At 39.4% G+C, this 72,089-nt stretch overlaps 2 protein-coding genes and 1 non-coding gene across 10 annotated transcripts; 2 read left to right on the forward strand and 1 right to left on the reverse strand.

Annotated features, from left to right (window-relative positions):
• Nucleotides 1–10,939: 10,939 nt before the first annotated feature.
• LOC147911785 (U6 spliceosomal RNA) lies at nt 10,940–11,046 on the forward strand. Its single transcript, XR_015550766.1, has one exon. It is a non-coding gene; the product is annotated as a U6 spliceosomal RNA (small nuclear RNA).
• A 13,985-nt stretch (nt 11,047–25,031) lies between these two features.
• C1GALT1C1 (C1GALT1 specific chaperone 1) lies at nt 25,032–29,247 on the forward strand. The gene is made up of 2 exons (XM_004437328.3): nt 25,032–25,199; nt 27,884–29,247. Exon 2 carries the CDS (start codon nt 27,889–27,891, stop codon nt 28,843–28,845), a length of 957 nt encoding a protein of 318 aa, XP_004437385.1. The 5' UTR covers nt 25,032–25,199; nt 27,884–27,888; the 3' UTR covers nt 28,846–29,247.
• Nucleotides 29,248–32,592: 3,345 nt separating this feature from the next.
• Nucleotides 32,593–49,187, reverse strand: MCTS1 (MCTS1 re-initiation and release factor). Of its 8 annotated transcripts, XR_015550466.1 has the most exons (10): nt 48,897–49,187; nt 48,281–48,325; nt 47,589–47,741; nt 46,941–47,038; nt 43,449–43,582; nt 41,406–41,473; nt 41,165–41,254; nt 40,357–40,647; nt 39,188–39,249; nt 32,598–37,065 (listed from the first exon to the last, which is right to left on the reverse strand). XR_015550466.1 is itself a non-coding variant. In XM_087426830.1 (8 exons), the coding sequence occupies exons 1-8, from the start codon at nt 48,905–48,907 to the stop codon at nt 40,566–40,568; spliced, it is 681 nt and encodes a 226-aa protein (XP_087282956.1). In that variant the 5' UTR covers nt 48,908–49,187; the 3' UTR covers nt 32,594–40,565. The 8 variants fall into 8 exon arrangements, 5 of the variants coding, with proteins under 5 accessions (XP_087282959.1, XP_087282956.1, XP_087282957.1 ...); XR_015550464.1 differs by having other exon boundaries at nt 32,595–39,249; XR_015550465.1 differs by having other exon boundaries at nt 32,596–37,065; nt 39,188–40,647.
• Between the last annotated feature and the right edge of the window lie 22,902 nt (nt 49,188–72,089).

A 72,089-nucleotide genomic window follows, 5' to 3' on the forward strand; every position in this document is an offset into this window, starting at 1 on the left:
CGAGGGACAACTGTATTTCTAAATGTGCTGAAGCTTTTTTATAATTGAGGTATAATTGACATACATTATATTAGTTTCAGGTGCACAACACAATGATTTGACATTTGTATACACTGCGAAGAGATCACCACAATAAGTCCAGCTAACACCACTTAATTTTAAATTGCCAACTAATCACTTTCAGCTTTTTGTTATCTTTTCCCAGAGTGTCAATAAAACTTAGGAAAGGCCACCACATTTCACTCTTTTAAAGATTACTATTCTCACCATATTTCTCAAATGTCTGGTATATCCCAATAGCTGTTGTATTCCCTTCCATCAATGAAAGTTCTAACTATACTGCTACCTTGTGTCAGGGAATATCCATGCTCCACCTACCACCAGTAATGAGGTCCTCAGTGCCAGCCTGGTAGTGAGTGATCCAGGTCCAAAATCCCATCATAACACCTGCTTCCTCAGACCACTCCTGGCACCAACTGTCACAGAGTCTGGGTTCCCCAGGAAATAGACTGAGATGGAGACCAGTGTGTAGGATATTTATTAGGGAGTGCCCTTGGGATCAACACTTGTGGAAAGGAGGTGACGCAAACAGCATTGGGCAGAGGGAGAAGTGAAACTATGATGCAGTCCCAATGAAGGCCTCAGCCAACCCCGAGGTAGGCTCTGGAACTAGAATGACTGACTGTCCCAAATTGGGTTAAGAGGGCTAAGCCTTTATACTCCTGCATTGATTAGTCGTTGGATGTGGACTTCCCTTGGAAAGAGGCATGATCTTGGGTGAGGCAGTTTTCTTTAGCAGAGGCAATCCCTAAAGAGGGCTGACACCTGAGGCTATCTTCTAGATGTGCTCCCAGTAGCTGGAGAAATAATGTCTTCATTGCTGACAGGAGATCTGGGCGGCACATCACAGCATTCACCACATGTATTGATGGCCATACCATGTGAATACAAACTTTCTGATCTGCCTTCTAATGGATATGGAAAATCACTAGATGAATAGCCATACACACATGGCTGTGTTAATCTGCTCTAGTGAAGACACCACATCTGACACAGCAATTGGAATTGGAACTACTGCGTAGTAAAATTTCATTTTGTCACCTGCCATGAATCATCTGTTTTTTTCAGGGCCACACTAGTGAATTAAATAGTTATCTGATGGGGACTGCATTGTATAAGTCTTTGAGAACACTAAATTCTGCAACGCTCCCTGGGACGCAATATGGTTTTTAAATTTTATTTATTTACTTACTTACTATCATGGTAGGTGGGAGTGAGGAGTTTTTGAAGCTTCTATTTTGCCTTTCCTACTACAATAGCTCTTACTCTACTGGTCAAGGAACCAATGTGAGGGTTCTGCCAATGGCTAAGTTTTTCTAATCAAGTTATAGAGCCTGGAACCAGGAAAATGACCATCAGGTAGGTCCATAGACCCAGCAGACCCACGGTGGCCTATTCCTGGGCCAGGACTCCATTAGTTACCTGACCTCCATATGGTCCTTCTTGAACAGAGGGGACTGGGTTTCTCCACTGTAAAGTTACTATTTTTCCCCTTGTAATTAATAAATATCTTGGGGGAGATACTTGGATACTATACAAATATCCTATTTCTTCTCAAACTTTCACCCACTGATTTTAGCATGCATCTTCTCCACAATTGTTATTGCGGTATTTGTCTAATGGTGATTTTGTATTTTTCTCATTTTTTCTACATTTCTTAACTGGAATTCATCTGTAAGTAAGGCCTGTCCCTTCTCCCCAAATGTTTAGGTGATTTCTAAGCTCACATAGAGCTGAAATTTTAAAGTTCACTGTATTTATCACAATTTTTAATAATTTTGTTTTTCAGTCTAATTGGTATGGGTCTGTCCCTACCATCAAGTGGTCAAGCAGTCCTTGAGAAGGAGTGCATTGGTAGCTACTAGGTTGGCTTACAACACTTCCATAGATTCAGCCAATAAGAAGACAATGAGCCCAAATGGATACAGTTTTTACTCACACAGGCAGCAAAAGCAAGATCATCATGGAGTCAGCACCCCATGTCCCTAGTCCCACAGGATGACATTGAATTGGAGGGGCCAGATGACTGATGACATGAGCAGTGGGTCACTCTGTTGTGGAGGAACCAACTCTAAACTACAGCCAAGCAATTTATACTGCAGCTATACTGCAGGGGAGTGTGTGTGTGATGGTGGAAAGCCATATGCCTCACCAGGACCAGGGAGGCAGATGAGAAACTGCCTCATGGAAGCCTCCCTCAAGATAGGGAGGTAGATGAGAAATGGTCCTGTAATAGCTCCTCACAATATTGCTTATCTTGCCATGTTCCAGAGAGGATTACAGGGCATTCCTCCAAGACTTGAGTCAGACCATGGTTGAGCCTTGGCTATGTGGAGATGTTCAAGGTCACCAAGACACTGTAGCTGAACCACTCCCCTATACCCACAACTATAATGAAAGTTCCATGAGTCTAAAGTCTGTATCTGGCTTGTTCACTGCTGTATCTCCACTACCTAGATTAGTGCCTACCACATAGTAGATGCTCAGTAAATACTGGATGGATGGATGGATGGATGGATGGATGAATAGGGGCTTATAATGTCCGCTCTTATGGAGTGAGAATGAGGTGTCTGCCATCCCTCTCTCTATCTCAACATGGGATCCATGTCCTTCTCTTTCCTGTTTCTTCTTTAGCTCCAATGATTTACCTCTGTCACTGCTGTTCACTTTGCATGCACTACCAAAATCGAATTCAACAATGACATTTCTAAGGTTTTTCTTTATTCCTCTTCCCTCTTCCTCATTGAATGCTCTTGATGTTTGCCAGGACCAGTCTCTGACAAAGTCGACTGACTCTGTTAGAATGTTGGGTCACTGACCTTTCTGCTAGAGCAGTGTGGTTCTCAAACCTAGCTGCACCTTAGAATTAGCTTTAAAAAAGAAGAAAAAAAAACTTTCCTGGGATCCACCCCCTGAAACTCTGATTTAATTACTCTCTTGTGGGGCCAGGACATGGGTAATTTTTGTAACTCCTTAGGTTATGTTAATGTACAGCCAGGGCTGAGAACCACTGCATTAGTAGAGTACAGGCTTGTAACCTACACCAAGTGATTTTTGGTGCACTTGCTCTTGAGACCTTAAATATTTTATCAGGAAACAAAATATTTCATTCCACAAAGACAGAGAACAATCAAATGCAAATGGCCCCAGGAGAGGAATTAGAGTGACCTAAAGACAGTAGTAGTCGGGCTGGCCCCGTGGATTAGCGGTTAAGTGCACGCGCTCCGCTACTGGCGGTCCGGGTTCGGATCCCGGGCGCACACCGACACACCGCTTCTCCGGCCATGCTGAGGCCGCGTCCCACATACAGCAACTAGAAGGATGTGCAACTATGACATACAACTATCTACTGGGGCTTTGGGGGGAAAAAAAAGGAGGATTGGCAATAGATGTTAGCTCAGAGCCGGTCTTCCTCACAAAAAAAAAAAAAAAAAAGACAGTAGTCGTTGAGCACTGGATTCCAAAGTTAGATGACCTGGGTTGGAGTAGAGACTCTGCCACTTACCAGGCCAGGTGATATTGAGCAACTAACTTAACTTCTCTAACATATGAAAGCACCTATCAGTATGCCTGGAATGCAACAGGTGCCTCAGTATATGTTTATTAACTCTCAATATGAATCTCTGACCTTCATCTGTGAATTGAGGTTACTAATGCCTGCCTACCTCTTAAGGTTGCTGTGAGACTGAAAATAGATACTGGCTGTAAAGGCACTTTATAACATATAGGTGCTACACAAACGGAAAGTATAAACATTAACTTTCTTTTTCGGAAATGTTAAACATACATATCATTTTTTAAATTTTTTTCTAAGGATCTTCACACCTGTGGTCTCACAGCGTCTCACAACAGCCCTGAAAGTAAATCAAGCAGTAAATTAACTGATAAAACTGAGACAAGAGAGGCTATGTGACTCGCACAAGGTTGCTCAGCAAAACTAAGACTGGGTCCTAGGACCATTAACTCAAAGGCAGAGATTCTCTTCACCAGATGACTGTCATAAAAGGTCTATTAATAGATCCCCCTAAATAAGTAAGTTGGTCAACTGATCAGAGCTCTGGACTGTTGTACATGTTGGGACGGTTTCTTTTACTTGTCCCTTGCAAAGCAGGGATTGTACCTGAGGAAATCCAATCAATATTCCCCAGCTCTATATCCAGTCCTTAGGTACATGGTTAGTTTGGTTTTTGGTTTCCCTCCACCTCTGCTTTCTCTTATAAAACATTTCAGTAGCCATGCCATTGGTACATTGAGCAAAAGAAAAAGAAACCTTTGTTTCTTACCATGTGCCAGTTTTCTCTTTTCAACACTAAAACACGTAGTGAAAATGACAACACTAAAGACAGCCACCAGATGGCAGAGTTTACCATTTCATTTTCTTCTTGCTTACATCATTTATTCATTCATTCATTCAAGAGTTATTCTTTGAGTGTCTACTATGTGTCTCGTGCTTTTCTAGGAATCAAAAGAATTACAAAAGAGGCACACTGTGTGATATGGTTCCTGCCTTTGATGAGCTTGTGGGGAAGGCAGTCTATGGGGAAGAGAAAACACACCTGAGGACATTTAAATGAAAATACACGTCCATGTGTGATGACGGGCCAAGTGAGTGATACAGACTTTACAATGAGTCAGCATGGAGGGGGTGAGAACTGAGCTGGGGCTTGAAGGACGAGTAAAAGAGATAGGTTGGAAAGAAGGAATAAATCCCAGGCAAAGGGACCAGTGTAGGTCATGCAACTCAGGTAGAAATGAGCAAAACATGTGCCCAGGTCAGTGATGAAACTAACCTGGTTATAACAAACGGATATTGGATAAACAAGATTGAAATAAATTAGATCTCCATTGATTTTGCTAGAATGATGCCCACCATAAAAGCTGAAGTTATCTATTAAGTCTGCCAATAACTATAGCCTTTGGGCAGGCAATTTGGTATAGCTTCAGTTTCATCTTTAGTAAAATGTGCAGGTTGGACAAGATGACCTCTAATAGTCCTTCCAAATCTTATAAAAGAAATAGAGAAAGATGGAGGCAGGCAAGCAGAGAAGTAAGAAGGGAAGGAGGAAGGAAGGAAGGAAGAGGAGGGGAAGGGAGGAGAAAGAAAACTGATTCTAATTTCTCTAGCAATTGCTTCATGGCCTTTGACATGTTTCGGTTGCAAACATGAACAGTGACAGTCTAGCACAGTGGTTAGAGCTCGGGCTGTACTGTTAGCTAGACTTAGTTCAAGTCTTGGATCAGTCACTTACTGTTTAACAGCAGGCAAGTTAACTTAGCCTCTACAAGCTTCCCTCATTCGTTCAACAAATACGTATGTAACACCTTACTATATGCTAAGGCCTATGCTAGTCATTGGGAATGGGGGATAAACAAGACAGACAAGATCCCTTCTACAGAGCTAACAGTTTTATAGGGGAGATTGTCCAAAAATAATCACACAAGAAACTATATACAGGCATATCTCGTTTATTTTGCTTCACTTTATTGCCTTCACAGATAATTGCATTTTTTACAAGACCTTCCACCAGCAAAAAGATTACAACTCGCTGAAGGCTCAGATGATGGCTAGCATTTTTTAGCAATAAAGTATTTTTTGATTAAGGCTTTTACATTGGGCTTTTTTAGATATAATGCTATTGCACACTTAGACTACAGTCTTGTGTAAACATTACTTTTATATGTACTGGGAAACCAAAAAATTCACTTGACTCGCTTTATTGCAATATTTGCTTTATTGCAGTGGTCTGGAACCGAATCCAAAATATCTCTGAGGTATGCCTGTACAACTGTAATAAGTGCAGAAGTGCAGAGTGCTATGGGAGCAGATAACCTGAAGGCCCAGCCCTGTCTGGTAGGTCAGAAAAGGTTTTCCTAAGGAAGCATGAGCCAGGCAAAGAAGAGGAGAAAAGCATTTCAGGTCAGGTGGACAGCATGTGAAAGGACTCTAAGACTAGATGGAGCTTGGCATAGCAAGGAACTAACAGGCCACTGTAGCTAGATCACAGAGAACTAGGGGGATCATGGCAGAAGGGAGACCAGGATGTGTAAGTCAACAGAGCCTAGGTTATATAGTGCACCGCCCTATGAAACCTGTTAGACTTTACGCTAAATCAATGGGAAGTATCAGTTTCCTTATTTGCAATAGAGGGAAAAAGTAACCCCTCCCTTGAAGGGTGGCTGTGAACATTAGAAGACACCACTGCCCTCTCCCACCCAGCGCCTCCTTTATTGAATCTATCACCAAGTTCTATCAGCACCACCTCTAAAACATTTGTCACCTCCAAAATTCATTTACATCTCCACTGCCACCACCCTGGGTTTCAGTCACTATCTCTAGCCTGGACTATTGCTAACTGGTCCCCTGACTTCCATTGTTGCTCCCCTCTAATCCATTATCCCTCCAGCAACTCGAGTGATCTTACTAAAATGTAAATCTGATCATGGCACACCTTTGCTTAAAACCTTTCAGTGACTTCTCACTGCTCTTAGGATAGAGACCAAATCCTTAAGACATACGCTAATGCTGTCCCCCTCCCTGAGATGTGCATTTCAGCTCCCGACTCCCACCCCTGACTCATCTAGTTCCTTCCAACTCACCCTTACCTCTCTGCTTCAGGGAGGCCTTCCCTGATCCCAGCCCACCATCTACTTAGGGTTCTTTTGTTATTTGCCAACAGAGAACCACGTTCTTTCGCTTCTGATCACTTACCTCTGTAACTACATAGCCATCAGTGTGACTGTTTAATGTCTGTTTCTGCCACTAAACTATAAGCACCAAGAAATCAAGGAACACGTATTTTTTGCTTACTTTTATATCCCCAGAACTCTGCCCAAAGCTTGACATATAGGAAGCACTGAATGAATATTTGTTGACTGAATGAGGGAGATGTTAGCTACTGCTACAGATGAAAATAACAATAATAGTAATAATTAATATTACTACTTATTAATTTATTAAATTATTATTATTATTAATGTGCTTTTTCATTGACAGTTCTCCCTCCAGGAAGCAGCTTTAAGCAAAATGGTGGCACAGACCACATTGTTGGTCAGTAAATACCCTACCACCTTTTTTCAGAGCCCCTATATCTATATTTAGATCAATTATTATTATCTAACTATAGCAACACCAGGCATGATGATGAGACTCTGAAGTCAGACTAGATCTAATTCCTCAGTCTGCTACTATCTTTGTGACTTTGAACAAGTTAGCCTTTCTGGGACAGTTTGTTCTCAGACTCGTGAGACTTTAATGAGATCATGTATGAAAAGTGCTTAGTACAGTGTCTGGAATATAATATGCACTCAATAATATTATTGTTACATCTTACAGATTGTTGATTAATCTGAACAAGGACCTATTAAAATGTACAGTGAAACCAGACTATGAAAGGGCCTATGACAGTGTGCTGTCTCAGCCTGCAGGGGAAAAAACTCCCTCATGATATATGATCATGATTGAATCTTCCTGTAGTCTTGAGAACTAAAGAAGATTTTCAAGGAGGCAAGAAAGGCTACAGAAAGCTGAGTCAGGGGCCTCTGAGAATTAAAATGTACTGTTTACCTTACGTGCTTGTAACATCATCTGGAATGCAACAACAGTGGAGGAGGCCCCAAAGGGTCGGCTTTCTAAATGGTAGCAAACCTCTGAGGGTACCAACATAAAATTTATACTTGAACTCATCTATCCTTCTTTGGACCTATGTTTCCCCGATTCTCCAAAACTGATTACCTTGAGGAAACTGAATTAATTGCCCATGTCCTCTGTTTGGGGGACTTAGCTAACAGCCCATTTTCCTCCACTCAAACGTTATCTGATGTGCTTAAGCCATTGCTGCTCCTTTAGATAGATACCTGTTAAAAAGAGATCTCTGGGGTGGCCTTCCCAGTGGCGTAGTGGTTAAGTTCGCATGCTCTGCTTCAGCGGCCCAGGTTCACAGGTTCAGATCCCGCACACGGACCTACGCACCGCTCATCAAGCCATGCTCTGGTGGCGTCCCACATACAAAATAGAGGAGGATGGGCACAGATGTTAGCTCAGGGCCAATCTTCCTCAGCAAAAAGAGGAACGATTGGCAACAGATGTTAGCTCAGGCCAAACTTCCTCACCAAAAAATAAAACAAAAAGACAGATCTCTGGGTAGGAAAAGCCTTGATGACCCAAGGGATTGAATCTCAGATGGTGGAATCTAAGAAAATAAGACACGCAATGCAGGAAATAGATTCAGGAAGAGCACATCACCCTGTATGCTTTAAATCAGGCAGTGGTTAGGAGCAGGTGTTTGGAATCAGATAAATGGGATTTCAAATCCAATTTCAAATCCTTGATCTGCAACATACTAACTAGATGATACAGGTAAGTTCATTAAGTCCATTTCCTCAACTGTAAAATGGGAATAATAAGGATCTATCTTACCAGGTTGTTGGAAAGATTAAATGAGATGACATAAAGTCACCCAAGAAGAGTCTGGTATAATTTTTTGAGTTTCCACAGATTTTTATTACTTAATCACATCTGGTGATTAAATAGAGCTGGCTGTGGCCTGTTCTTTTCTGAAACCATGGTGGGCTCCTCCCAGAGAGCCCTGGGGCCTATGTGGTCATCCACCCTGTTTGTATTTAAGGCAGAGGGTAGAAGGAGCAGCAATGATGGAAAGCCCAGACCTCTGGCCACTGGTCCCACTTGACTAGTAATAGCCACATGCAAGACACAAAGGGGGAAACTTAGAAAGACAGATGAAACCTGTATCCCTCCAAATAAAAAATAAAAGCACAACTCAGTATAATTATGCCCAGACTTTTACTGGGAGAAGTTTGCACACTAATGTTTTACATATAGGCCACCAGGTCAATTAACAACCTGAGTACTTAAAGGAGGGGGATAGCGGGAAGCGGGTATAGCAGGCAAGAGCTATCCTCTCTCCCACCCTCCCAACAACTACCCTGATGCCCCAGACACTGCCTCCCTTCCCAGAAAACCTCCGTTTTTCAGATCCCTTCAGTCTGCTCCCAGAAACCTCAGATGGTTTCTGCTTCCCACTTTAGAGCCTCCAGACTTTTCCCAAGTCCTTCCTCTTTATTAAAATGTCCCTGTCCCATTCCCTGAAGGCCTTAGTCTTTACTAGACGTCAGTGGTATAATTTGAGGTGAAAGCACACTAATATTTTGATGATTTTGTTTCCCACCAGCCCCAGATAAGAGTTTCAAGGAATGCATTATGAAGGATATTAAATCAGCAAATATTTTTGAGGGCCTAGTGTGTACCCAGCATTGTGCTAGATCCTATAACACTGTACCAAGAAACAGAAGAATTGCCACAGTGGGTCCATCCAGCCTACTACCCACTTGCTAACATCAGCAACATAGAATGTGCTCTGGAGAAAACAGAGGTGGAACGTTCATAGAAACTTTCTGGCAGGCAATTTAGCTAAATGTAGCAAAAGCTTTAAAAATTTACATAATCTTTGACCCAGTAATTTTGCTCCTAAGAATTTATACTAAGGAAGTAATCAGAGGTATATACAAAGATGCAAAGGCAATGATGTGTACTGCAGCATTATTTATAATACTAAAAACTTGAAAACAATCTAAATATCCAAAATAGAGGATTAGGTAAATAATACATTCCGCATCCAAATGATGGAATACTGTACACACATTAAAGTCATATTAATATAAGACTCTTCAAAGGCAGAAAAAATCTATTTATTGCTAAGTGTGAAATTTTTGTTTTAATTTTAAACACAGAAAAAAGTTTGAAAAGATACGTGCTAAATGTTGAAAGGAAATAGTATCTCAAAATGATAGGATTATTAATGAACTTTTTTGAGTACATGTTCTAAATTTCCACAAGAAACATTCTCTTTTAATTGAAAAAAACAATGAAACGTCTATTTTTTTAAATTTAGTATTCCCTGAGGACTGTTTGTCCTCTTATAACATCAAAGAATAACTATATTCCCAGCTTCTCCTAATGTAGCCACTTATGGTTTTGTATTTATAAATGTGTCTAACATTTGTAATCCTTTTGATTTCTGGTTAGTAGTTTCTTGAACTATTATTTTTTTGAAATAATTGTACATTCAAAGAAAGTTGCAAGAAATATATAGGGAAGTCCTATGCACTCTTTCCTCAGTATCCCCCAATGTCAGCATTTTATACAACTATAGTGCAATATCAAAACCAAAAGATTGACATTGGTACAATCCACAGTGCTTATTCAGATTTCACCAGTTATACATGTACTCATTTGTGTCTGGGTGTGTGTGGGGGTGGGTGTTTAGTTCTATATAATTTTATCACGTGGATAGCTTTGCATCACGACCACCACAATCAAGACATAGAACATTTCCATCACCACAGGATCCCTCATGTTGCCCTTTCATAGCCTACCTCCCTCTCCAATTCCCTAACCCCCAGCAACCACTAAACATTCTTCCATCTCTTAATTTTGTCATTTCAAGAATGTTATATATATGGAATCACGCAGTACATAACCTTTTGTGCACGCAGTACATAACCTTTTGTGATCAGCCTTTTCCACTGAGCATAACTGTCTGGAGATTCATCCAGGTTGTCACATGTATCAATAGTTAATTACTTTTTCTTGCTAAGTAGTATTCCAAGGTATGGATGTACTAGTTTGTCTAACCATTCGTCTGCTGAAGGACATCTGGACTGTTTCCAGTTTCGGGCTATTACAAATAAAATTTCTATAGACAGTCACGTACATTTTACTATTTTTTTAAATTCTCAATTTATGCCACCCAAGAACCCTCTTCCTCCTATATACTAGGACTTGTTGAACAAATCCATGTTTACCTTACCCATACTGGCACAGTTTTATGAGAAACAAGCTAGATTAAGAAAAGAACATGGAGTGCTTGCTTCGGCAGCACATATACTAAAATTGGAACGAAACAGAGAAGATTAGCACGGCCCCTCCACAAGGATGACACGTGAATTCGTGAAGCACTCTATATTTTTGAAAAATATGTTCTCAGGAAGGATCTGATAACTCATTCTCTCTCAGGTATAAGTGACTAATAAAATAAAGAAAGAAAAGAACATGAAGCTACACCATATTTTCTCACTGGATTATACTTTTAAATTTCTCTCTCTCTGCCCCTCAACTATGAACTAAATGGAGGCAGGGACCATGATTGAATTGCCTCTACTCCTAGGGTAGGGCACAGGACCTAGCATAGAGTAGGTGTTTAGAAAATGTTAGGATCTCGAGGGATGGGTGGGGCCCAGGGATAATGTTTTATAACAAACTCCATAGATTATAATAGGCAGTCAGGGTTAAGAACTACTATTTAGCTGAATAAACGAATACGTAAAGGGGAAGAAGGAAAGCTCATGATAGGAGAGGGAAGGCTGAGGGCAGGGGGGATCTCAATGTTCTATTCTCTCTCTCTACCTTAGACAGAGAGTGCTGTGTCCAGATTCACCTCTAGACTGCCTGGTAGGGAACCAGTCATTTCCTGTGCCATGTTTGAGAAGTGCTATTGTTGAATCCTATGACTGACTGGGGCAAAGAAAAGACAGCTTTCATCCGTCCTGTGGGGTTTTACCTATTTGAAAGGCTTCCCTACACATCTTTGGAGCCCCAGACACCCTCAAGAGTTTGATGGAAAAAGCATTTGGTGATATGAATTACCTAAAGGTGCTTCTTCGTTTAGATGGCATAATTATGTTTGGCAGAGCTTTGGAGGAAAGGAACAATGGCTCCTTATATTACTGGATCACTTGGGAAACAGCCTAAAACTGTCCCTTGACAAATGCCAGTCCTGCCAGACCTCAATAAAATATGTTGGACATATAAAATCACCACAGGGGCTGGGCACAGACTCTAGAAAGATCACTGAATGGCCAGGGCCCAATATTTAAAAACATTTGGGGGATTCAGCAGCCACTACAGGAGCTAGTTGAAGGACTGTTCAAAGATTGCAAAATACCTCAAGTGACTCAGAGTGATCAGGTCAGAATTGGAGCACACATTGGAAAGGGCTGTGCAAAGGGCTGAGGAGTTGAAGAAGAAAAGAACGCAGGTACAAAATACCAGGGTCTGGCAGTCAGGAAGACTTGTGCTGGGGCACAACTATGTTGCATATCAAAATAAAGCTGCCCTTGCTAGAAGACCCCCAAAAGCAAACAAACAAAGGAGTTTTCACCAGGGCAAACTTCCCTCACATGCCCTGCCTCTTACTTGAACTTTGGGAGATTGGCAAGCTGCCTGGCTCAGGGTTCTGTTTTAGCATGCACTGCCCACCACCACCAAGCCCTTTTAAAAGTTGATGCCAGTTTTGAGGACTTGAGATCTGTGCTATGTCAAAAAGACACAGAGGCGAAGATAACTATTGCTTTTTGCCAAGTGGAGCCTGTCAGCTGGTGAGACTTGAGATCCAATTCAAAAATTTGAGTTTGTAGCACAAAGGGGACAACTATAGTCAACATCCTCAGGTACTTGGTGCCCCAGAAAGCAGGGGCTATAGGCCTGGGCTAATTGTTTGAGAAAAGAGCATCTCCTTTATGGTGGAAAGTTGAACTACTGGCTGAGTAGGGAGAGCGGAGAGGAAGGAGTAAAGGAAGTAGAGGCTCAGTCTCTGGAATTGAGAACACACCTACAAAATGCTTTCCCTAAGCTTGCCTGGAGTCAAGTAAGCTCTAACTCGAGAAGGTGAGCCCTGCCTCACATATTTTCACAAGCCATCAAAATCCTTGCTTCAGCCTCCACCCACCCTACTGAGAGGGGCACGTTGAAATCTCATATTAGAATGTGGAAAGACTCTGACCCAGAGGTCCCTGTTCTCCAAGCTGAGACATGAGGTGAGAACTGACATGATCCAGGTGTGTGCCCTGGGGGCTACCTTTCTCGAAGAAAAAAGAACTGTGGCAGCCCAAGTGCTGGCAACCATATTTCACATCAACTAAATAGTTGAAAAAGGCAGTAGCATTGCCAAAAGCAGGAGTGGTGAACGCAAGGAAGGAAGGGCAGGATTGCTTTAGTGTTGATGCAGTGGGCCCTCAGTGGCAACTGTGAGTATGTCCCTGAAGAAGAGGCCAGAAAGCTCCTTGACTGGTCACATTCAGGCCTCCCCTCTATCAGGAACACCACAATTGAGGAGTCACGATCAGAGGAGGAGATGAGAGTGGGCAAAGGCAATGATAGAACGCTGTCTAGGATTTGCAGAAGGAGGCATCTGGGGCACCTTGGTGTTGTGCCAAAATTTGAAGGACTTGACCCTCTGCCCACAACTGGATTGGAGAAGGCATTGTCTCCCCTCTTCTGTACTCATCTGGAGGTTGATGGAAGGAATGGATAAGGGGGTCTTCTTTGTAATGACTCCAGAGTTTTCTCCCCAGGCAGTTTATAACATAGTTGAGGCTTTAGACTCATTTAGACATTAATTCAAATCTTGGCTTTACCACTTATTAGCTGTGTGAGCCTGGGCAATTTAACTCACTTTTCTGAATCTTTGTATTCCCATCTGTAAAATGAAGATGATAATGCTTACATAATAGGGTCATTTTACACTTTAAATGAAATAATATATATCAATGCCTAACACCTAGTAAGCACTCAGTAGATTATTATTATTACTATAATGTGGGTTGATTACTATACATTTTCATCCAAAAGAAGTTTTGGATAGTGAAAAAAAATAACAAACTTTGAAGCCAGACAGACTCAGGGTTGGATCCTGGCTCTACCACTGTCTATGCTAGCTTAGGCAAGCCAGTGTCCTTATCTGTAACATGGGACACTCCAAATGACCATCAATATTTACTGCACAGGCAGTGGCAGATCCAAGTTTTGTGGAGCCTGAAGCTTATACCATTTGGGTTAAATAAGTTTTCTAAAAAGTGTAAAATTAGGTACAATCCTGAACACTTATTTAGAATAAGACAAGAAATTACAAATTTTAAAAACTGACAAATACCAAAAACATCACAAAATTTTAAAAAATAGTATAATATTTTTCATTAAATTAACTGACAAACTTCCTTGCTACCTTTTCTATATTTTTGGCCTGCATATCCTTTGATCACCTCTTCATCTGATACCACTTTTGTAGTATAATTTCTACAGAGAGAATAGAAAAACAATTTAGTCTTTCCCAAGAGTTGAGAAAGGTTTCTTTCAGCTTCACAACTCATCACTGATCAATGCCATATAAATTTTCTGGATTGTTGTCAAATTTGGGAAAACCTCTATAATTTCTTTTATATATGAGCTGTAAGATTTTAGGATATATCGAGTTTTTTACATACTGACTAATCTCATATAAGCTTTGGATTTACTACTTTAGAAGTGTTCCCACAAGTCATTCCTACACTGGTACAGCCAGCAATAACTTCACTATACACAGAAGTGATAGCAAACCACATAAATATATCCCGCTAACTCCAAAGAAATGTATCTGCAACTCAATTTCTCTTCGGTTGGATCCTCAATAAATAGCTCTGGTAAAGACAGAACTCTCCCTAGAAAAAGCATAAGATATGAAAAGGCAAAAGTGTTTTCTGGGTTGGGAGAAGATAGACAACACTCGTTTTTAATACATCTTGTGTCTTCACATGTAGATTCAAAGTTAATAAACGTACTCCCTTCCTATATACATTTAAATTATTCTAGTATTGTGAACTACACTGATAGAATTTGGAAAACCACGCCCAAGAAGAATAAAGCCTCAGAGGAAGCCTGGTGGAGCTCACCTAACACCAGAAAAGCTTCATCACAATTGAACTCTAAACCTGTTCGGTGGCAAAAGCCTTTCTAAAGGAAGACAGAAATTCTAAAGGAAAACATGGACAGATTTAACTGTATTAAACTTTAAAACCTCTGTGTGATTAAAGCAAACAAAATCAAACACCAAACAAAAAAACTAGAAAAAAAGTACTTGTTACTCATATCACAAAAGATTGATAGCCCCAATACAGAAATCAATTATAATTTTTAAAGCACGAGGAATCCAATAGGAGAACTGTCAAAGAACACAAACAGGCCATTCACAAAGGAAGAAATACAGAAGGCAAAAATTGAAGGAATTGGCAAGGATTTAGGGAAACCAAGCCCTCTCACCCCGCTGTTGGGAATGGAAATTAGTTCACCTTCATACAGGGCAATTTGACAATACTATAAAAATAACATTCACTAACATTTATAAGGAGATTGCTATTTGTTATGTACTCTGTGAAGTGCTTTACACTGATTGACTTAATCCTCATCAACTTTATTGATATTCAATGTGCATCATTTGTAATAATGAAAAACTCAAGACTCCCCAGATACCCAACAATAGAGTTTGATTAAATGGAACATGGAACCTCTATACAACAGGGTTGAAATGATCTATATTTACTAACATGGAAAATTTCCTAAAATATAGTAAAATTTTTAAACATCTACAGAAAAGAATGTACAATATACCATTTCCATAATATTAAAAATTGCATGAATATGTGTCTAGATGTGTATATGTATATAGAAAAATCTTTGGGATATATACCAAAATGATAACAGTGGTTGTTTCTAGGTGGTGAGATTTTAGATGATCTTGATTTTCTGCTCTATACCTTTCCATTACCGCTTTTGGAATTTTTGCTACCACTACTCCTGCTACCCAGGAGTAAGGTCAGCTTGATGGGCATACCACCTGTGCAGTCGCACAGAGTCCCACGCTTAGAAGAGCCCATGTTGGGTTTAATATTCTGTCGTCACTATTTTGAAATTCTGAATAATTCATGAACAAGGGGCCCCACATTTTCATTTTGCACTGGGTCCTGCCAATTATGTAGCCAGTCTTGTCAGGAGTATACCTGGCCTCTTCAGCTCTCATCCTGAAATGTGTTGCTCTGCAACCACCACCACTGTGAGAACTTGTTATTCTCATTCTCCTTCCTTCAAGTAGAATGGAAAACCTCTCAACAAGGAGGCTTTTGACTCCTTTTCTCCACTGTCAGCAGGCCTATCAACCCTCTCCCTGGAAGGGCAGGGAAAGCCTCTGAGGGCAGATTAGTTTTCCTCCTACTAGATTTTAGCTTACACTCTCTCCCAGCCCAACAGGATGGATTGTGGGTATCCATATTAGAGCATCTGCCCTACCTTCCAAAATGCTGATCCTAGCAGGAGAAAAACCTGTTGTTCTCCTTCAATCCACCATCAATCCCAGCCACTACTCTAGTATCAAATGCATATGTGTACAAATACATATGTGAATTATCTTTAGGTCATTCAATAATGAGCCTTCATGCGTAGGGGCTTGGCAAGCAAGGTCTTCATAATATCCCTAAGCAGTTTAGCTACATCTCAGAGCAACAGCTAAAGCCAATCTTCATAGCGACCAATGAACACACCCATGCCCATGGGACTTCCTTATAGCTTATTCCTATCAACTAAGCTTTTTATTTTCAGAGTTTCATGTAATCGACCACTTGGAGATTTCACTATGCATTCCTTCCTTCAGATCTTTTGTAAAGATTTATTTTTTTCAAAAACTAGCCCCCCCATCCCTAAGAAAGCAGGCTTTAGAAATGTCAAAAGAATGTCCTTAACTCCTTTATCTCTACCTCTGTTCCCTATTTCTACAGCAACATCTATTCAGAGGAAAGAGGGTCACAGTCCTATAGTGACTCAATTCCCTTAAAAACAGTGGTTGTGACATCTTGTCAAAAGCTTTTGGAGGTCAATTTATATTATACCCACTGAATGTCTCATCTGCATGCTATTTAATCCTTCAGACAAATCAAGTTAACTAGATAAGCATTATAGAAATCACCAACTTCCTCTAGGGAATTCTTTTTGTTCAAATATCCTCTATTAGTATTATTAGCTTTACTGACATGATAGTCAAACTCTCCAGTTCTTGAGTGACCTCCATTATCCCATAATTGCCACACAAAAAACTTTTAATTATGGATATTCTCAAACACACACAAAAGTACAGACAATAGTGCAATCAAGTTCCAGGTATCCATTACTCAGCTTCAGCAATTACATTCTGCCAATCTCAATCATTACTTTTTAATTTTATTCTTTGATTCACAGGAAATTTTGAGCATTAGATTCTAACTAGGAATACAGCCAAATTCATATTCTCACTTGAAATAAAGCTGTCACCTAAGTAGCAGTTATCTAGTTTGAATCTAAAAGCATCCCCATTCCCGGATTTTCCATCTCTAACCAACCTGCTCTCCAACTCCCTCTCCTCCAGCCCCTGAGCTGCAACTGGCATTTGTCCCAGCTAACTGGTCTAATCCTTTCAACTACGTAAATGTAAACAGGAGGACTTTGAGCATAGATTTGCTTAGCACACTGCAGAAAAGGCAAAATTGTCTTCTGACCGGTGTATCCCAGGGCAATTCTATTTCAATTCTTTGCCTTCTGGAGAAGTGAACACACAACAGCATTAGAACAAAATTTATTTTTTAGACCTTTTGTTCAAAGATCTGTTTAAAAGCATGCTCATGTCTATGCATGTGAAAGCGGATATTAGGCAAAGAAGGCAAGAGGAGCAAGGCTCAGAGGGAATAAGACTGAGGATGAAGTTATGGATCATGGGAAAGGAAGCAATAGTTCTAGGCTCCCTCTGGGAGACTTTATCTCCTTTAATCTCCCCAACAATTTCAAGTACAATCTAATTCCCATTTTACATATGAGGAAACTGAGGGAACTCAAACCTCAGAAGTCCTGTGGCTCAAAGCACCCGGTTTGTAAATGCTGGAGGAGGAATTGAATCTTATCTGTCTGACTCCAAAGCCTTGCTCTTTCTACCTAAGTGGTAGGGTCAGAAGCGCTGGGCTCTGGCACAGGAAATTGGCTGGGGTCCCCAGGACAATCCCTTCTGAGGCTTGAGCCTGCAAACAAATGCCACTTTGTAATGAGACTTTCTCTCTTTCTCACCAGATGGTCCCCTAAATTAGTTGAAGCCTGTGGGCCTTAAATATAAAACAGGCGCATGCATCTTGATTATAATACAGCAGTTTGGTTTTAGTTGCAAGTGTTATGCTTAAAATCTAAGAATGTGACTGACTTACAGCATTTTCTTTTTAAAGGATAAAAGGGTTCTTTCTGCTTGGTCAGCCCAGCCTCTGAATGCCTGGCTGCTCTCCATAACGGACAGAACTACGCCGAGCTAGGCCACAAAAGGCAAGTGTTCAATAGCCATTTCTCTGGGACAGCTCCAGGCCACAGAACCTTCGCCCAATCCATACTGCTGAGGTTGTCCCTCTGAGACCCACTGGAAGCAGTTCTAGCTGTTCCTCACTTGGCCAGACTAGGCAAAATGTATTTCCTCAAGCCCCCAGCTTGCTGGAATATCCACCCAGCTCCTTCTTTGCCATCAGCATTTACCCTACCCTGCCTGGATCTAGAAGCCGATCCCTCTGGGCTAGACATCCTCCTTTTTCTTCTCCACTGAGCTGGGGAGACAAGAGGCAGCTTTAAAACTTGCTTCTCTTTTACTAACACTTGGTATGTCTGTTTTATCTGTATGTAAAGGCTCCACTCATCTACAGCTAGGAAAAATCCTGCTCTTATATCTAACTTTGGAACTGAGAAATCAGTCTTTATTCAGACACACAAGCTTCCTCCACAAAGTATGGCAGTTGGGGTGGAGTGGAGGCAGCAGTAAAGTTGCAGGATCCAGGAGGGACAGGGAGGAAGGCAACGCTTAAAGGGAGTGAGGAACAGTCTCTTCAGGGAAGGGAGATGTCATTGGAGGATTAAGCAGGCAACAATAAGGAAGATGAATGCACAATGCAGCAGAAAGGGAGAGGGAATAACTACCAAGCACTATGCTAGATGCTTGATATATATCAAGTGAGGAGGGACTGGAAATGGGGAGAAATTTAGAAATGCAATTACAGTAGTTCAGGTAAGAAATGATGGACTTAACAGAGTGGTGGTGGTTTGAATGAAAAAGAAAGGATAGAAGCAAGATTCACTGTGAAGGGAGTCTCTGGCCTGACTTAGCAACTGATTGTGTATAGAGGTCAGGGAGAAGGAGGAAACCAAGAGAGCTCTGGGTTTTCATAAGTGACTGGGAGAAGATAAGGGGACGTTAATAAGAAAATTATTGTCAGGAGATGGATGTAGGTAAGGTTGATCAATTTGGTTTTGGACCTATTTAAGCTTTTAAAATTTTTATTATGCGAATTTCCTAACAGAGAAAAATAAAGAGAATCAGATATTGAAGCCCCATATACCCATTACCTAACTCAACAATTATAAACTCATGGCCAATCTTTTTTCAATACCCTTAACTATTCCTCCTCTCCCCAACTGGATTATTTTGAAGTAAATCCCAGGCACCATATGATAAAATCCATAAACACTTCAGTATATATTTCTAAAAGATATTCTTAACATAGCCACATACAATTATCTCACCTAAAAAAAAATAACATTAAGCCTTTAACGTCATCAAATACATAATGTCATCAGTAAGTATTCAAATTTCCTCAATCATCTCCTTGTTTGTTTATAGTTGATTGGTAAAAAGCAGGATCCAGATAAGCAGACCCATTGAATGTAAGAGTCTATCTGAAACAGGATGGAGATATCAAGCAGGCAATTGAAATTTTGGGTCCAAAGCTCAACAAAGAGGTAGAGGCCAGAAATACAGATTTGGAAATCATCTTCCCAGAGGGAGTGGTTGAAGCTATTTGAATAGATGAGGCTACTGAGTAGGTATCATAGGGGGAGAATATAGCAATAAAAATGGCCCAAGGATAGAACCTCGGGGAACAACTACATTCAGGAAGAGGAGAAAGAGACACCAAAGATGGGGATGGGGAGGGAATAGTTTAAGAAAGAAACAAGAAGTTGAAAGGTTGAAAAAGAAAACAAGATAGTGTTGTCACTGGAACCAAGAAATGAAAGCATTGCACAGAGGGAGGACCACACAATTTTGCTCACTTAATGTTTTCCATCAAAAGAGCCTTGGACTAGGACTCATTCCCTGCTCTATCGTGTGACTTTCTAGCTGTTACACTTTGAGAAAGTCACCTCTCTAAGCCCAAGATTCTTCAGATGTAAAAAATGAATAAGACCAGTCCTTCCAGTTAAAAGGCTGCTACGAGGATCAAATGAGAATGGATGCATGTGAAGAAGGCTTCTGTTAACTTGCAAAGCACTGGACAAATATGAGAGGCTGTTCATTCAATAAATCTTCATTGTTATTTTTATTAATAACGTGAAAATATAACTTAACTGTTGAACAGAGGATTTAAAGTTTTTAATATTGGAAAATCTTGAATTTGAAAGGCCATAATTCTTCAAGAGTCTCATTAGATATAATAGCTAGCTCTTATGAGCATCTACTGTGTGCTTGGCACTGTTCTAAATACTCCACATAACTTGACTCATTTGATCCTCAAAAAATCTTACGAGGGCCGGCCCCGTGGCTTAGCGGTTAAGTGCGCGCGCTCCGCTGCTGGTGGCCCGGGTTCGGATCCTGGGTGCGCACCGACACACTGCTTCTCTGGCCATGCTGAGGCCGCGTCCCACATACAGCAGCTAGAAGGATGTGCAGCTATGACATACAACTATCTACTGGGGCTTGGGGGGAAAAATAAATAAATTAATAAAATTATAAAAAAAAAATCTTACGAGATAGGTACTATTATTAGCCTTGTTTTACAGATGAGGAAGCTAAAGCTGAGAGAAGTGAACTAACTTGCCCCAGGTCACACAGCTAGGAAGTGACTGAGCCAGAGTTCAAACCAAGTCTTTCCTATGCCAGAGCCTGACCTCTTAATCACTACACCAAACTTCCTCTTAAAAATATGCCTTGGTTACCAGAGGGGAAGGGGGGAGCGAGAAGGGGTAATAGGGCACATGTGTACAGTGACAGATGGTAATTAGTCTTTGGGTGGTGAACATGATGTAGTCTACACAGAAATCGAAATATAATAATGTACACCTGAAATTTACATAATGTTATAAACCAGTTACCTCAATAAAAAAATATGCCTTGGAAAATTAGAAGATCACCATATTGCAACCCTAATGAATCACAGATCTAGGCATTGAGCATCAATGGCAGCTATCATCACAAAGAAAGACAATCAGACATTATGTGGCTCCCAAAGGAAGCACATGCCACCATCTATGAAGTAGTTTTGCCCTCCCCCCCCAAAAAAAATTGAAGCTGACTCAAAGCTTTTAGATTAGGGTTAGATTTGCCAGATAAAATTCAGGATGCCCAGTTAAAATTGAATTTCAGATAAACAATAATTTTTTTAGTGTAAACATGCTCCATGCAATATTCAGTATGTCCCATGCATTTTATTTGGGACATACTTATACTGAAAAAGTATTCACTGTTTATCTGAAATTCAGTTTTCACTGGGTGCCCAGTATTTTTACTTGCTAAATCTGGCACCCCTACTTTAGATCCAACTACTCATTTATAAGGAACACAAAGGACAGAGGAACATTAAAGGAACCAGGATGAGGCTGTGTGCACCAGACTGTGGTTAATGTACAAGATGAACAACCAGACTTCTTCAACAAAGAAATATCAAGGAGTGAGAAAGAGGAAACCTATAGACTAAAAAGAGACTTCAGAGACACAAAAACCAATCACAATGTGTAGACTATTTAGATTCTGATTCAGATTGTAAAAAAACATGACATTCGTGATATTATTGGTAATTTGAACACTGACTGGATGTTTGACTATATAAAGGAATTATTAATTTTTAGTTTTCTACGGTATGGTTTTTTTAAGAAGCCCTTATCTCTTACAGATACATATTGAAATGTTTATGGATGAAATTATATGATGTCCCAGAGATGCTTCACAATAATCTGGAAGGGAGGGGTATAGATGTGACAAGATTGGCTTTGAATTGATAATGTTGAAGCTTCCTAAAAAGCACATGTGACTCCATTATACTTTTCTATTTCTGTATATGTTTGAAATTCCCCCTAATAAAAAAAATTTTTTAAGAAACAATACCTAGCACGGTGTCTGACATACTGTAAACACAATACATATTTGTTGGCAGGCAAACGGGTTTGTTAATTTTAAAAAAAGAAAGCTCTCAGATAGCCATCAAATGGAAAAACATTTTTGAAATGAGAATGCAAGCATGACTATACCTGAAAACACAAATGAGATTCATTTAGGGACCAAAGTATACTCAAAAGGAAACAATAATGAATTTGCTCAGACAACGGAATATGTTTATTGAAGATGAAGAGTTGTGAAAGTCTGGGCATAAGAGGTACATATATTATAGGCACTTAATTTTGGTAAACACAGAAGACATTTTTAACCCTCCAAAAAGATGTTCTGCAGAAAACAATGCACCTTTGATTTTCTTCAATATTTATTATTCCAGTGAACTGTTGTGGAAAGCCATGTTAATTTCCCAAAAGCCTTTGGACAGATTTCGAAAATTTGAGTGCTCACATGCAAGTGAATCGCCAGTTACTAGAAATTAATGACTTCTCATGCTGAATAATGCATGCACTTGGCAGGAGGGCTTTACCAAACATGCAGTGCCGTCAGTTTTGAATGCAGTCTTGCCTTACCTGCTGGGTACACGAAGGCAACCAAATTCAAAAGCAACCCTCCCACACAAGGTGCAGATTAGTGTGTTTAGTGAAGTGTTTAGTGCAGGCTAATGAAATAAGCTCTCTATTTTATGTTTAATATTCCACTATATGGATGCACCATAATTAATTCAACCATTCTCTTACTGATGGATGTTTCCTACTTTTGCTATTATAAACAACAACACATTTGCCCTTACACACTTAGCCTTACATTCTTGTGCTTTAATTTCTGGGGGAGAGATTATAAGTAGAGGGCCAAAGAGTATAAATATTTTTAATTTTAACAGATACTATTTGTATGTATTTTTAAATTAGGGCTACAATGTGGAATGGTGTTTTAAAATGCAATCACCTAACTACAAGTCAATCATCTCACTAACATCACTTCAAATGCTAAGTATATTTAAGCTCTGCTTTAAGTAGAGAACTGGGTTCTTAAACAACCTCTCATGAACAGCACTTTTGGTGTTAAAAATCCTGTGTTTCATTCTGTTTCAGAGCATCCTGTATCAGGACTTCCAGTTTGGTACAACTTCCTGTACTAGAAAGAAGCATTTTAAATTGTCTCCTTGTCACTGTCTCTGAATTCTGGGTGCCATTTCTATCTATCCTTCCTTGGTCCCTTTTTGCAAAGAGAGACTGGTTCTCTGCACTCTTTAAAAGGTTATTTATTGGTATCTTTTCCTCTTATCCTTTTTGTCCCTCTAATTTTAAAGATCCCTTTATTTGTTGTTCTTCAAATTCAAAAGTAAGAAATGTTTGTTATAACCAGTGAAACAATGCACTATGAGGATGTACAAAGACAAAGCTAACCACCCACACCTCAACTTCCTGATGTAATCAATATGAACAACCTGCTGAGGAGCCTTCCACAACTCTCCTTGCTCATACAAACAGATCAAACATATGTGCACACATATAAAATTCTGTTTGTTTTCACCAAAGTGTAATCATACTATACACATTATTCTGCAACTTGTTTCACTTAACCATATATATGTACATATATATACATACATATATTTATATATATGTGACAATAGACAATATATATTATTTAACAAAATATACTGGAGATACTCTGCAGTCTTAAGCTTCTTTCCAGTTCTAAAATTCATTTTTGTATTCCTTTAGAGAACATATCACCATTATAATTATTTTTAATGAATTGTGAATGTCTTTCTTCCTTGCTAGACTGAGAGCTCCATGAAGGCAGGGGGCTAACTTTGTTCACCACTATATTTCCAGAAATTTAGGGTACTGCTGACAAGATAGTAATTGCCTAAAACCTATCTGTTCATTGTTTCAGTGCTTCCTGAAACCTTCAATCTATTTAAACTGGGTCATTGCCAATACTACCCAAATATACGTGTTTTTAGGAACTCAGGCCTAAGTCACCACTCAATGTTATTCGGATGGAACCTAGTGACAGTACATTTTAAATATTTGTAAGAATTTTTGCTTTTTAGCAAAAACCCCTCTCTGCCACAAAAATGAATTTTAAAAGACAGATCACATGTTTAGCGGAACGAGAGCTCTGTACTTATAATTAGGAGACCTAGATTCCAGTCCCACCTCTGCTGTTAATTACCGTGTGGCCTTCAGAAAGCTCCTTATCCTATCTGGTCCTGGTTCCTCATCTGTAGCTCTAACATTCATTAATTCCACAATATGTATTGTTTACGGCGCACTGGCACTAGGCTAAGTGCTAGTGATACAGGAGTGAATAATAATAACAACCAACAGTTAATGAATGCTTACTCTACACTTGGTCTTTTGCTAATAGAGTCATATGCACTATCTCATTTAATCTTCCATGAGATAGCACTACCGTGTTATTTTCCGTACTTTACAAAGGAGGGAACTGAGGCATAGCGAGGTGAAGTAACTTTCCCAGCATACCGAAGGAGGCGGTGAAGACAGGATTGGATTCCAGACAGTGGGGCTTCAGATGCCATTCCAGTAACCATAGCGAATCCTTGCCCTCATAATTCGATGACTATTTCAGTGGCTTGCATTTTGGCCCCAGCCCAGGAGTACTGGGTGGAGCACCCTCTTGTCAATATGAGGGTGCAATAATGCAGGAGTATGTTAGAGAAACCATGGAAACATCTGACACAAACGCTGCAAAGAGCAACTCGCTACCTCGCTCTCGCAGTCCCACACCCGGAAAGTGAAGAGGTGGGAGATGTCAGTGGGTCGTACGCACGCACGCCTCTCTGGGCGTCCCATTGGATACAGGCGAGCGTGCGGGTCACGCCAGCAGGATGCACTTCTCTGAACTCAGTAGGGGGCGGGGAGAAAGGGCGCGCAGCATGCGCGCGGATCCTTCCGACGTCGCGCAGGCGGGCAGCTCCGCCTGCCCGAGGGCTCGTTTGCCCCGCCCCGCTGCCCGCGCCGTGGCGGCTTCCACTTCCTGGCCCTCCCTACCTGTAGCGAAACCAACGAGAGGACACGGCCTGCATCTAGAGCAGCCCGACCAGGAGCGTAACCGAGTGGCGCGCGAACGTGAGAGGAGAGCCGTGAGCGGCTGCGCTTTCCCGCCCCTGAGCGGTTCTAGACGCGGGTGAGTGCCGGGGGCGGCGGCCCGCAGCCTGAGCGGATCCCGGAGCCGCCAAAGCCTGCCCCTCTCCTGGGGAAGGTCTGGGCCCCGGCCCGTTCCCAGCATGCTCCACACGGGGTGCCAGGGCAGGTGCCATGGGAGAAATAGTCAGTAGGGGAGACCTAGAGCCGCCTTCCTGGAGGCGCTCCCTTGGCCATTTAGTGGGGTCTTGAGGTGAACCTGTCCTCCCTCTCACTTTTGTTCTTCATTTCGTCCTCCTCCCCTTTCCATACTGCACCCCAAACACCTTCGCCTTCGAAAAAGATTCATCTCAAAAAACACTCTGGTAGTTTCTGCCTCATTTGTGCCCATGTGCAGTTTTAAGTTTCCCTCTCCTCTGCACGAAATATCCTATCATGTGTGTCTCCAGTGTTAGATTTTTTTTGCCTCCCTTGATAGGAAAGAAAATCTACTCGTTAGGATAATGTGTGCAAATGATCCATGAGTAGTATCACCATCAGGAAGAATTTTGATATACGTATGCCATTATCAAGCTAAGAGACGTGTGTGAGTTATCATATATTGGCCAGAAATAATGAAAATTGTGTAATATGAAATGCCAAAATCCTATGTATATTATAGAGTGCATCTGACAATTCGAATATTAAGCAAAGCTTGTTTCCTTTCAGTTCTCTTTTCCTTTTTTTTTTTTTTTCTGTGAGGAAGATCATCCCTGAGCTAAGGTCCATGCTAATCCTCCTCTTTTTGCTGAGGAAGACCGGCTCTGAGCTAACATCTATTGCCAATCCTCCTCCTTTTTTTCCCCCCAAAGCCCCGGTAGATAGCTGTATGTCATAGTTGCACATCCTTCTAGTTGCTGTATGTGGGTCGCGGCCTCAGCATGGCTGGACAAGCGGTGCGTCGGTGTGCGCCCAGGATCTGAACCCCGGGCCACCAGTAGCGGAGCGCGCACACTTAACCGCTAAGCCACCGGCCGGCCCTCTCTTTTCCTTCTTGGAGCTATGTTTATTGACCAAGTTCTGTGAGTGACATAGGAAAACCATTCTGCCTTTTTCCCCACCCCACCCCCACCCCCACTCAGGCATTATTATATCTGCCAAGCTATTCCACAACTTGTCCTTAAAGTAGAAGTCAGAATCCATTTCCTCTAGAAGAAAACTAAGGGATGGTTTCCTTGTAGCACTATGATGATGTTGGGTGCACCTCTCATGTTCTGGTTAACAGATCCCACACTTTTTTTTTCATTTGTAGGAAAACAAGATTATTCAGTAACTCATTTATTAAATTCTCAATAATATGGGTAGAAACACTGTTGAGATCATTATTCTGTGATAGAAAAAGCATTAAACTGATGTCAGGGAATCTGATTTCTAGTTCGGTTCTACCACTGACTAACTGTGACTTTGCTTCAGTTACTTAACCTCTGTGGACCCTGTTTCCCTATCTGTAAAATGAGAGAAATGACATTAGGTAGCTTCTAAGGCCCCTTTCAACTTTAAGAGACAAAGGGAAAATCGAAGTAACTCAGTAGAACATTCCTTGTGGAGATAGAGAGGAGATTGGGAAAATCTCAGTGGTTGTATTTATTTATTTTTTGGTGAGGAAGATTTGCCCTGAGCTAACGTCTGTTGCCAGTCTTCCTCTTTTTGCTGAGGAAAATTGGTCCTGAGCTAACATCCATGCCCATCTTCCTCTATTTTTTTGTACGTGGTACGCCACTGAAGCATGGCTTGATGAGCAGTGCATTAGTCCATACCTGGGATTCGAACCTGTGAACCCTGGGCCGCCAAAGTGGAGCACCCAAACTTAACCACCATGCCACCGGGCTGGCCCCTCAACAGTTGTATTTAATGTTGGCTTTTCTTTTAATTTCTAATTGAAATAAAAGTGTAGACTTTTCACTTTTTAGTTCCCCAAAGAATAAGAAAATGCCTTCGGAGGAAATAAAAATGTTCACTAATGGTCCCCAGATATGCTTGTATTGACTTAGTTCTCATCCAAATAATTTAACTATTTTCATTATGGGCATCAGTTAGTTGGGATACTATATTGGAAATCATTTAGTCTTAGAAACAAAAAGGTAAATATTAACATATATGGTATCATTCTCAAGAGACTTGCTTTAGATGTACTCACAACGCCTAAGGACAGCAGCCATCAGTTAAATAAAGCACTAGGTTGAGAACAGATATGCCAGCGCAGATACCATTGGTGACTTGCCAATTGTAAGTGGTTTTATCTCGTCAATTTAAGGTTTTGATGTAAAACTCCATTTATATCTACAGAGATAGTTAAATAATATAATGCAAGCTTGTGAAACAAAATTCCTTTAAAGAGAATGATGGACAGACAACGTCTGTAACATAGGTTTCTAGGGTTAATGCTTTGATTTAGTAGTTGGTTAATTAAATCCCCATAGATGATGTGCAGAAGTAGCCTCCCAGAAAATTCTGCTGCATAGAGGTGTTACTGCAAAGTTCCAGTTTATACCAAACGGTAATGAGATAGCATTGGAAGCTACAGATACTTAGATTCTTTGGTACCATATGCAACTAACTTGATTTCAAACTTGGGAAACTTATTTTTAACGTTAAGAGCAAAATGTAAGTATATAAAGAATACCAAATCAAATCACTAGACTAATCCTTTTCTATTATGTATCCTAAGGATCTTTTTCTTCTTTATAGGAAAAATGCTTTCTGAAAGCAGTTCATTTTTGAAGGGTGTGGTGCTCGGAAGCATTTTCTGTGCCTTGATCACTATGCTAGGACACGTTAGGATTGGTCATGGAAGTAAAATGCACCACCATGAGCATCATCACCTACAAGCTCCTAATAAAGAAGATATCTTGAAAATTTCAGAGGATGAACGCATGGAGCTCAGTAAGAGCTTTCGGGTATACTGTATCATCCTTGTAAAACCCAAAGATGTCGGTCTTTGGGCTGCGGTGAAGGAAACTTGGACCAAACACTGTGACAAAGCAGAGTTCTTCAGTTCTGAAAACGTTAAAGTGTTTGAGTCAATTAACATGGAAACAGATGACATGTGGTTAATGATGAGAAAAGCTTACAAATACGCCTTTGATAAATATAGAGACCAATACAACTGGTTCTTCCTGGCACGCCCCACTACGTTTGCTATTATTGAAAACTTAAAATATTTTTTGTTAAAGAAGGATCCATCACAACCTTTCTATCTAGGCCACACTGTAAAATCGGGAGACCTTGAATATGTGAGTGTGGAAGGAGGAATTGTCTTAAGTATAGAATCAATGAAAAGACTTAACCACCTTCTCAGTATCCCTGAAAAGTGTCCCGAGCAGGGAGGGATGATTTGGAAAATATCTGAAGATAAGCAGCTAGCAGTCTGTCTGAAATATGCTGGAGTGTTTGCAGAAAATGCAGAAGATTCTGAAGGAAAAGATGTATTTAATACCAAATCTGTTGGGCTTTTTATTAAAGAGGCAATGGCCAATCACCCCAACCTGGTAGTAGAAGGATGTTGTTCAGATATGGCTGTTACTTTTAATGGACTGACTCCTAATCAGATGCATGTGATGATGTATGGGGTATACCGTCTTAGGGCATTTGGGCATATTTTCAATGATGCATTGGTTTTCTTACCGCCAAATGGTTCTGATAATGACTGAGAAGTGAAACAAGCACATATATGATCACCGTATAGGACATGTGTTGTCATTATTTATAGTAATGGCTACATATACAACACCACAGTATGTTTTTTTTCCTTTTTTAAATTGGTGGAACTGGTTTAATCACACATTAAAATTTAGTAGTACATTTTAAAATAGGGTGGGTTGTTTTCCTTAAAACACATGAAAATTTCAAATGTGTTGGAAAGAAATGTTTTAAGAATAATTTTGCAAATAAAGGATATATTTATAAATATATTTATGTGATAAATTCTAAATTATGAATATTAAAAATCTGTGTGGCACATATTTTGTTGGTTGGTTAAAAATTTTAACGTCTTTAGCTTTCTAAGATATGCAAATAAAATCTCTAGTTGTGAATTTGTGATTAAAGTTAAACTTTTAGCAATGTGTTTTTATTACTTATAATGGTGGTTTATGTTCTAAGCCTCTGTGAGTGCCAGTGGATTTGCCTTCTCAAAATATACAACCAAACAACAAAGGAAATGTTCCCAACCAATGTTAATGTTAAAGTTGAAATCGATCCCTGAGAGAAAAAGTGAAAATTACTTATAAAGGTTAATAATTTTCCTGGGAGCTAAGTTAGTGGCATTCCTCGGCGTACACAATTTCAGTGTAACCCTCTGTACTTCTCTATGCAGATACTGAAATTTGAATGGTGGTTATGAAGAATGTAACGTCATATAACTGTGTTGTTTCCCAGTTAATCAAGCTCTCAGCTGTGGTTTGGATAAAAAGATATCAGTTGAGATTTATTGACTCCTGCTGGGCAAATGAGTTCCATGGAAGTCTCCTTTGAACTTGTTTTGGCAGCCTGGCAGTTTCACTTACCTGAGTTAAGTCTGTCCTGTTTTTTGTTTACTTGTTCAAATTCTGAAATTTTTCCTATGTTCATGGTTGCACTATATCCAACTGTTTTTGTTGTGGAGGCCTTAACTTCACCATTCACCTTGGATTACCATACCATTTGCCTAATCAGTGGCTACCCAGAAGCTTTATCCAGTGGTGGATAAAATAGCTCCTGTGCTTATAAATGTGTGAAATACTTGGAGCTGACTTGTCCTATAATCGGGTCTGCACATGCTATATTAAGTCACATCCATAAGCCTCCATAAGGTGTGAGAACATGACATTTTAGAGATCAGTATTTCCTGTAACTGGCCTCATGATGTTAATGGTCTCCCACAGCTTCTGTAAACTGGAAAGAGAATCCTCAAGAGAGCCTCAGGCTTCAAATTATTGATCATCAGAGTAGCGTGTAGAACCATTTGTTTTAATTTATCTGATTTTCCTTACTGGGGCTTTTGGTGAAAATGAAGCATTATTATTTCTGAAAAATAAGAAAACCCCTTTATCAAGCACCCTAATATGTATTCTTAGATGCAGTTACTACAAATCAAAACATGTTCAGTGTGAGCACAATGATAAACAGTATCTCACTGTGTGACACCCAATTTATAAGTGTCACCTTACCCCCAACACCAATATATTAAATTTCTACCACATTTATCACTTTCAATTATCGTAGTGTATCAAGGAATAGTTGTAATAAATATATCAGAGAATGCATTCCATTGCTTAACTTCCTAGTGGATGCTAAAGTAACAATTGCTTCTTAAACCAAATTGATGCTCTTGATTGTATTTTTTACATGAGTATTCCTTTATGAAATATTAGTTGTCTTAAATAATATGCTGTCTCTTTGAACTTCTTTGTACCCAGTCTTGTAGATAAAATCTGAATCAATAACATAGAAAATAGTACTACTGAGGTCATAGTTAACAGATTTTATCACCCTACATTCAATAGCCAAAAACTAACCCTAACCCCCCTCTGTTATTGGGGAAAGAGTAGGGAAGATTGGAGGTCTAATGGAAATTGATCATGATTGTGATGAATATATTTTACATATGGCTAGTGGCTACCATATCGGAGAACACAGGTCTAACCAGTTCCAGAAGTGTGAGACCCACTGACTGAGATGTGAATGAGAGAAAACTTGAAGTTTCTTCTAAAAGTTGTATTTATGTTTCTGGTTGTCTTGACTGCAGTGGAAACTGCAACCTGACTTTTAGCAGGCCCCAGGCCATCTTCTTGCATGAGTTCAATCACTAGATCTTCCTTCTCAAAATTAAAACATTGAATTTGGAGCAAAATATAAATTAGACCCCTTGGCTTATTCTTTTTCTTCTTCATCTAGATAAAAGATTGCTTGTGTATCAAATCTGATTTATAATGCCCAGATTTTTCTGCAATACATTTAAATGAACCCATTTGTTAGGCTTTTTGTGTGTGTGTGTGTGAGATCAGCCCTGTGCTAACAACTGCCACTCCTCTTTTTTTGCTGAGGAAGACTGGCCCTGGGCTAACATCCGTGCCCATCTTCCTCCACTTTATATGGGACGCCGCCACAGCATGTCTTGCCAAGGGGTGCGTCAGTGTGCCCCCGGGGTTCCGGGCCTGCGAACACTGGGCCGCCGCAGGGGAGCGCACGCACGTAACCGCTTGCGCCAGCGGGCCGGCCCTGTTGGGTTTTCTTAAAGCAGGGCACACCTGTATTAGAAAAGTTACTGAAACCAGATTCTGGTGATGATGTTCCACTAATTTTCCCTTCATTTGTTAAGAATATTATGTTCCTTTTAGTGCCAGCTGACTTGGATTGATGCATTCAACACATATCTTAATGCTTAAGTGAAGAGCTGTATGTTTGCAAAAGTTTAGCTTTCTTTTGGCATACAGAGGAATTTGCCAACCTCCCCACAAAGGAGTCCCCCAAAGTTTAATTAAAAATAATAATTCCAGTACCATCAAAGATAAAATACTATAAAGTATTTAAAGTGTAATGGGGAAAATGACTTGTTCGGAAAGGATGAAATGATGGTGTATACTGGGGTTTCTACCATAATAAAAAAGAGAAATCCACCTTTATTCATTCATGTGAAGTCTATACACTATAATATTCCTTGTATATACTAAGTATCTATGAGCTCAACACTAGGCCTGGTGTTTTGTAGAAAGCAAAAGGAGCCTAAAGTCATGATTCATACAGGGAGTCAGACAATCACTTCCTGTAAGCTTTGTATAAGCAATAATACAAGTCATAGTTTATTTTTAGAATACGCTGGTCCTTTTGTCTTAAAAGTCCTCAATTTGATAAATGCTATTTCTTTTAACCCACAAAGTTCCCATTTCTTTAGTAGTTTTCACTGATTCCATGCAAGAATGGCCACATTGGTTATGCCATTGCTTTGGCAATATGGCAAAAGCTGTGGCAGGAAGAGCAGGACCTAAAAATAAGACTCAGATTTTCAATGGATGGATGGATGGGAATGAGGGAGGAAGGATGCCCTTAATATGTGACAGGCTTGCATTTGAAAAAAATTAAGAAATGCTTTGATCTAGTGACTGATGAGACATCCACATAGGTACTCAAAGTGTTGAATAAACGGGGACGTTCTAATAGTCAAAACACCAGCCCCATACCATCTGAGAGGAAATGGGAAAACTGATCCTAGCTTGAGGGAAGACTTGGAATACTGGCACTGAAGCTCTTGTCCATATTTACCACTCTAAGGCACTCGCCTCTAAAAGGAAGCTTCAAGGAATACTGCCCATTCTCCATTCCATTGCCATCCAATACAAATATAATGTGAGCCATGTGTAGTTTTACATTTTCAGGTAGCCACATTAAAAAAGTAAAGACACAGGTGAAATTACTTTTAGTATTATATTTTATTTAACCCAATATATCCAAAATATTGTCATTTCAACATGTAATCAACAGAAAAAAAAACTGAAATAGTTTACATTCTTTTTTTATTAAGTCTTTGAAATCCAGTATGTATTTTACAATTACAGCACAGGTCTAACCAATTCCAGAAGTGTTAGACCCCACCCCCACCCTGCGTTGGGGGCGAGGGGCTGACATGTGAATGGGAGAAAACTTGAAGTTTCTTCTAAAAGTATTTATTTTTCTGGTTGTCTTGAATGCTATAGAAATTGCAACCTGACTTTTAGCAGGCCCCAGGCCATCTCCTTGCATGAGTTCAATCACTGGATCTTCCTTCTCAAAATTAAATCATTGGATCTGGAGCAAAATGTAGATTAAACCCCTCAGCTTTTTTCCTTAGATTATTACTAAACCAAACTGCACCTGTCATTAATTTTAATATCCACTAATCCTTTTCCCCATCTATATTTTGGATATATTGATAATCTCAAAGGAGCTGCTAGTCCTGCCTTTGCACATTACACTCTATAATTTCCCCACTTCTTAACTAACCCTCCCCCTTGTATCCTTTTCTAAAAAGATCCAGCAAAGGCTTCTAAATGGCATAACCTTTAAATGGTAACAAATCACCTGGCTTGAAGGTGACTAATAATAGAAAAAGTGCAGACCTCAGGACTGAGTCCAATTTCAAAAGATTCTCCCAGTATACGCTGATGATGAAGAGGGAAACAGAAAAACATTCCCTCAGAAGCACAAATAAGACACTGCAAGCAACCCAGTCTTATCACATTCAGATCCTACCCATATTTTCCCACTGTGGAACAGAGGCTTGGCCAACTTATACTTTTCTCTAATAACTCATAAACAAAGATAGTGATGTGACCGTGGGCCGAGGTTAACATTTTATGAAATGAGGAGAGATTTTCTGTAAAACAGGCTTTGCAATCAGGCAGACCTAGGTTCAAATCCCAATTCTGCCATTTATTAGCTATATATCTTCAGGAAAGTTATACAAACCCTCTGGAGCCTTAGTTTCCTCATTTGTAAGATAAGAACTAAAATCTACCTCATGGAATCATCATAAAGATTAAGCAAGGTATGTAAGTTGAACTTGTGCATATAGTAGGTGCTCAGGGAATGTTATTTCCCTTTCCTTCTTACCCATTTGAACAAGTTAAGCTAGCACTTTACACAGATAAATATGTATGATTCCTCTTTATTAAATAGCTTGATGATAAAATATTAAAATACTGGTGTGACTAACAGCTGGTATTGAATATTCAAATTCACAAGGGAACTCCTTAACTGTTTTAAGATAACATCTGTGCCATGCGGTAAAACAGCTCTTCCTCAAACAGCTTTTTTATAAATATTTTTTAAGGAGAAATTCAGAAGTTGCTTTTAAGAACATTAACTTAGAACACGTTCCCCTTTCACAGCAAATTAGACATTATTGGAGCCAAAATTGCCCAAATTGGTACAGTTTCTATCTCCTCCACTTTAATCAAGATGTTTCTCTTTATATCAGCAAAAACTACTGCTTAAGTGCGACTCCTGCATCCCCATTAAATGCATCTGGGCATTTGGTACTTGAGCGAGAATTGGGTTTGACAACACCCAGAAGCGAATGAGGCCACGTGCCTTCTCTCAGACCTCTGCACTTGGGAGCAAGAAAGCAGAATTACTTTGTGGCCTCCTTTCAAAACATTTTACAAAACATAAAATTTTTAACTTGTAAAACACAAAATAAGTGCAGTATAAGTGTCCAAGTTTTTATTACATTTTAGCCCCTATTTTTTTTTTCTTTTTGTGAGGAAGATCGGCCCTGAGCTAACATCCATTGCCAATCGTCCTCTTTCTGCTGAGGAAGATTACGCCTGAGCTAACATCTGTGCCCATCTTCCTCTATTTTGTATACGGGATGCCACGACAGCACGGCTTGATGAGCGGTGCATAGGTCTGAGCCCGGGATCTGAACCCGCAAACCCCAGGCCGCTGAAGCTGAGCACGTGATCTTAACCACTCTGCCACCGGGCTGGCCCCCTAGCCCCTACTATTTTTAAAATAGAATAAAGCATTGCCACTGAAAAATATTTTCTAGTCATGTGCTTTTTGAAAGTTATTTAGGAGACAGATATTCATTTGATGGGTTAGAGATTGCTGTTATCCCACTAAATGAAGCTGTTTATACTCCATATTCAAATACATGTCAGGTTGAACTTTCTTAAATCTAAAATGCTTACAAAAACAAATTTTAGAAAGATCTTAGTCATGCAAAAGCATGCTTTCTCCTAATCCTGGATAAGTCAACTCTCTAAGAAAGCTGTCCAGAGCCTACAGGGAAAAAAAAAACTCTCCTCCCATCCTCCTCACCTTGCCCAATCTAGTCCAGATGTTTAAGTGAACAGTGAATTTTGGCTTTAAAAAATGAATTCTGAATAGGGCAGCATTAGAACTGAGGAAAACAGTATCCAGACTAAGAAGTACATAAAAATCTTTCAGATCATGAGAAGCTAAAGATTTCTTAAAACATCAGTATGCAGAAACAGACATTTCAAGCCCCACTGACAGGGAAGCAAAACTAGAAGAAAGGGCATGCTGCTTTTAAAAGTTGTCTCAAATTTAAGTTCATTCAAGGACTATTTTTATTTATTTATTTATTTTTCCCCCAAAGCCCCAGTAGATAGTTGTATGTCATAGTTGCACATCCTTCTAGTTGCTGTATGTGGGACACGGCCTCAGCATGGCCAGAGAGGCGGTTCCTCGGTGCGCACCGGGGATCCGAACCCGGGCCGCCAGCAGCAGAGTGCACACACTTAACCGCTAAGCCAAGAGGCCGGCCCCATTCAAGGCCTATTAATAGACAGTATCAATCTCACAGGCAGTTTCATCACAAAATCATCTTATTGGTTTGCAAGTTTCCAAGCCTCAGGGCTTCATCATGCATCAACAGAGATGGACAACCCCAGCACTTGGGGACAAAGACAGAAAATGTCCCCTTTTGAAATAGAAGTTGGTAAGAATAAAAATGGATTGCCCAACCTCAAAAGTCTCCCCAATAAGGCTTTCCCTGAGGCAAAAAGGGAACTGCATTTGATTTGTTTTCAAGGCATATGTTTGGAGAAAGGGCACTTGCTCCAAGAGAGTGCTTAAATGATTTACTGCTTAGAACACAGTCTTTTGCTCATATGCTTGTGAAAATCAGAAGAAATTACTTATTTCACCATAGGAGATTAAATGACAGTTAATACTTATTGACAAGCAAGTCTTATGATAAAAAATTAAAATAAAATTAGAAGAAAATTAAATCTTTGTATCTTTTAAATTGAGGGGTTTTTCCCCTCTATGGTAGGGTTCTGAGAACACTTACCAATGAACTTGAACAGAGTCAAGTAAATGATTATGCCTTAGAAGTCCTCTATATTCACATATTGGCTGAAATTAAAGTATTTTAAAATTGGGGAATGGAACAGGAAGAGCAATAAAAATTATGATGTGCAAATCATGATTGTTTTACTTTTAAAATGGGATTTTAAAAATGTATAAGATAATCCATTTAATTAGAATTGGACAATAGTGAGGCATATCATTCTCTGTAACAACTAGGGTTTTAAGTAGAAAATATTTCACTAATTTTTTATTTCTCAAAGTGTTCAAGGATAAAATTTGGTGTTCTTTAATTTTTCACTCCAAGAGGCAAATATTAATAGTACTAATTAGTTTGGATGTTTTTATCTATTTTACTTCCCCATTACCTGTTCTAATGAACATGATATTATTAGGAGAAATTCCAGTGAATCATTATCTCTTGTATCCCTTTCCATACATACATTATGTTCTCCAAGAGGCCAGCCTCTTAGACCAACCAACCAACCAACCTGCCTAACAGTCTCAGCATAAATTTAAAAACTGGTTCTCAATCCCGTTCATTCACTCCTATTCTGACAGAGTTGTAGTCCTTTACAAATACTTAATTAGTTTTAGTTTTAATACAATATTAAACAAATTGGTGTTATAGTTCATTATATCTACTCATTCTTTTACCTGATAAAAAAAAGTATAATAAAGTATACATACAAAGTGTAAAAACAGATTAATACAAAGTATACATTTACATGCATCAGTCTCCATGTTGACAGTCATGATTTCTTTAGGAACTATTGCTGAGACTAGGATATTAAGAATACAATTATATTTAGTCTAATTTTTACTGCCTTAATACAGTTAATAACACACTAAAGATTAATTCTGAAGGGCTTTAATGGCCTAATTCTTACAGGTTATTGAATAACTTGAGTAAGTTTCTGATTGCTTGAGACCTCAGAAGTGACGGTCATATTGACATAGGATGCATTATCATTTTTTTCTTTCATTATAAATCAGTTTTAGTGGATACTCCTTTAGAAATTGGAACATTTTGAGTTTCCTGAAGAGCCTTGAGAGAGATATTCTCAAAATTAAGGAACCTAGATAAACAAAGTTAAAATATTTACCACAGTTTGGGTATACATTCATTTCATGTTCCCATTAATATGTAACTGCTACATTATTCTCATGAACAAAAGAAGTGAAATATTTACTATAATGAAATACTTCTGAAAATTTAGTCATTTGCCATTCTTATATCTTCTGAAGTACTATGCTTAGAAATACCATATCCTCAGTAGCCGATTTGTATACAGAGGGGAAACTTTGCTGGATATAATCATTATTTGCAAATGCCATATGACTTTCTGTTTGGGGACTATCAAATCCCTGGAATTGGAAATGTTCATGACTACCCCTGGATAAATTCAGCTGCTTGTTTTGGGTCCAGAACATAAAAAAAAAGGAAAAGAAAAAAGAAAAGGAAAAATGCAGCTGCCAACAGAACACCACCAAACCAATATAACAGACAGTCTGCTAGAAGAGGGTTGATCGGGCCTTTATATTACTGCACAATGGGACAACTATCTGAGTTGGAATGCTGAATCGTTGCAACTCCAAGACATCTGGATTTTTCTTAACCTTCTCACATTAGATACAATCTAAGAAATATTTCTATATTTGTTTCATGTGTAATTTGCAAATTTTGATGACTGAAATTGGAAAACTATTAGTAATTTCCTACTGGCTTTATAAATTGGTATTGGCCTGTCACTACTACCCGGATTTTTAAAAATGTAAATTTACTCACTAGACTAGAAGCTCCTTAAGGGCAAGGGCCACTTGTGTATTATTCATCTTTTGTGCCAAATCACCTAGAACCTAGTAGATATTCAATAAATGTCCATTGAGCCGAACTGACCTTGGCTGAGTAAAAGTGTGTCAGATACTCAGGAATGGCTAGATTGTAGGTTGGCTTGACACAAAATTAATTTTCAAACTAAAAATGAATTGAAGACACAATGCGTGAGAGAAAACAGGCTCTCCCTGTATTCCTACTCTTAGGAATGTGGGTGAACTAAGTTTCCTTTAAGCACAGTGCCTAAAGAGGCTGATATATCTGATAGTTTAATCTCTTTGAATTGGCTTCCCTGCATGACCTAAGGTTTAGAAACTGACCAGGATCCCACGTGTAGAGTGACACCCCTGATTAACCCCACGACCTGAGGCCTCAGACCCAGGGGAAGCAGGAGACATACATATTTAGTCCACATCACCAAGGCAACACAGTCAATGTACCTCAGTATAGTAGAAAAACAAGCATAGATGATTTTGAATATTTTAAAAGTGTTCCCTACACCCACCATAACAGTGGTTAGAAACAAAGATAAATTATTTCAGAAATCAGGCAATTAAAGGTTTTAACTTCTCTAATATGTGTGCTTTGTTTTTTATTGTTAACAGTCCATAGGTAATCTTAATCAATTAACATTATCTTAGTAGTATCAAAAATAAAGGTTCAAAGTTTGGTTTGGACATAAATGACCCAGATATTCTCTTTTTAAGAATATAAGGAGCTATAGGTCTCAAATAGGGTGCCTCATCCCCCAAATGGGGAGACATATGAATTTGAAACCAGTAAGTCAGCATACAATGAGACTACCTGAAAGATGATTTATAAATGTGTTACTGATGAGACTATTTACACTTTTATCTACCAGGAATAAACAATAAAGTATAATATGGTAAGTTGTAGAATATAACTGTCATAACAAAGGAAAATATTCTCCATAGAACTTAAAAAGGATATAGGAAGTAAAATATCAGGGCGCCTCTACAGGCTAGGAAAGAAAGGTTTTGAATCCAAAATGCTTTGGATAAGCATTCTAAATAATGATGAAGCAGGAAAATTTCTCTAAGCTTTACCCCAGCCCAGAAGAAATAGTCCCCCAAATTATCAACCTTACTTTTAATTTTATCCACGTTCACCAAGAAACTTAGTGTTTACTAATTGCTTACCCTAAGCAGACTTATCACTATAAATTAATACATTTACATTCTAACGTGGGAATCTCCAAGTCTTATAAGTTTCGTTAGGGAGAAATAGTTTCTCATTCTGAGGGTCAGACCCTGGATCTATAACTTTCACCTATGTTATATCTTGGGAGGCCCAGCTCTAACAGCCAGCCAAATGGTCTCTCTCTTTTTACTATCCACCCTCACCTTTCTCACCAACTTCTAACTGTAACACAGGTCACCACAATCTTGTAAATGTCTGTATCCATCTGAAAAATAAAATCACATGTCATATATTTGTAAACAACCAAATGAAGATGGCTGAGACACTAGAATAACAACAAGGTTATTAGGAAGAAAGGCCTATTATGACTATATAAATTCATAACTGCTCATTTAACTCCCCAAACAGCTTACTATTCTTACTGAAGTAGGTCCATGGCCTTCATACACCACTTATGATAGGAGATACACGTTCTTGGGGGAATACAGTGGGGACCCAAATCTGGAAGTTCTGGGCATCTGTGTAGTATGATTTTACCCAGCTTCAAGAGAGGGCACTAAATAAACTGAACCTGAACCTGATCAAGCCAATCTGTTGACAGGCTATACGGGGGTGTAAAAACAAGTTAAATTACTTTACAGTGATACAATCAACAAAATACAGAATGTGGGAGGAAACTCTATAAGACAAAACAACTAGATTTCTTAAATAATTAATTTAAAGGGGAAAAGAAGGAGGGAGAACTTATAGATTAAGAGACTTAAATAAATAACAACCAAATTCAATATATGGACCTTGTTTGGTACCTATTTCTAGCAAACCAACGGTTTAAGAAAAATAGAGACAATCAAGTCCTTTTGTCACATATTTGCACCCAGTCATTTGATCACATTAAGAAATAGTTAATTTTAGGTATGATAATGATATTGTGGTTATGATTTTTTTTAAAAACCACTTATCCTTTAAAGATACATATTAAAGTAATTATGGATGAAATGATATATCTGAGATTTGCTTCAAAATAATCGGGGAGTGGGGTGGGAAGGAGTGAGATATAGATGAAATAAGATTGGCCATGAATTGAAGCTGGGTGATGGATACACAAAAAGCCCATTCTTCCCATACTTTTGTAAATGTTTGGAATTTTCCATAATGAAAAATTCAAAAACAACAAACAAAAAGCACACACACAAGAGAAGGGGCCCTCGGGTAATGGGATAAAATTCCAAGTCTAGCTTCCAGCCCCATTAAGTAGTCAGATTCTCTAAGGGGGTCAGCCATATACTGGCAACTTCATTTACCAAGTCCTGCCCTTCCTCTTACATCATTAGCCTAACAAAGGACATTAAGTTGTCTGAGTTTGGTTACTTACCAGATACCTTATAATGTCCAAGTCTGTTAACCAATTTTAACTTGAGTTTAAGAAAAATTAAAATAATTTTTGAAGCTAACAGAATTTTAGCATCTGTTGAATTTATTCAGCATAACCACAGAGGTATTATCTTCATGCTGTCACACACAGACACAAACACAGATAGAGCACAATATCCATATTTAGCCCAAGTGCATTTCTTTTGAGGCTCATTTATATGTCTTCATATGCCACAGCCCATCATTTAAATAATGGATATTTTCAATGCCAATTCCTTTGTTGACTTTCTCACTGTAGAAGGAAAAAAAGCACATAAACATATTGTTATGCATTTTTATAGGCTTACGGTGAATATAATTTCAAGTGCATTGCTGTTTTGCAATTATTGAGCCACATGTAGGGAATTTATTTATATTACACTAACATTGTCTATATTAAACTACATTACTCTGCCACAGTTCATGTCTTAAAGTGATCCTAGTGATCTAATTAGTGGGTCTATAGAAACAGAGTGGTGATGTCACCATACCAGGAGAACATCAAAGTGTTACAATCAACCCTGAAACAAAATTAATAGGAATAATTTGGTAATCAAATGAGTTCCAAAGTTTTTCAATATATTGACTATATTTTGGCAATTTACCTTTAACATTTCCTTAATATTCTATACCACCAGGTCAAAATATAAGATAAATACTGTGTGGTGCTGAACTATGTCACTGCTTTAAAAACTAGCAGGAAAACATCTTTCCCTCCACCCAATTTAAATCATGCTAAATAAAAAATTCCTAAAATACCACATACATACATATAAAACAGCTGTGTTGGCACACGAGTTCTTTTCAGAGTGCTTAAGAAAGAATGCAATCCTGGAGACAAAATAGGTTTCAATGGCTTCCTAAAGTGTTAGGAAAAATCATAAATGAGTCTTCTGTGCTTAAATATTTGTAAGATGTGGTATGAACGAGAGTAAATTTCACCTGTAATTCTGATGCTGCCTGGTAGGTTACCCATATCTCAAAATCTAAGGGGCCTAACGTGAGACTTACATATCTTCTGCAGACATCTTCATGACTCCAACACACAGAGCATGCTGTTTCCCTTCTGCCATGATTGCCTGAAAACACACAGCTAAGAAAACTATTTATCTATCAAAATGCCTTTAAGAGGGGATGGCAAATAATAATGTTACTAGTTAAGCCACTTTGAACCCATCTTGTATCCTCGCCTAGACCATTAACTCCTTGAGGGCAGGGACCTAGCAGATTCTGTAGGCACATTGTAAATATGCAATAAATGCTAAATGAATGAATCTAATAATCATTCTTGATTTTTAAGTCAAATGTTAATACTATGACCCAGTGCCAACAAAACCAGAATCAGTCCTGAAAAAAAGGAGATAAAATTTCTTACACATGAATATTAAAAACTATGAAATATCAATTGTTCTAGTGTTTTAATCACTGAATGGTGGTTTCATGTAAAGGATACATTAAAACAATAATTATCTCCCCAATCTATCTTTAAGGACCCAATGTAAGTTTCAACCTTTCTAGAACAACCAGAATGTTCTTGGTTATCATTTGAAGCGTCTAGAATGTTCAACACTGCAGTACATATTTTAAAAAGTAAATGTTCAAGGGTACAAAGCACCTCTGTGCACTAGTTTTGTAACTTTCTAAAAGTCTATAATTATTTCAAAATAAAAATTATTTATAAGCCATTATGACCTCAATAAAATAATTTTTTTAAAAAAGTAAAGGCTGGGTACTGGGAAAATCTTCCATTTAAGGGAAACTCCAGAACTACAAACTTATAACACTTAGAAAAATCATAAACATAAAAAGGTAATCTGTCCTCACAGAATACTTTTCTCTACTGGTTTTCAATTCATTCATTCAATGTTCCACAAATATTTCAGCACCTATTATGTGACCAGTATCTATGTCAATACAAGCTGTTCCTAAGATATAAACATACAACTTATACTACCCCTTAGATGTAACTGCCACAACAGAGGACACCCTCCTTCTGAACACAGGACACATTCTTAAACCCACTCCAATGGCCTTCCCACTCGACAATGATTTCCCCATTCCCACCCAGTATGGTTCCTTTTCTCAACCTGAGGCAAATGGCCACCTTATGTATGACAAAGAAGATGTCCTTTTGTCCAGACTAGTTGACAATAACCCATTTTGTTTTTTTGGTGAGGAAGATTAGCCCTGAGCTAACATCTGTTGCCAATCGTCCTCTTTTTGCTGAGGAAGATTGGCTCTGGGCTAACATCCATGCCCATCTTCCTCTACTTTATATGTGCGATGCCTGCCACAGCATGGCTTGATGAGCGGTGAGCAGGTGTGCACCCAGGATCCGAACCTGTGAACCCCAGGCCGCCCAAGCAGAGTGTGCGAAGTTAACCACTACGCCACCGGGCCGGCCCCGACAATAACCTATTTAATCTAGAATATAGGTGAAACAGCACCACAGAAATGGAAATAATGCAGAATTATTCAGCTACATTATGAGTTGAATAGCTCCTTAAGGACTATTTGGGACTTGAACATTTCTCTTTGAGAAAACATGTTCTGAAGCCCAAACAACCAACTTAAAATGAACTTTAAAATAAAAGTTGGGGATTGCCAATATTTTCTACTACCCACGTCTACCACTCTATCTGGTGCCTAAGTTCTTTTCCCTTTTGAGTGCTTTTCCTCCAGTGTATCTGGGTAAGTCAAATGTCAAAGTAGCAAGCTGATATCCAAAGAAGTGATCCAATTACATCATATATATCCTCTCCATTAATCAAGAGTTTTATACTGTGTCCTGAGTCTAATAACATTGGGCCTATCTGGGCTGAAATGCAGCCGGGACTATTTTATTACTTGCTCTCATTTAACTTCTAAAATGGGACATAATCTAGTCTCAAGAAATAATGTTACTTCCCACATATTCAAATGTAACCAGAAAGGCATGAGACAACAGTAATCTCCAAAAAAGTACATCTGATGTTCTCTTGGATGATAGATCTTTCACTAATGACAAAAATACAATGAATACATTTTTCAACAGTTATAGCCTGGGAAGGATACAACAATCGTGTCTACTGCAGCAGGGTAAAGTTTAGCTCCAGGAGAAGTTAAGCCTGGACACATGATATTTGCTCCACTGAGTACAAATTTGATGGCTCCTTTATCAACCTGTTGGTGTGGCAGGATAAAAGGATCTAGAAGAAAAGAAAACATTACAAAAATTAATAAGACTAATGTCTCAACAGAAAAAGGCAAAGGACATGAACAAATATTTCCCCAAATTACAGTACTCTGACAGGTGCAAAATAAAACGGAAACACTATCTTTCACTTATCAAACTGGTAAATATTTTTAAATAATTTCCAATGCTAGCAAGAATGTAGGAAAATTGGCATTCCCATATACTTTTAGAAGGCTTACAAATGGGTACAACCTTTCTCTAGGACTACTTGGCAACATGTGTCAATAGCCTTGGAAAGGTTCAAACTCTTTGACTCAGTAATTCTACTTCTAGGACTTTATCCTAAGAAAAAATGAGAGATGTACAATATATTTAGGTAGATAGATATTCATTGAAGCACTAATATTTATATTAGAAATAAACTAGAATCAACCTAAATGTCCAACAGTAAAGTAAGAGATAAATGACTTGAGGTATGTCTATAATATCTATATAAATGGAACCATGGTTTTGGAGAAAACGTACCACACTGGGAAATGTTCATAATATAATGTTAAGTGAAAAAAGCAGAATAAAAAAACTACCAAAAAGATCATTGTTTGCTAGGGGTTGGGGGAGGAGGGAGAGAGGGGAGGGAAAAATAGGTGGAGCACAGAGGATTTTTAGGGCAGTGAAACTATTCCATAAGATACTGTAACAGTGGATACATGACATTATGCATTTGGCAAAACCTACAGAATGTATAACACAAAGAATGAACCCTAATGTAAACTATGCACTTTGGTTAATAACAATGTATTGATATTGGTTCACCAATTGTAACAAATGTATCACACCAATGCAAAATGTTAATAATAAAGGAAGGGAGCAGGAAGTATATAGGAACTCTGTACTCTCTGCTCAATTTTTCTGTAAACCTAAAAGTGCTCTAAAAAATAAAGTCTATTAGTTAAAAAAACTATGTAACAGAGAGCCCAATTTAAAAAGGAAAAATATATACATTTACACAAACACACACACACTACAAGGAAATTATTGGATGGAAGTACACTGATAAACTAACACTGGTTATCTCTAGGTCATGGGAATACAGGTGATTTTATTTCTGATTTTTCCAAATCTCTAGAATGAACACATATTCCTTTTGTAATCTTAAAAAATGTATTTTTCTGTGTGTATGTGTGTCTACAAATAATTCATAACCTAACAACTAAAGGATCCCTGAAGGATTTAAAACAATGACCGGGGGAAAAACTTTTTAGGCCTCTCAGGGCTCTCTAGGAATAAAAACAACAATAATTGGTAAAATTTATTCATTTTAATGTCTTACCACTAGCCCTCCCACTAGTCAGAGAAGAAGGAAGTCTTTTTCCTACCAAGACTACAAATTAATTTAAACATGGCTGCAAATTAATTTAAACATCTTACTGATAAAAAGAAACCTGAATGAATGAATGCATTTACTACTCACAAGCCATAATTTGTTTTCTAGATCTCCAGCCTCATTAATATCTGCCCTTCAATGATGATGATGATGATGATCCTGATCATGATGATAACGATAAAGAGTAGTCGTGGACATTTATCGAATAATTACTACTAACAGCATGATAATGGCTATCATATATTGAGCACTTTCTATGTCCCAAGCATTGTGTTAGCTGCATTACATGCACTATCTCATTTAATCCTCACAATCCTGGGAGATGTAATATACAATTAAGTCCATTTTTAAAGATAAGGAAACAAAGCTTAAACAGGTTAAGTGACTTGACAAAAGTGATATGCACTGAGAATTGAACTCAGGTCTGCCTAACTCCAAGTTCATGCTTTGAACCACCATATTATCCTGCTTCTTGCACAAGAATAACTTTAAGATGTTGTAAAAGCTTGTTTCCCAGCAAAATATTATTAAATAGAAACATATTTTCTTCCAATTATGAAAATGTTTAACATATAGAAAAACTGGAGGAATAGTTCAATGAACACCTGTACACCATCCACTTAGATTCAACAACTGTTCAGTAACACTTTGCTATATTTGCTTTATCTCTTTCTATTTATACACACACATTTTTTTCCTCTACCTTTTGAAATTTCAGAAATAATGCTTCACCATAAATAAGCACACATCACCTAAGAATAAAGTCATTCTCCTACAAAACCACAATACTATTATCATACCTAAAAATTTAACAGGAGTTCTACAAGGTCACATTGTAACCAAACCATATTCAAATTTCCCCCAATAGTCCCAAGAAAATCTTTTAGCTTTTTTGTGGGGGAAGAAGAGCTTGAATTTTGTGTTTTTCAAACCAGAATCCAATCTATATTCATGCAATACATTTGATTATTCTGTCTCTGTTCTCGTTTAGTTGAGTGGGAATTAATGTCATCAAAATGTCTTAATGTTACCAAAATATTTTCATTTTAAACATTTTCCCATTGCATCGGGACTCAATTTCTCTCCATTGTAGTTTTCTTAACCTGATAAAAGCAATACTGAATCATTAATATTATAATCATTATAATTATTCCTTTATAAAGTGCTTCACCTCTTTTAAGACTTGCCTAACAGCTTTACTGCTCCAGACCTCTGCTCCACCAGGTAATTCAAAATTTATCTCCTCTTACCAAACTCATTAGTTAAGTCATCAATACCACCTACAGAGCCCTCCAGTCACTCCCTTTCTGCCTCTTGGCTAGAATGCCAGATACACACTTGTTTGAAAAGCAGAAATTTTACTTCACAGTTAAAAACTTCTTGGGCACTGGCATTGTATCTTCCTTTGGATCTTCTTTTGTAATGTACTCAATCTACCAACATGCAAAGGTGTGTACTTAATAAACATTATTTTGTTTCATAACGCCTGACCTTGGCACTCAACTAACAATAACTCGGACTCCCACGATTAACCAAGGCTTTCCCTTATACAGAATTATCTCTATGAGGCAAATCTAGATACAAATTTAAAATAACATGCTCAAAGCACTTATCACAGTTTGGGAATATATATTTGTGTAATTATCTAATTGTTGTCTATTCTCCCAACTAGACTGTTAGCTTCATAGGGACAGGGACCAGGTCTGTCTTTGCTGCCCATCACATTCTGAGTACCTAGCTCAGTGCCTGGCACATAGAAGTTCAATAAATATTTGTTGAATGGATGAATGAATGTTCTTTCTTCGGCTTTCTGGAATACACAATGAGAATTTGCATTTTTCAGATTTACCACAAGATGGGGATTCATCTTAGTTTTATATTCCCTATTACCCAATACTAATAAATGCATTAACACCACCAGAAGTCACTTTCAACTCCTTTTGTGTCTTTCCATACCCCCAAATACATATTTTCTAACAAGACTTACATTTGTGAAGTAACCTTAGGGTTGGATAAAAAGGCCCTTCTCTTTGTCTAAAAAATAGTAACTCTCCATTTACTGTAAGGATTTCTATATGTTCATGGCTGTAAGACAAATGTCACAAAGTACCAAGTTAGATATTTTCTTTCAAAAATGAATATGCCAAACATCCTTTAAATAATGTATGATGTGAAACATGCATATACAGAGATAGAGTAAGCTTTTTTTTTAAATTTCAATAAAGATCCAGGTGAAAAAATATTGTTTAAATTGTTTTTATATAACATACCAGTACAGTAGAGAAAAATATGAACTGCTACAATTTTATTTCACATTTTATTATTTTAATTTCATTGTTAGATAATTCAGTAAAACAGATCTCTAAAGTACAAAGTGAAATAAATTAAATCCAACTCTGAATAAAAACATTTAACTCTTTAATAAAACAATCAGTACATAAAGCCACATTTTTCATGCACATAGAAAAACATTTGAAAATACAAATATTGATAAGTTTCGGTTATTCTATTTATTGACTCCCATAATTAATCTATCAATAGTTAATGTGAAAATAATCCCATTTATTATGAGTGAAATCTAATCATACAAAATACAGATACTCTGAGCTTTACATAGAGAAAAATAAAGACTTACCATCGCACTATTTTGACAGGATCTTTCTTAGGCATGATTTGATTAAGCCATGGTTCAATAACTGGAAATTGCTCTATCAATTGGTTCTTAATACCCTTTATAACTGAGGTTTTCAATTGGATGCAGTTGGATACATTTTCTTTTTCATCAAATCTGCCAAATGATTTTTGCAAGGAAAAAAGGAATTTCTAAGCAGACATATCAGAATAGCTCAAGGTATTGTTTTAATTAGTCATCTACTCCCAAGCAAGTATTTAGATGCCTAAAATAATTATGAAATAAATTGTTTTTAAAAATACCATGTCCCTTTTATTCTGTCCAGCACAAAACCAACGTCTTAATACAATATTAAAATAAACTTTCAGGTATACACAATTAGCTGGGGGGGGCGGATATGAGGCATATTTCACATTATAATCTGTAATCAGCTACACAAACGCCTTCCCTGGAAAATCTTACTCAATTCTACCCAGGAAGAAACACAGATTCCCACCTATAACAAAACCTGTGTAGAAAAAACAAAACAAAACAAAAAAAACCTTCAAGCATTGAAATACAAAAGATTAACCCAAATAAAACACAGAAAATAGGCACATGTTAGGCTATGTAATATGCTGAGATTTTTAAAAAAGTGATGATGATTTCTAAGATCCCTATTTATTTTTGCTCAAAATGTCATGCACAAAACCCACCTTCCTTTGCCCATGTTCCACCTTTGCTTTTTGCGTGTACCAAATCTGGAAGGCAAACCCACTAGGTAGGTTCCCAAAGAATTTTTGTCTTCCTTACACTGAATAGCCTATGGGGCAATCACGCTATTTTCAAGACAAGGTTAATCTGGCAGCTAGGCAATAGGCATGACAGGCCGCTTGCTTCCTGTCACCCAGACTCCTTCACTCCCATGACCCAGGAAGTCAAGCCTTCCCTTATTCAGTTCATAACTAATAAACACATGGCAGTGAGTGCAGGGCTCTCCTCTCAGCTAAAGAGGATATGCCCCTAAATCACAGTGCAAGGACGTGATTGGTAGAACCCTAGGAATGGAGATAGGTTTGGGAGAGAGACCAGAGAAAGATGGGTAAGGAGAAAGAAAATGAGGGTGGGAGGACCGAAACTCGATTGAGGATTAGGGATGGAAAGCTTAGTGTTGCAAGTTGCGAGTGAGAGCACAGTACTATAGAAAACCTTAGGGAGTAAGGATGGCAGGGGCGGGGGAGAGAGAAAGAGGATCTTTGCTCTCGCCCTCTTCCCCACCCCCACCCCCACCGCCTTTGTGAGCAGCCGACGGAGGCCACAGCATGTCCTTACTTCTTGAACATGATCCAAGGTGAAGGGGGCGATGATAGGGAAGGGCCCGGAATGGGAAAAAAAATTGAATTAGCAAGGGTCAGGCAGATCCCCTTACACGAGGAAGGCCAGCACTGACAGTCCGAGCTGTTGTCGTTTTCCGGAAAGGGAGACAGCCAGCCGCACTTTACGGTTCTCAGTGAAATCTGACTACTTCCGCTTCTCTGAACACGTCGGCGCTTTTGCCGGCCCTTTCTAGGCTACCGATTCCTCTCCAGAGCGGGTAGCTGAAAGGGCGGGACTTGAGAAGGAAGAAGAGATAGAGCAATCTTCTAGTTGCAGGAAGAGAAGAATGGAGGAGGCGGGGAAATTAACCAAGGCAGCATTTATGGCAGTCGCGTCAGTTACGGGTTCCTCAGAGGGTCAAGATTATTCCGTGTTTCGTTGCTGCCTACCGTTAGCCTGAACAATTTTTTAGTGGAAACGGTTTTTGTGCCCTGGGACAACCGAGTAGATTGGTGCTTACGGACCAGCATGAACTCAGGCAAGCCTTATGGCATCATGTTAATGTACTCGTGGGCTTGCCAAATTTAGCAAATAAAAATGCAGGACACCCAGTTAAATTTGAATTTCAGATAAACAATGAATATTTTTTAGTATAACTGTACCTCATGCAATATTTGGGATATACTTATACTAAAAAAATTCCTTGTTATCTGAATTGGGCGAACTGTATTTTAATCTAGCAACCATATTCACTGGCCACAGTGAGGTGCCCCCATAGAATTATTCACTAGGTTGCCGTCCCCTGCCTCACACCCATACCTATAAAGTTGAGCTATAAATCAGGAGAGGTAATCTCCTTGAATGATAGAATAGCCTCTAGGCGAGCAATACTAGAATAATGTGATTGAAGAGATAACAGCTAAAGAAACACGGTTTACTGATGTAGTTTTAAAAAGACGAGCGAATCAAGGGTTTTTTTTTTTTAATTTTCTGGTTTTTTTTTTTTTTTTTTTTTTCCTTTTTGGTGAGGAACATTCTCCTTAAGCTAACATCCTTTGCCAATCTTCCTCTTTTTTTGCTTGAGGAAGATTAGCCCTGAGCTAACATCTGTGCCAATCTTCTTTTATTTCGTATGTGAGTTGCCGGATGCTGAGGAGTGGTGTAGGTCCACGCCCAGATCCCAACCGCGGACCACTGGCTGCCGAAGCTGAGCACGCTGACCATAGGGCCACCCTGAATCAAGGGTTTTGATCAGGAAAGATAGCATAGAAAAATACAAAACCTAAACAGGCACTACCCAAGCAGTGGGTTGGATGAGCACTGACTTGTAAAACAAACACATCAGTCTCTCCAGGGAGCAAATACTGTAGTCTATACTGGAGAGATGGGAGCTTGGAGCAATCATAACAAACGCTGCTATGCATTTGAACTGTACAACTAACTCACCTTGCCCTGATTCTACAGTAGCAATAATCTTCTGATTATAATTTAGCTTCCCATGAAGATCTGCCCAGAGAGAATTTGCTGTTTTCAAATCAAATCCATGTGAACAATAGTTTGTCTTTGTAAATTAATAAATTGACATTCTGGTTTATACATCAGTCTCTTGTGAACGTCCCTAGGGTGAATCCGCATTCCAAGCAACAATCAACTCTGTGACGTTTAGAATATTGAGTTTATGAACATGCAAAACTGAAGCCCAGACCCCAAGCTATGGTTAGTACTGCACTGTCAGGCTTCTTGCCAAATAGCTTTCCTTTCCTGGCAACTCTCACATGACCCTGGGAGCCTGCCATGTAACAATAAATACATTTTAACAGTAATAAACAGTTATTAAGCAGTTTGAAAGGAGTGAAAATAATTTATATTCAGTCTATACATGATAATACCATAGTAATACCTATATATTCCACTAGTAAAAAGAATTTAACTTGACTCAAAAATTAACACCTAGATGGATTTCCTAATTTCTTGAACTTTTTGTTTGAGAAAACTTCTAATTTTAGATTTATTAAAAAGTATTATGCTGGGGCAAGCCCCATGGCATAGTGGTTAAGTTCGGCACACTCTGCTTTTGTGGCCCAGGTTTGTGGGTTCAGATCCCAGGGGAGGACTTACACTACTTGTCAGCCATGCTGTGGCGGTAACCCACGTACAAAATAAAGGAAGATTGGCACATATGTTAGTTCAGGGCTAATCTTCCTCAAGCAAAAAAAAAAAAAAGAGGAAGATTGACCACAGATGTTAGCGCAGGGTGACTCTTCCTCAGCAAAAAAAAAAAAAAAGTATCATGCTGAATATTTGCAATACTAGAATTAATAGCTAACTTTTAATTCTATAAAGATTATACATAATCTATCTAAATTATGACAAATCCCACATGCATGGGAATAAATATATAGCTACATGTGCATACATATTTTAATCTACTTTCATACACTCTGATAATCACAGAAACCAAATCTGGATTACCAAGTTAGTTGCCAAGTTAGGTCATTAGTATTAATGAGGTGTTTAGTTCTGTACATGTGCATGAATACCTTCATTCGTAACCCACCTACACAGATACATAAGCAGGGCCCACTTTTCACAACAATGTGTTGCTAGTTTTGTGTTGTAAACGGTATCATCATAAAGTGGATTCTGTTTTTCCAAGGTTACAATTGGGGGTTTGCTCCTGACAAAGGACTCATCTTCAAATAAATCATTGCTACCACAAACAATATGTCATAAAAGAAGAAATACCTCAAAATAAATGTCTTCAAAAATTAAAATAATGAACTTCATTTGTTCATGCAATAAATAGTTATAAATGACCTTTATGTTTTAGACATACATGCTCTCTGTACTATAATTTGTGCATAAATGTTCTGTGCAATTTATTTTACAAGGGTCCTTAATGTATATGCAGCACAAGACACAGAAAACTCAAGTCTATCATATATTTACTAAAATAAGTAACCTAGCTATAATAAGCATTAACATTTAATGATTGTATTTGCCTTCTTAGAATTTTTTTTTTTGAGGAAGATTGGCCGTGAGCTAACATCTGTTGCCAATCTTCCTCCTTTTTTCCTTTTTTTTCTCCCCAAAGCCCCAGTAGACAGCTGTATGTCATAGTTGTACATCCTTCTAGTTGCCCTATGTGGGGCACCGCCTCAGGATGTCTTGATGAGCAGTGCATATGTCCGCGCCCAGGATCTGAACCAGTGAACACCGGGTCACCGAAGCAGAGTGCGTGAACCTAACTGCTTTGCCACCAGCCGGCCCCCCGTCTTAGAATTTTGAAAGGATTTTATAGGGTCTTCTTGACATGAGGCTTTAAAATGCTGCCCATGGAAGTTTGCAGTAAGGCCTCCTTTTCTTCTTCATAAGCTTCTGTAAGCAATAAGCATGGTACCAAAACCCTTCAGAGTGTCCAGCAAAGAAAGATTTCTTTAGGAGCTAGGCCACAGCTTTGAAGACTGGAGAAGCTGCTTTCACTGCAAGAAAGAATTGGGCCACTGCCAGACTCCTGCTGGGCCTCACATCTCTCAGAATCTCACATCCCTCGCATCTCTCAGAAAGCCTGTGAAGTCTTCCACTAGGGTCACTTTTCCCACAAACTGCCTCTCCGCCTCACACCTTAGAGCTCCCTGCAGCCTGGCTTTATATTCCCCACAAAGGCAAAACATACTTAAGATGTACACCACTACCCCCGCTACCAAGCACTCTGCAGAGCACAGGTGAGAAAATGCATTGGCCCTGCCACTGCCTGGATCCTTCCATGCTGAGCAATATAAGGAACACCAACAAACAGCAGCCCCCACCTCCAGTCCCAAATACAGCTAAATTTGGAGAGACCTGAGCACCCCCTATTGATCAGAAGACTGTCAGGACTAACAATCTTGCCAAACCTATGATAAGCCAAGCCCACCATGCATGCCTCACTCACATCCCTGTTTTCCTTTGTCATCGCCCAATATGTAAGCTCCCAGTTCAACTTATATGCTCTGTGACCTTGGGCAAGTCATTTAAACTCTTTGTCTGTCTTCTCATCCATAAAGTAAAAGCTCTACTTTATGAGGTTGTTATGAGGATTAAAAGAGATAACCCAGGGGGCGGCCCAGTGGCACAAGCGGTTAAGTGTGCACGCTCTGCTGCTGCAGCCCCGGGTTCGCCAGTTCGGATCCCGGGCGCGTACCGACGCACTGCTTGTCGAGCCATGCTGGGGCGGCGTCCCATATAAAGTAGAGGAAGATGGGCACGGATGTTAGCTCAAGGCCAGTCTTCCTCAGAAAAAAGAGGAAGGATTGGCATCAGATGTTAGCTCAGGGCTGATCTTCCTCACAAAAAAAAAAGAGAGAGATAATCCATGCAAAGCACTGTTAAATTATTATTGTTGTTATTAAATTACTATTATTGTTTTTGTTGTTATTCCTCTCCTCTAAACTCATCCACATATTCCTCTGTGCTTCTTCTCCCCACACCTGACCTCTTATTTCTACCTTAACTTCCAGGTGCTTCTGCTGTGTCTCCTGGAACACCATTCCACGATTAACAAACACTCCTACCATCCTCCAACTCATCCTTGAATATCCATTGATATGCCTGGCTTTCCCACAAGGATGGAGCTTCCCTTACAGCCCTTTCAAGGGAAAATGGTTTATACTAACACACTGCATGTACTGCAGAGTCAGGAGGTGAGGTGGGCATCCTCTTTCAGCCACGCTACAACTCCCAGACAATTCCTCCTGCACCGTCAGGTAAAAAACCCTGATTCTTCTTCTGAGTTTCATACCATTTGGTTACACCTCAATTCCCTCTTTGCTGTCCTCTACTCATTCATTAAAGATCCTGACATCTGGTTCACAGCCTTTCCTCTCCACCCCAGAGTTGTTAAACACTGCAAGAGAAAATCACACCATTGAATAAATTCGTGCCACTCTGAATTTGTCGTTGCCAACCTCAAGTGGACCTTCAATATTCCTGGGGAATCCTTTTGTGTTTTCAGCTCATGCTCCCCGATGATTCTTTAAAAGCTTCTCCATTCTCCTCAAAACTCCAACTCCTCAACAGTCCCTTCAATCTTACCAAATAACTCACTTCTTAAAGATAAGATAGAAGTCTCCACATGGGAAACCAACTTCCTGCTATCTACTACTACCAAATTAACTAGTAGAAGCCATCCCTCTACTGTTAAAATGAGAGATAGTCCTCTTCCAACCTAGGTCTAATTCCTCCATCTGTGTTCCAGATCCCATTCACATATGGGTCCTCAGCAACTTTACTTAATCTATTATTACCTTTCTCCTATATCTTCAACCTCTCCCTCTCTACCGGCTCCTTCCTTTCAGCTTTTTCAGGGTAAATATGTGAATATGCCCACATCATATAAGATTCAAACAACACAGACGAGCAATGACAATAATAATAGCTAGCGTCTATTGAGTACTTACCCTATGCCAGGCGCTGTTGCAAGTACTTTCATGTATCAACTCATTTAATTCTCAGAGTGACTTTATGAAGTAGATACTATTATTATTTCCATTTTATGGAGAAAGAAATTAAGGAAAAAGTAGGTTAAGTAACTTGCCCAAGATTACCAAGCTATGAAGTACTAGAATCTGGATTTGAACCCAAGTAGTCACAACTCTACTCTCTAAATCACACTCTCTAAAGTCTCCCACCCCTTTCCTGTCCCTTCCCATCCTTCCCTCCTCGGTTCTTCCCTTCCTTCCTTTCCTTCCCAGCCCATAGGTAATAAGTGGTGACAGTTTTGTGTGTATCCTTCCAGAAATTTTTTGGTGTATTTACATATATATTGTACAAACATGCTTTTAAAAAACATAAGTGGGATCATACTATGCATGTTATTTTGCTTTTGCTTTTTTCACTTTATGTGAGAGATTATCTTGGAGATTTTTCCATCTCGTATCATAGATGATGATAGATAGATGTTAGATAGATAGATAGATAGATAGATAGATAGATAGATAGATAGACAGACTTCATTGCTTTGGATGGCTATAGGGCCTTCCATAATATGTATATACCGTAATTTATTTAACCAGTCCCCTTCTGATAGTCATTTAGACACCTAGAAGAGGATTGAAGCATAGGATGGAGCCACAGAACTCCAATGATCCTCAGACCTTCTACTGGCCTCCCATCATCAGGGGTCAGGGTGCTGTGCTCTAATACCTATCTTAACCTCAAAAGTCCTCAACTGCATCAACAGGAGGTCAGCGGGGACCCCATACGCTGCCCTGCCCCTGGCAGAAGTCAAGAACAAACTCATACACTGGGACTAAAACCACACCTCTTTGAGGCTTTCACCCACCATCAACAGTGGTCAAGGGGGGCCCAGGCATTCCAAGTAATGGCTCAGAGTGGGGCAAATTTCAAGCTTCCCCAAACTTGCTCACCTCTACCAACAAGTCAAGTGGGATCTCCAAACACCCATTGCTCCCTACAACCTCACAATCACTATCTACCTTGAGTTCACCAAGGACTGCTCTCATTAGAACACCTATCTCCATTTATGTCAGTCACCATAAGAAGCCCCAGACTCCTGAGTCACCCCTCATCTCACCCATTCTCATCTGTATTTGGCTCTGTACATTCCCAATTCTGTCCCCATCTCCCATGTTTCCCCAACTACTGAAATCTTTCCACTGTATCTTCTGGAAACCACACCTATCATCAACAAAACTTCCTATATCCTCAGCTTCCTCTCTGTGTGCTCCCTTCACCTTCTTATTCTAAAGGAAACCTGGATCTTCCCTGCAGTCATGGCTTCCGCTATAGCCCTCAGATGATGGCTGTTTACTTTCCCGCAGGGTTGGGTAGGAGTCCTCCTGGTTTCTTATTGACACTTCCAGACACTTGCCCCTCTCTCTTCCCTAAAACTTTCCCTCTTCAAATTTCATGTCAGCAGATTTTATTTCCCATCTACTGGCACTCGTTGTTCCTGTCACCTGCTGACCTCTGGATTACTCCTCCTCATTTCTCAATTTTATTCCTGGGATTCTGTCACCCCAACACTGGTTCTATTATAATTACTGAGTCTTTCAATATGCACTTAATTGATCTTTCCAACATCCTTTCCACTCAGTTCTTTGACTTCCGCTCTTCCAATGATCTTGCTTGCCATCCACCTTATCTCAGCCACTCTCTCCCATAGACATACCCTAGATTTTGTCTTTACCAGTAACTGAAACCCCATCATAATCTCATTTTCATGTATCCCATTCTGACCACCACCTCTTCTCTTTACAGATCACTCCCTCTAGTAGTCTGACTGCAATCCTTCACCCCGATTCGAAACTCTAGTACATCGATCTTATCAACTGCTCCCTGTCCCTCATCCTTGTCATCCTCTGAGTTATCTGCTTACCCAGCTCAATCATTCCCAGGCCAATCATTATAAACACTCCATTCCATATACCCTCAAGTCCCTTTCCTCCTCTCACTTTGATATACTCACCTGTCAAAATCTGACCCAGGTTAAATCTAACCCTGCCCACTCTTTGTCCCTAGATCCAGAGTTGAATGTGGCTGGAGAAAAACACACAACCATACTGACTGGCTTCATTTTAAATTCAAGATCACTAATCTTAAGAGAGCCCTTAATGTTGCCTGGCATCATACTATATATTCCTAGACTAATGCTGTCTGATAGAACTTTCTGCAATGATGGAAATATTCTATAATCTGTGCCATCCAAAATGGTAGCCATTAGCACATATGGCTACTTATATTTACATTTAAATAATTAAATTAAATAGAATTTTTAAATCAGCTCCTTAGTTATATTAGCCACATTTCAAGTGCTCAATAGTCACATGTGGCTACTGGCTAAGTATTGGACAGCACAGCATTCAGTCTCTTCTAGTGACTATTTCTCTCCTCCAACGCACATTACCTTCCACAGACTCCCACCACCCCATCTATCTACTTCTACCAGCATTTGTACCCATATACTCTTTCTTCTCCTCCGTTACTTTAGATCAGTGGTTCTCAAAGTGTGGTCTGAGGACCCTTGGGAGTCCACGAGGTCCTCCTGTTTCCAACTACATATCTGTATGAGGTTGGATTTTTCTCTATATGTGTCTACTAAAACAACATATCACAACAGATTGAATGCAAAAGAAGATAGGAAAATTCAGCTTCTGCTAAGCCAGCCGTTTAAAAAAATTGCAAAAATGTGTTGGGGCCAGCCCAGTGGTGCAAGCGGTTAAGGGTGCTCGCTCCGCTGCGGCGGCCCGGGGTTCGCCAGTTCGGATCCCGGGCGCGCACCAATGCACCGCTTGGCAAGCCATGCTGTGGCGGCGTCCCATATAAAGTAGAGGAAGATGGGCATGGATGTTAGCCCATGGCCAGTCTTCCTCAGCAAAAAGAGAAGGATTGGCAGATGTTATCTCAGGGCTGATCTTCCTCAAAAAAAAAATTGCAAAAATGTGAAACAATGCCATTCTTCTCACTAAGGTATTTTGTTTTGCTTTGGAAAATATTGTTATTTAAAATGTGTTGGTCATGTTAACATGTGAGAGTTTTATTATTGTTATTGTATAATGAATAAATACATATTTTTAAATTTCTAAGTTTTAACTTATAATAGAGTAAGTGTTAATAGAAATAACCAACACGAACAAAAGCTCTTTGGGGTCCTCCATAATTTTTGTGTGTGTGTGTGAGGAAGATCAGCCCTGAGCTAACATCCATGCTAATCCTCCTCTTTTTGCTGTGGAAGACCAGCTCTGAGCTAACATCTATTGCCAATCCTCCTCCTTTTTTTCCCCAAAGCTCCAGTAGACAGTTGTATGTCATAGCTGCACATCCTTCTAGTTGCTGTATGTGGGATGCGGCCTCAGCATGGCCGGAGAAGCGGTGCGTCGGTGGGCGCCCGGATCGGAACCGGGCCGCCAGTAGCAGAGCGCACGCACTTAACTGCTAAGCCAGGGGGCCGGCCCCTCCATAATTTTTAAGAGTGCAAAAGGATACTGAGATAAATTTGAAAACTGTTGTTATAGATGACTTATCCGTGCTGCTAAAGTCAATCATTCTGCTTATGGACCGGGTCCCCTCCCCTCTCAGCTACTTCAGGTCATAGCTTAACCACTTATCTCCTATCTCTCGGCATCATCATTTTCCCCCTCTTTACTGGATCACTCCCATCAGCTTACAAAAATGCTGTTACTTCTCCATCTTAAAAACCAAAACAAACAATGAAGCTCTCTTGATCCAGCTTCTCCCTCCAGCTCCATTTATGAACTCCCATTATAGCAAAACATCTGAAAAGACTTGTATATGCTCCTTGTTTCCAATTTCTCTCCTCCTGTTCTCTCTCACCACTCCATCAAAACTGCTCTTGTCAAAGTAATCAGTGAGTTCCACATTACTAAATCCAATGGTCACTTCTCAGTCTTAATCTTACTTCACCTATCTGCAACACTTTACACAGTTGACCACTCCTTTGTCCTGGAAACACTTTCTTCAATTGACTTCTTTTGGTTTTCCTCCTACCTCACTGGCTGCTCCTTCTCAGATTCTTTCACTGATTCCTTCTTTTCTCCCAGAATTCTATCCCTAGTCGTATCTTCTCCTTCCATACTCCCTTCCTTGGTGGTCTCATCTAGTCTCATAGCTTGGAATACCATTTATATGCCAATGACACCTACATTTATATCTCCAGCCTAGATCTCTCCCTTCAACTACAGACTTGGATACCCAAGTGCCTATTTGACTTCTCTTTGGATATCTAAAAGACATCTCAAACATATGTCTAAAACGGTACTTGTAGACTCTCTACAGTCCATCCACCACCCCCACAAACACACTCATCCCCAAACCTATCTTACCCATAGTCATCAGTTATTGACAATTCCATCCTTTCATGTGCTTAGACCCAAAATCTTGGGAATTTCCTTGACTCCTCTCTCTCTCTCACACTCCACACCCAAGTCATCAGCAAATCCTACTGACTCTTCAAAATATATCAAAAATTCAACCACTCCTCATGACTTTCACAGCTACCATTCCTGTTCAAGCCATCATTATCGATTGCCTGGATTATTTCAACAGCCCCAAAACTGGTCTTTTACTTGTGCCTCCCACCACAATCTATTTTCAACACGAGCCAGATTTTCCTATTAAATATGAAAGTCAAACTGAAGTTTCTTCTCTGCTCAAACCTCTACAATAGCCACATCTTAACTAAAGTAAAACCAATATCTGTATAGTAGCTTACAAGGTCTGTAATTGTCTGGCTTCCTGTTACCTCTACAACTTCATTTCCTACTACTCTCCCTCACCTTCTCTTACTCTCCTCCAGTCACACTGACCTCCTTACTATTTTCCAACATACCAGGCATGCTCACATCTTAGGGTTTCTGCACTGGCTGTTCCTTTTACCTGCAAAGCTCTACCCCAGATCTCCAATGTCTACTTCCCTTACGTCCTTTAGGTCTTTACTCAAATGTCACCTTTTCAATGAGGCATTGCCCTATTCTCCCCATTTAAAAATGCCGTCTGGGGCCGGCCCGGTGGTGCAAGTGGTTAAGTGCGCGTGCTCCGCTGTGGCGGCCCAGGGTTCACCAGTTCAGATCCCGGGCGCACACCGATGCACTGCTTGGCAAGACATGTTGTGGCGGTGTCCCATATAAAGTGGAGGAAGACGGGCACAGATGTTAGCCCAGGGCCAGTCTTCCTCAGCAAAAAAAGAGGAGGATTGGCAGATGTTAGCTCAGGGGCTGATCTTCCTCAAAAAAAAAAAAAAGCCATCTGCCCCCCCATCCCTTTCTCAGTTCAATTTTTTTTGTGTGAAGAAGATTAGCCCTGAACTAACATCCGTTGCCAATCCTCCTCTTTTTGCTGAGGAAGATTGGCTCTGGGCTAACATCTGTGCCCATCCTCCTCCACTTTATATGTGGGATGCCTGCCACAGCGTGGCTTGATAGACCGTGTGTGGATCCACGCCTGGGATCCAAACCTGTGAACCCCGGGCCGCCCAAGTGGAATGCACAAACTTAACCACTAAGCCACCGGGCCGGCCCCCTCAGTTCAATTTTTCCATAGTACATATCACCTTCTAGCATACTATAAAATGTATTTGTTTATTATGTTATTATTTATTATGTCTCTTCTCCACTAGATTGCAATCTCCACAAAGGCAGGGATTTGTCTGTTTTTGTTCACTGTTGTATACAAGTTCCTGGCACATGGTAGACACTCAATAAATTACTCATCGAATGAATAAATGGAATACCACTTCAGCTACCATTGAATTTCCCTGTTCCCCATTATAGCAAAAATCCTTGAGACAGTTGTCTAAACTCATGTCTCCAATTCCTCTCCTCCTACTCTTTCTTGAACCTACTCCAGTCAGGCTTTTGTCACCACTATGCCACTGAAACAGCTCTCATCAAGGTTACCAATGACCCACACCTTGCCAAAACCAAAAATCATTCTTGGTTCTCATTTTACTCAAACTCTCAGGAGTATTTGATAGAGTTGACTATGACCTCCTTCTTGAAACACTTTAGTATCTTGACTTCCTTAACACCATACTCCTGATTCTCGTTATCCCACACGGGCTGCTCCTTCTCCTCTGTTCAACCTCTCAATGTTGGATTGCCCCAGACTCAGTCTGCGAATCTCCTTTCTTGTCTGTGTTCTTTCCCTTGGTGACACCAAGCCAATTTGATGGCTTTAAATACCATCTATATACCATGGACTTCCAATTTTAAATCTCCAGCCTGGATATCTTCCCTACAATTCAGACCATCCAAACTTGACATCTCCACTTGAAGAATAGACATCTGAAATCAAACATGTCCAAAATAGAATTCTTGATTTCATGCCCTTCCCCAGTCTGCAGTCTTCCCCATCTCAGTAAATGGCAATCCCATCCACCTATTTTCTCGAGTCAAAAATCCTTGATGTCCTTTCTCTCACATCCTACATCTAGTCAATCAGCAAATACTATCACCTTTACTTTCAAAATATATCCAAAATCTGATCACTTCTCACACGCCTCCACCACTGTGACTCTAGTCAAATCTACTATCATCTCTCACCTTGACTACCAAACTAGTCTCTTAATTTGCCTTCTTGCTTTCACTCTTATGACTGCCCCCCTTACAGTCTATTTTTTACACACCAGGTAGGGTGAACATTTTAAAAACATAAGTCAGACCATGTAACTCTCCTTCTCAAGACTCCCAGTGGCTTCCCATCTCAGTTATAATAAGATCCAAGGTCTTCACCCTGCCCTAAAGGCCCTACACAATCTGGTTCCCATCCATCCCTCCATCTGATCTACTACTACTCTCCCTTCCCTCACTCTGCTCCAGCCACATTGTCCTTCTTGCTATGGCACAAGCATGCCAAGCATGGTCCCTTTCTTCTCAGAGCCTTATTTTTTTTTCATTGGTCCTTGGATAAATAGAATTAAATTAATCATAACCCTTGATTCATGGCACATTCTCATTATTAATCCAAATATAGCTCATTTTTTTTAAAGATTTTATTTATTTATTTTCCCCCCAAAGCCCCAGTAGATAGTTGTATGTCATAGCTGCACATCTTTCTAGTTGCTGTATGTGGGATGCGGCCTCAGCATGGCCGGAGAAGTGGTGCTCGCCCGGGGTTCCGAACCCGGGCCGCCAGCAGCAGAGTGCGTGCACTTAACCGCTAAGCCACAGGGCCGGCCCCAAATATAGCTCATTTTTAGTTAGTTATTTTAAATAATATAATGAGTATCCATGAGCCCAATAACCAAACAACCAAATCTGACTCTCCTTCCTCCCCCACCCCTTGACAAAGAATCATCATCCTGAATCCTGTGTTCATCATTCTGTGGTGCTCTATTTAATACAATTTTATTGTATGTATGTGTGTGTGTGTGTGTGTGTGTGTATATACACACACATCCATATATACACATACACATACATATATACATATATTTAACATATATATACATACAATAAAATTGTATGTGTGTGTGTGTGTATACATACATACATATATATAGTCATATCTTTCCTAAAAGTATATATTTTTATTAAAATTTATTTTAATCTTACATAAAGGTTATTAGGCTGCATGTACTCTTTCAGAACCGAAATTTTTCCCCTCAATATCTAATTTTCTAAAATTCATCCATGTATATGTGCATGTTGCTGCGGTTCATTCATTTTGGTGGTTGTATAATATTTCACTGTGTGAATAACACTTCAGGGCCTTTGCACTGTATTCTCTCTGCCTAGAGTGTGCTTCTCTCAGATATCCACATGACTCCCTCCCTCACTTCACTCATGCCATTACTCAACTGCCACCTCATCCTAACACTATGTAAAATAGTGCCTCATTTTACTCTCGATCTCTTTTACCCTTCCTTACTTTCCCCCATTGCATTTATCACTATCATGTTGAATATTCTCACCTTGCCTGTCCAGATCCAATCTACCCCTTTCCACCCCACTTTGTGCCCTGAAACAACAGGCTTTATGATCTGCAACAATAGACTTCCTTGCCTTCTGGTTTTCCCTTTGGGTTTTGCGTACGAGAGACACCCTCAAGAGATAGGAGGGTGGGAGAAACTGAAGTTGTGGTATATATTCCCCAGCTCCCTCCCTACTGTGATTTTTCAGCAGCTGCCACACTCCTGAATGGTGATTCTCTCCTATTGCTAGACTTCTCTCCAGGTTCCGATAACTTCTTCCCCTTGCCTCTTAAGGCCAAGCTGTGGTAGTATCTCCTCATTCCCCTCCCATCCCTGGGTGCTTAATCATTCCTTGTTATTTCCTTTAACATTCTTCACAGCTTTGTAAATACTCCTTCATTAAACTCATCAATTCTTCTGTTTGAATGTACCATCTATTTTCTGCCAGTACCCTGACTGACAGGACAGCCTTACATTAATATTATTTATATTTTTTTTATTGATTGTCTGTTTCCTCCACTAGATGGTAAGCTCCAAGAGGGTAGGGACTTTGTCTGTCCCTGCTATATCCCCCAAGGCCTAGAATAGTGCTGAACTCATAATAAGCATGCAATGAATATTTGGTAAATGAATTATTAATACATACAATACCACATTTAAAATGCTTACACACAAAAAATTGCTTGCACATACCTCTTTCAAAATAAATGTCATTATTTCTTTAAGCTACATACTTAATAGAATTTCAGGGTTGAAGGTTAAGTGGATTTTTAATTTAGTAGATGGCACAAATTTTCCTCCATTCTCTAATAGAAGGAATAAGGGCTCCATGGAGAAATGGCTGACTCTAGGACTGGGGCAGGGAAAATACAAGATGAGACTGGAGTGCCAGAAAATTTTTAAAAGTTATCAAAAACTGAACAAGCATACAAACAAAAAACCCCCACAATAATAGGGGTACGTCAAAGGGATACAAGAGTCAACTGAAAGAGCTCCCAATGGCCAAAGTTGGAACAATTTGAGCAACAAAATAAAGTAGCACTGGATTATAACCTGAAGTATAAAATTAATATTGATGAATCCATACTGATATAAATAAATGATTGAATAAATAAATAAAATGAGAGTAGACAAATCTCATACAGAAGAATTCCAAATAATTTATGTAGATACTCTCTCAAGCCAGTGGAGCGTAACTTCTCACTCCTTAAGTGTAGGATGTGCATAATGACTTGTTTATAAAGACTAGAACTTGGAAAGAGGGGAGAAGAGTAGTGTTGCAGTCAAGAGACCTGAGAAACACTACCTCAGCCAGGCAATCAAGGCTCACATCATCAGTGATAAATCACGTTGATGGCGTGTACCCTTGATGTGATGTGATAAGGATGGCACTTTACCTTTGTGGTCTTCCTCCCTGAAATCCATAACTGCTGTCTAACTATGGAAAATGCAACAGATAAACCCAAATTGAAAGATATGCTACAAAATATCTGACCAGACTCCTTAGAACTGTCAAGGTCATCAAAAACAAGGAAGGTCTGAGAAATGGTCATAGCCAAGAGGAGCCCAAGGAGACATAATAACTAAAGATAACGTGGTATCCTGGATGGGATCTTAAAACAGATAAAAGGACATTAGGTAAAAACTAAGGAAATCTGAAAAAAATATGGACTTTAGTTAATAATAATGTATCAATATTGGTTCATTAGTTTTGATAAATGTACCATAATAATGCTAACAATAGGAGAAACTAGGTGTGGGGTATATGAGAACTCTCTAACATTCTTGTATGTTTTCTGTAAATCTAAAACTCTTCTAAAAGAGTTTATTAAATGTTTTAAAAAATATCCTATCAGGATGGCTATAATTAAAAAGACAAATAATAACGTGTTGGCGAGGATGTGGAGACACTGTATATTGCTGGTGGGAAAATAAAATGGTACAGCCTCTTTGGAAAACAGTTTGGCAGTTCCAAATAATGTTAAACATGGTGTTCCCATGTGATCCAGCAATTCCACTCCTAAGTATACACCCAAGAGAAATGAAAATAAAAACTTGTACACAGATGTTCGTAGCAGCATTATTCATAATAGCTAAAAAATAGCTTCAAATATCCTTCAGCTGGTGAATGGATAAACAAAAACGGCATAGCCATACAATGGAATATTATTCAGCCATCAAAAGGAATGAAGTACTGATACATGCTACAACATGGATGATCCTTGAAAATATCAAGCTAAGTAAAAGAGGCCAGTCACAAAAGACCACATATTGTATGATTTGATTTATATGAAATGTCCAGAAGAGGCAAATACATAGAGACAGAAAGTATATTAGTGGTTGCCAGGGTATGGGGAAAGGGGGGAATAGAATGTGATAGCTGATGAATACAGGATTTCTTTTTGGAGTGATGAAAATTTTCTAAAATTAGAGCATAGCAGTGGTTGCACAACTCTGTAAATATACTAAAATCATTGAATCGAATGCTTTAAAAGGGTGAATTTTTTAGCATATAAATTATATCTCAAGAAAGCTATTTATCTAAAGGACTTTAAGCAGGAAATAATTTTAAGTGTGTTGATTTTTTTGAGCTCTTTTTCTATTGTTAATTTCTAATGTTATTGCATTGTGGTCAGAGAATGTTACTTGTATGACTTCTGCATTTTTGCAGACTAATAAATGATTCATTTTTGAAAATGTTCTATGGGTATTTGCAAAGAAAACACGTTCTAAGTTTGTATAGGGTAATCTCTCTTATATAGAATCAACCTTGTTAAGTAGTGTTATGAACTTCTGTATATCCTTGCCTATTCACCTGATCTGCTGAATTCTGAGAGAAATATTTTACCTCAAATGTGCCCGAAAGTCTGCCCAGCAGTCCTAATACTTATCTCTTGTCAAGTCACTCTGAACTGTTTCACACCTTCTCCATTTTTCTTAAACTTCCACCACCCCACACCACTCCATCACATCCTACTTTACACGTAAAATAGAAGAGAAAGTGGGCTTGCCCCCACATGCCTGCTATCAAACATACAACTTACAACCATCTACCCCATCTCATTCCACTGAACTTTTCTCATTCTTATAGCACTAGAAGAGCTATCCCTCCTTCTGAGACCCATCTCTCCACCTGCCCTTTCAATTCCTTACCTTTCCACCTTCTCAGAAACCTTGCCTTATCAATTATCCCTTTTCTCTCTTGATTTCTCTCTCTCTGCAGAGTCTAATTCGCCCCTCCTTGAAACTGAGCTGGTCTTAGTGACTTCCTTAATCAAAAGAATGTAGCAGAAGTGATGGTCTGGGATTTACAAGGCTACGTCATAGGAAGCCTTGCTGCTTCCATCTGGGCCTCTTGGAACACTCACTCTTGGACTCTTGAGGCACCACGTAACAAGTCTGCCTACCCTGAGTCTGTCATTCTGTGAGAAGACCCAAGCTAGCCATGTGGAGAGGCTGTCTGCAGAGAAAGATGCCCAACTCACCCCCAAATATTCTAGTTGCTAGCCATTCAAGTCACCCCAGCTGAGGCCCCAGACGTCATGAAAAAGAAATGAGGTATCCCAGATGTGCTCAGTCTGAATTCCTGACCCAAATAACCAGGAGATATAATAATAATAAATTATTGGTTTTTTTTAATATAATTTTATTTATTTATTTTTTCCCCCAAAGCCCCAGTAGACAGTTGTATGTCATAGCTGCACATCCTTGTAGTTGCTGTATGTGGGACGTGGCTTCAGCATGGCCGGAGAAGCGGTGCATCGGTATGCGCCCAGGATCCTAACCCGGGCCGCCAGCAGTGGAGCACGTGCACTTAACCGCTAAGCCACGGAGCCGGCCCCTAAATTATTGTTTTAAGCCACTAAATGTTGGGATTTATGTTACGCAGAAATGAATAACTGAAAATTCTTGGTCATTTGTTCATATTTAATAGTGAGGCACTATAAGGCTGACTGGAAGTTCTGTGTGCCCGGGGGTAGGGGGGAACTTTGTTGTATGGTGATTGGATGGCAGAATGCTTTATGGTTGGGGTATCAGTAATCTTTTCTCTGGGGTGGTTCAGTTCTCCAGAGAAGGATAGTTTAAACCTCCTACTTGGGATATAAGCCTAGCTGCCTGTATTCTGGGAACTGGATGTGGGAAATAGAATCCCTGACTTTCCTCTATTCTCCTCCATTTTCAATCTAGTGCATTCCACTACCCCTATTTATCTCCAAGTCTATAACCTCTCTGGTTCATTTTCGTTTATTTGTTTTTCAATCAATTTTTAAAACTTTTTACTGACAAATAACATACAGAAATGCACAAATGATAAGTGTATAGTTCAATGAATTTTCACAAGCAGAACCAGCTGTACCATGAGCATCCAGATCTCTCTGGTTCAGTTTCTACAGATAATAAACCTCTTTGCTGGGGGTAACATACAGGAAGCACTTAGAACAGTCTAGGGCATATTGTAAGTGCTTATACTAGTGCTAGCTATTATCATTCAGTCACCTGTCCATCTGCTTTCCATCTTTATAAATTGTGCTTTCGTGTAACATTTATCTCCTAGTCTCACGGAAAGTGGAGTCTACATTCCAGTTTTTACTTTTCCTTATTGTTTTGGGGTGATTTTTGTACTTCACTTTCCTCGTTACAAAATTTTTTAACTTTTATGTAGTCTTATCTGTCAATGGATGGCCAAAAGGCATTGGATGAAAATCAGCAACTACTCCTTATAAAAACTCTAAGTACAATGGAATAGAAGAGAACTTCCTAAACACAGTAAAAAGTATCAAAAAGCCATGAGCAAGCATCATAATAAGTCATTTCCCATGAAATTCAGGAATAAGGCACGATGTCCACTATAGTGTTTTGAAGGTTCTGAAATGTAATAAACTAAGAAAATGAAATAAAATATATTAAATCTAAAAGGAAGAAAGAGAAAAAGAAAAAAATCTAATTATTTGATATGATTATATGCATTGAGAATCCAAGAAATGCCATTTAAAAACTATTAAGTCTAAGAAGTCTGTGTAGTGGACATCCGCTGTTTTGGTTTGCCCAGCATTCCTTCTTCCCTGCTTCTGGTAATAGCACTCTCCTTCCTTTGGAGATCTGCTCCTTCTTCACTGTCCTTTCAATATAGTCCTGGTAGGACAGGCCATGACAGTACCTTGCCCCATTCCCCCTCCACACACACTGCTGGGCACTTAAACTAGGATGGTGAATTATAATATCAAACCCTGCTGGACACAGTGGCAGCTCCAAGGGGTAGGCATGTGACCCAGGCCAGAGATATAACACCTTCCTTGGCATATTCCAAATCAGAGGTAAGGAAGTAGCTTTCTCTTTTCTCTGGATCTTGGACTGTAAGGATGTGATCCCAGAGTAGTTGGTAGCCATGTCACGACCATGTGAAAGAGTCTTAGAGAATGAGGCAATACAGAGAAGTGAGAAGCTGAGAAGAGAGATGAAGAGACGAGTGAAAGCCTAGATCCATTTGAGTCTCTGGATCCAGGTGTGTCTGTGATCTGCCTCGTCCTTCCCAGTTATATAAACCAATAAACTCCATTTTCCTCTTAAGCTTATTCAAGTTGGGTTTCTGCCACTTGCAAACAAGAGCCCTAACTAATACAAGCTGGATATAAGATAAATGTACAGAATCCCATAGCTTTCACTTTTCCTTTTTTTTGAAGTATTATAAAGTTGCTCCCTTTTGTTTTATTTTCCAACATTTATTATAAAAATTTTGATAACTACCATATGATTTCACTCATATGTGGAAGATAAACACATAGATAAGGAGAATAGATTGGTGTTTGCCAGAGGGGAAAGGGATAGGAGGAGGTGGGCAAAAGTGGTAAAGGGATACGTGATGGATGGAAACTAGAGTATTGGTGGTGAGCACCATGCAGTCTATACAGAAACTGAAATATAACCATGTACACCTGAAATGTACACAATGTTATAAGCCAATATGACCTCAACAAAGTAATTAAATTTTTTGTTCAAAGATAGAAAAGTTAAAAGAATTCACAGTGAACATCAATATACCCACCACATAGATTTTACAATTAACATTGTATTATTCTATTCCAATAGCTTTCTTTTATTCTAGCAATAATAGAAATAGAAACAGGAAAAAAAAAGTATTCCATTCACAATAGTGGAAAAAGATACGTGTGAAACACCAACCAGCACAGACAAATAAAGCCCCCACAAAATTCTGCTCTATCTAGACGAAGGACCAGGAAAGGAGCGACCTGGCAAGACAGAAAATTATAGATAACTGATTTACTCTAGCCAAACACCACAAAAAAACTGCGGCGCCACTCTCACCCACGCCAGGAATGGTGGAGTGGGGCGCCTAGACTTCCGCCCTTGGCGGGCTACAAGGAGGCTCCCATTCCCACCCCTACCTCCTGGTACCCCACTCCTCCCCCTCAGTGGAGACCACGTGGGGAGCCTGACGCACCCCCCCCCCCAGTGGTGTCAGCGTAGGAACTGTGCCAGTCCTGGTATAGAACAACCTTGGCCGACCTGCCGATGTCCCATAGGTGGTATTATTAAAGACAGAATAACCCAGACTTTGGGAAATGTATCGATATCAGATTGTTTTGAGTTTTCGGTTTTTTTTTTTTTTTCGCTTTTGGCGCCAACCAGGCCCCTGTTAGTCGAGTGGGGTTTCCCCTGAAGGGATTGGTCAGATCCACTCTCAATCATCCTTGAAAGCTATTAAATGCACTGGGACTCCGGCTTCCGTGAGCCGGCGCTAGCTTGAAGAAAGGGCGCACGTTGCTAGCGTGTTAACGAAAGGTCGTCTTCTGAGCCCTCGGGTCTCGAGATCAAACTAGATAGAACAACAGCAACAACAACAAATCCTGTTGGTCCTCCTGAGACAGTGAGTTAAACTCCTTCCAGATTGTGAAATGTGGAGGGTATCCTTTAGGATCTTACTGAACGTGCGCCTGCTTTCAGGCCAAGAGATCCTAAGAGCAAAACCGCATCTTCAGGCAATTTTAAGGTATTCTCCACGTTGTACTTCCTTTCGTAATTCCCAAATGTTTAGAAGAGGTATGTTAGAAGTTACAGCCTTTACTCTCACCTATGGTGTGGAGAATTTAGGGAAAAGCGTGTTAGAGCTGTAGTTATCTGTTGAGAAAACTCTGCTCAGCAAAGTGGTGATCACAGGAGGACCCTGAACAACCAAATCCCTGTAGCTGATGAAAAAGCCAAAATAGAAGGTAGAGACCTGGTTCAGATCACATGTGAGATCATACTTTGGCGAACCCTCCGAAATAGCTGTAGGACACTTTGAGGGGAGTCTGTTTCTTGGCATTCCAGCCAACGGAGGCTCAAGCCATAGTAATTTAAAAGAGGATTTAAAAGGGCATGTCAGACTTCCAGTTTAAAATATTAGTCTGAACAAATGTGTTTTTCTCCCCAAATTAGCTTTAATTGAAAGAAGAAAAATAAATTAAAAAACAGAGCCATAACCACACAGGATAACAGGGAAGGGTATGATTAGCAGGCCAAAATTGTGAGGATTTTCTTGAAGATCTGAAAGAAATAGGGCAAAATTGATTGGGAGACCAGAGTCAACGAATCCGTAACACTATACAGATATGGGAGAGGCTGCTGTAAAAGTGAATTCCCTATTTTCTAACATAGCCCCCAAAAGATAGCCCATGTCACAGTCATCGGGATCAGGGGATGGGAGTGATGATGAGGCCATCTCAGAAGACAATGGTGAGTAAATGAACTTGTAAAACTTCGATTTAAGTCCAAATAATTGTTAGGAATGTGTCTAGGGGCCTGCCCGGTGTCGCAAGCCGTTAAGTGCGTGCGCTCCGCTGTGGCGGCCCGGGGTTCACAGATTCGGATCCCGGGCGCACACTGACACACCGCTTGACAAGCCATGTTGTGGCAGGCGTCCCATATAAAGTGGAGGAAGATGGGCACGGATGTTAGCCCAGGGCCAGTCTTCCTCAGCAAAAAGAGGAGAATTGGCAGATGTTAGCTCAGGGCCGATCCTCCTGACAAAAAAAAAAAAAAAAAAAAAAAACAAAAAAAAAAAAAAATGTGTCTAGGAAGCGTGAGTAAATTATTAAGAAATTATTCCTAAAAAGATTAAGCATAATGAAACCATTAATAACAAATTAATAGCAAGATGGAAATAAATTTCTGGAGGGAGGATTGGTATTAGGGGATGGTGGTAAAGACAGCACTTCTGCTTTTGCTTTGTTGTGGTTGTTTTACAGTGAGAATGAATTAATGTGATATTTTGGCAAAAACTTTAAAGTTTGATAATATCTAGTGTTGCTAATGGTGCGGGCGTTCAGCGGTCATTCTGAAGGTGGGAGTGTACGCACAATATTTCTGAGGAGAAATATAGCAATCTATCACAATTTTAAATATACCTTCTCCTTGACCCAATTCTACTTCTTCAAATAAACCCTCAGAAATACTTTGACACACGCACAAAGATTTATGTTACAGGATGTTCATTGCTGCATGTCTGTGGTATCAAAAAACTGGAAATAACCAAATATCCAAAAATAGAGGAGTGGTTAAATAAAATGTGATATGTCTTTACTATGAAATCGTATGTAGCCCTTAAAAAGAATATGTACTGTCATGGAAAGATCTCCAAAGTATATTAAGTTTAAAAAGCAAATTGTAGAGCTCTATGTACAGTAATGATACCATTAAAAAAATACCAAAGCTTCCTATTTGTATATAAACAAATATATATGTACATAAATGTTGAGGAAGGATATGCACCAAACTTAACACTGAAAGGGACACTTCCACTTTTTGTGCTATATTCTTCTATACTGTTTATTTTTTACAAGAAGAATGTGTTTGTGTGTCATTGGTATAAGTAAACAAAACTGAAAGATAACCATTAATAGAATGTAAATAGTGTATAGAACTTCCCAACCACTAATAGTTGGAAAAAAGGAAAAAAGGAAATTCAGTAAGTCCAGCAATAGTAGGGAATGGGGAAAAAGAAACAATAATAAAGTGTGATAATTAGAATTTTTTAAAAAGTGACAGGAATGTGTAGTACATCCATATACAGTATACTATGCTGCCCTTAAAAATGGTGAGGTAGATCTATGTATACTGAAAAGAAAAGATGTCCATGATATAATATTAAGCAAAAAAAATTAAAGTTACAGAACAATTCATATAGTATGATCCATTTATTTTAAAAGCAAAAACTGTATATTGCTAAATGTATAGAAAAAGATATTTAATTAGCAAATTGTTGACTGAAGTTACCTTTGGGAAACAGGTTTTGTTGGGGAGCAGGGAGGGGTGATGTCACCTTATTTTGTAGTCAAAGGTTTTTGAGACCTGGACATCTCTAAATGTACAGCTGATCATATTACTCCCTACCCTGCTTGAAGCCCTTCAGTGGGTACCCATGACCTACTGGATTGAATGCAAACTCTGGAGCATGGCATACAATGTTCGCCATGATCTGAACTCTGCCTGCCTCTCTGTCTTCATCTCCCACCATACCCACCGCTGGCCTGCTGAACGTCAGTCACACAGCATAGTAATACTTGCATTTGCTTAAATGGGCCATGATTTTTCTCATGCCTCCATGTTTTTGTACACACTGTTCTCTTTTTCAAGTAACCTGTAGGTCTGCAGATCTCACCATCCTGATACTATAAATTATGTTCAGATTTGTATAATTAATAATACAAATTACAACAACTCTAAGCCCCCATCTTGTGGAACATGGAAAGTTTATTCTTCCACCAGGTTGGAAGGTGCTT

The sequence above is a fragment of the Ceratotherium simum genome, chromosome X (genome assembly GCF_057802395.1).
Source record: "Ceratotherium simum simum isolate JZ-2026a chromosome X, ASM5780239v1, whole genome shotgun sequence".
Taxonomy (NCBI): Eukaryota; Metazoa; Chordata; class Mammalia; order Perissodactyla; family Rhinocerotidae; genus Ceratotherium; species Ceratotherium simum.

Bases quoted from the DNA above. Each gene is read 5' to 3' on its own strand.
- MCTS1 (XM_087426830.1), bottom strand. The intron at 41,474-43,448 runs GTATCCTTCCCA...GTGTGTTTTCAG, and splicing joins CTGCAGTAGACACGATTGTT to GCAATCATGGCAGAAGGGAA. The intron at 40,648-41,164 runs GTATGTATGTGG...TTCCTTCTACAG, and splicing joins CCAACACAGCTGTTTTATAT to TGAGAAAGTCAACAAAGGAA.
- C1GALT1C1 (XM_004437328.3), top strand. From the start codon at position 27,889: ATGCTTTCTGAAAGCAGTTCATTTTTGAAGGGTGTGGTGCTCGGAAGC.